This window comes from Lolium rigidum, chromosome 7 (genome assembly GCF_022539505.1).
Source record: "Lolium rigidum isolate FL_2022 chromosome 7, APGP_CSIRO_Lrig_0.1, whole genome shotgun sequence".
Taxonomy (NCBI): domain Eukaryota; kingdom Viridiplantae; phylum Streptophyta; class Magnoliopsida; order Poales; family Poaceae; genus Lolium; species Lolium rigidum.
This window is the reverse complement of record NC_061514.1, coordinates 87,245,364-87,317,452: the sequence shown is the minus strand read 5'-3', so window position 1 is coordinate 87,317,452 and position 72,089 is coordinate 87,245,364. Positions and strand designations below refer to the sequence as shown.

The following is a 72,089-nucleotide window of genomic DNA, read 5'->3' as shown; positions in this document are numbered from 1 at the left end:
CAACGCGCGGAGCCTCGCCGGGAGCCGCCGCCCGGGCAAACTTGATAGGGGCCCTAGCCGGATAAACAGAGAGATAGTAAGCACAAAAGTAAGGAAAGAAAAGGAATCAAACAAGAAAAAGAGAGAAAGAACTCACCCGGCCTTCTCCGGGACCATCTTCGGCTGCAGCCGGCGCTGCTTCTTCGCCTTCGCCTCCAAGGCGGCGGTGGAGCCGGCTCGCTTCGTGCCCTTGGGCGCCGAAGTCGCCGTGGTGCTTGGCGGCCTCGCACGCAGAGGCACGGCAGCTATGGGCCCCGTGCCAGACGTCGCCGGCTCCACCTCCTCCTCCTCGCCGCTCCGGTGAAGGGGGCGGATTGTGCTCCCTTGGCCGCCTAGATCGGCGCCTGCGGCAGGTCGTCGTCGCCGGCATGCTCGCCGGCTTGGTCAGCCGGATCGACGAGATCCGGCGTCCACCTCTTCGTCGCCAAGTCGCCGTCCTCGGCGTTCTGGCGCTCAAAAAGCTAGAAAGATGGAAAAAACATGAACATATGACAAGCCGGAAGTCGGCAGAAGAAAAGGAAGTCGGCCTCGCAGCCGCAAGCCGGAAAATGGCGGAGACATGAGACTTACCCGCGCCGGCGGATGCTCCCTGTCGCGAGGCGCCAGCCCGTAGCTCCAGCTCTCCGTCATGTTCGCCTTGGTGATGTGGTTCACCCGGCTGGCCACCTGGGCCTTGTTGAGCGGCGCTTTGGACGTCCGGTTCGGGTCGAACCGGCCGGACATGTGCCCGATCTTGTGGGAGCGCATCTGGAGCGGCAGCACGCGGCGCTCGGCGATGGTGCAGAGGAGATCCTCGGCAGTCAGCCCGCCTATCGTGGCTGTCGCCAGGAAGTCCCACAAAGAGGTTCACCTCGGCGTTCGGATCCGTCGAGCGAGCGTTGTGGCTCCAGCTTGATCCGGCCGACCGGAGGAGCCGGGTTGAACTCCGGCAAATTGATCCGGTCGACGAGCGCCCGTCGTTGCGCACGTAGAAGAATGACATCCGCCAATTCTTCACCGAGTCGACGGTGGGGATTTTGGGGAAAGGCGTACCGGGCCGGGTGTAGATCGAGGCGGCGCCACAGGCCCGCAGTGGCCGTCGCGTGGTTTGGGCCTTCAAGTAGAAGAGCCGGCTCCGTGAGTCGATGTCGGGCCACAGGCCGGCGTAAGCCTCCATGAACGCGACGTAGCAGCTCAGGAGGACGCACGCGTTGGCCGGCAGGTGGTGCGGCTGAAGGCCGAAATGGTCGAGGAACCGCCGGAAGAAGGTTGAAGCCGGCAGGCCCAGCCCGCGGGTCGAGATGCGCGCCGAAAACGACGCGCTCGCCGGGCTCCGGCTTGGGCTCCGTCTCCTTGCCGTGCTCCCGCGTGATCACCCCCGCGGGATCCGCCGGAGGCGCACCAGGCGCTCGATGTCGTCCTCCCGCATGTAGGAGCCCCTCCAAGATCCGCTGGGGGACGCCATTGACGAGGCCGAAGAAGAAGAAGACGACCACGAAAGGTGGAACGGCGAGGAGGAACCTTGCGACCGCGGCGGCGACAGCGGCGGCTGAGGACGCTCCGTCGAGACGCGCGGCCCCGTGACGCCGGATTGATGGAGCGGCGGCGGCGGAACGGTGGAGTTTCGGTCGCCGGAGTTCGCCAGCGGAAGACGTTCGCCGGAGCAGCGAAGAGCTTGGGCGCGCGGAGAGCGACGGAGGCAAGGGCGCGAGGAAGAAGAAGTGTGCAAGTGCCGCCTCGGTACCCTCCCCCCGCGGCATTTATAGCCGACCGCGGCGGGCAAGTTGGCCTCCACGTGGCGATCGTGGGCCACGTCTCCGGATTTCCTGCGCAGCAACTCCCCCACGATCGCTACGGTTATCAGAAACGGCCACACCACGTCGCCCACGACCGCACCGGATCCGGAGGGACATTGATGTGACCAGACGAACCGACGGCCAGGCCAGGCGTCGGACCGACCAAGTCCGGGCGTTGGACCCGAGGCGGCGGAGACTCCGGCGCGCAGCAAGCCGGAGCCGGACGAAAAGTTCCACTCGAACTAAAACTCTTCGAGCAAGGCGGAGGCGCCATCAAATCTTGCAAGAAAGCAAAAACTATACAAGTGTAAAAAGCGGCCGGCTAGAAGCAGCCGGCAAGAACGAGCCGGATGAGGGCGCAGCCGGCTAAAAGGAAGTCCTCAGTCGGCCCCTCCAAGTGCCGTCAAATATATTCATGAAGCCAGGAAAACCTGCCTAGGTCCTTCTAAACGCAGGACCTTGCCAGCTTCGGGGGCTAATGTCGGGGGAAGACCCCGGGTAGGGCAATGGACGCGGAGCAGCCGGCTGGCCACCGGCCGGCTCGCGGCAAAGGCCGGCTGAGGAGCAGCCGGCCGGCGCCGTGGCCGGCTGGTCCGAAGCCGGCCGGCTCTAGGTCCTAGTCGGCCTAGCTACGGCCGCCAATGCTGTAGTTGGGCCGGCTTCTACAAGCCATATCCGATCGGGGGTCCGTACCTCGGACCGACTCGAGGCCGGCGAGTCTTGCACGGGAAGGAACCGGGTTGGTGATCCGGGTTCCCAAAGTCCACGCTCGACTTCATCTTCCGTAAAGCGCGGGGCACTGTGGAGCAATAGTGCCACGCGCCGGACAGGCCATCATGGCTTACGACGCGCCGTACATGCTACAGTGGCTGACGGCGACAGAGACACTTCCTCTCCATACCGCTGACCTGAGCAGCCGGATGGGACAGGCCACGACGCCTCAACGGCTCCTGACGTCACCGCCTCGGGAAGGAGCGGAAGCCGAAGCCGGCCAAGCCGGCCAGTAGAATATAGGGTCTTATATGTAAAGTGCCGGTGCCTATATAAGCCGCACTACCCCTCTCGTGCAGGGGACGATCAAACACTTATTGCTTTCATCTACCTACAGCGCTGCCCTGTGAGAGAGACCATCGTCTCCTTTAGCCTCTCAGGGCCAGCCGGATACAGCTCTAGGAGCACCATTGTACTGTGTGATCACCTTATACACTCATAGCAGGAGTAGAGGTTTTACCTCCACGCGAGGGCCTCGAACCTGGGTACGTCGCCGTGTCGCTCGTGCCCAAACCCGCTTCCGGATACCGCCGTGAGATCTCTCAGGAGCCCCTTCGATTAGCCACCCTATGGCATATGCCGTGACGATACCACGACAACATATGTGCCGGCCCGCAAAATCCTAAAGCGCCTATTACGCCGGCATATAAACAACAACTAAACGGGCTGGCCCACTTACTTATTGGGCCAGCCCACTTGATTTACTGTGGACATTGGGCCGGCCCACTTGCTTTAAGGTGGACCCCACCCACTACTGGGCCGCCCCACTAACTAGTTGGGCCAGCCCAATTGCTTTTGTGGTGGACCCCACATACTAAATGGGCCGGCCCTTTAAGACGAAAGTGGGACCCACATGTGTTTTTGGCCCGGCCCACTACCGTGTTGGGCCGCCCACTTGCTATATGGTGGACCCCACATACAAAATGGCCGGCCCTTTAACAGGAAAGTGGGACCCACCTGTGTTTTGGCCCGGCCCACTAGCATGTTGGGCCGGCCCACTTGCTATATGGTGGACCCCACATACTAAATGGGCCGGCCCTTTAACAGGAAAGTGGGACCCACCGGTGTTTTGGCCCGGCCAACTATCTTGTTGGGCCGGCCCACTTGCTATATGGTGGACCCCACATACTAAATGGGCCAGCCCTTTAGCCGGAAAGTGGGACCCACTGTGTTTTTGGCCCGACCCACTATCTTGTTGGGCCGAGCCCACTTGCTATATGGTGGACCCCACATACTAAATGGGCCGGCCTTTTAACAGGAAAGTGGGACCCACCGGTGCTTTTGGCCCGGCCATCGGCTTGTTGGGCCGGCCCATTTGATCTAATGTGGACCCCACGTACTAAATGGGCCGGCCGATAGCGGAGAGTGGGACCCACATGCTAATTGGGCCGGCCCACTAACTTCTTGGGCCGGCCCGGTTGCTTTAATGTGGACCCCACTTTGTAAATGGGCCGGCCCGATAACGAGAAAGTGGGTCCCACATGTCTTGTGGGCCGGCCCTTTTGCTCATTGACCGGTCAAACGAGTGCATTCGGCCGGCCCACATGCTTAGTGGGCCGGCCCATTAAAGTTTTGACTAGTCAACCTTAGAGGTTAGGCCCGCCCACGTAACTAATGGACCGACCCAGCTATATAGTTGACCGGTCAAATTAAGTCAGCTGGCCCGGCCCGCAAACTTAATGGGCCGGCCGCTTAAGACGTGGCGAGCCTCGTGTGGGCCTACCATCTACCACGGGGTTTCAGCCGGTTAACGCCGTTAGCCGCCGGTTAACGGCGTCACCACGTGTCGGTTGCATGACGTCGGCAGATCAACGGGCTCCGGAAACACTTGCGCAACGGTCCGATTTTCCGTGGCGGAAGGGCGCCCAAGCGCGACGGACCGAAAAAACGTCGTTGGACTTTGCCTGACGCAGTTTCCACAACATAACCCATATCGTCGGGTTAGGCCCATAGGCGACGAAAAATACCCCTTAGCAGACGATTTTGAGACGTTGTCTATCAGAACTTTTCTTGTAGTGTGGGCAGCAGCATCATCAGAACTAACACCAGAAAATTGCTCTCGCATAACAAGATTCAGTAAAGCAGGTTTAATTTCAAAGAATTCTGCTGTAGTAGCAGGTGGAGCAATAGGTGTGCATAGGAAATCATTATTATTTGTGCTAGTGAAGTCACACAACTTAGTATTTTTAGGAGTACCCATTTTAGCAGTAGTAAATAAAGCAAACTAAATAAAGTAAATGCAAGTAACTAATTTTTTTGTGTTTTTGATATAGAGTGCAAGACAGTAAATAAAGTAAAGCTAGCAACTAATTGTTTTGTGTTTTGATATAATGCAGCAAACAAGAAAGTAAATAAAATAAAGCAAGACAAAAACAAAGTAAAGAGATTGGATTGTGGAGACTCCCCTTGCGGCGTGTCTTGATCTCCCCGGCAACGGCGCCGGAAAAAGAGCTTGATACGCGTACGGCACGCGTCCGTTGGGAACCCCAAGAGGCAGGTGTGATGCGTACGGCGGCAAGTTTTCCCTCGATAAGAAACCAAGGTTTATCGAACCAGTAGGAGCCAAGAAGCACGTTGAAGGTTGATGACGGCGGGATGTAGTGCGGCGCAACACCGGGGATTCAGCGCCAACGTGGAACTCGCACAACACAACCAAAGTACTTTGCCCCAACGAAACGGTGAGGTTGTCAATCTCACCGAAGCTTGCTGTAACAAAGGATTAGATGTATAGTGTGGATGATGATTGTTTGCAAAAAACGATAGAACAAGTATTGCGATAGATTGTATTCGATGTAAAAGAATGGACCGGGGTCCACAGTTCACTAGAGGTGTCTCTCCCATAAGATAAATAGCATGTTGGGTGAACAAATTACGGTTGGGCAATTGACAAATAGAGAGGACATGACCATGCACATACATGATATGATGAGTATAGTGAGATTTAATTGGGCATTACGACAAAGTACATAGACCGCTATCCGACATGCATCTATGCCTAAAAAGTCCACCTTCGGGTTATCATCCGAACCCCTTCCGGTATTAAGTTGCAAACAACGAGACAATTGCATTAAGTATGGTGCGTAATGTAATCAATAACTACATCCTCGGACATAGCATCAATGTTTTATCCCTAGTGGGAACAGACACATCCAAAACCTTAGAACTTTACATCACTTGTCCCGGATTTAATGGAGGCATGAACCCACTATCGAGCATAAATACTCCCTCTTGGAGTTAAGAGTAAAAACTTGGCCGAGCCTCTACTAATAACGGAGAGCATGCAAGATCATAAACAACACATAGGTAATAGATTGATAATCAACATAACATAGTATTCTCTATCCATCGGATCCCAACAAACACAATATATAGCATTACAGATAGATGATCTTGATCATGTTAGGCAGCTCACAAGATCCGACAATGAAGCACATAAGGAGAAGACGACCATCTAGCTACTGCTATGGACCCATAGTCCAGGGGAACTACTCACTCATCACTCCGGAGGCGACCATGGCGGTGAAGAGTCCTCCGGGAGATGATTCCCCTCTCCGGCAGGGGTGCGGAGGCGATCTCTCGAATCCCCGAGATGGGATTGGCGGCGGCGTCCCTGGAAGGTTTTCCGTATCGTGGCTCTCGGTACTGGGGGTTTCGCGACGAAGACTATATGTAGGCGGAAGGGCAGGTCAGGGGCCACACGAGGGCCCCACACAACAGGCCGGCGCGGCCAAGGCTTGGGCCGCGCCGCCCTAGTGTGGCGCCACCTCGTGGCCCCACTTCGTAAGTCCTCCGGTCTTCCGGAAGCTTCGTGGAAAAATAGGCCCCCAGGCGTTGATTTCGTCCAATTCCGAGAATATTTCCTTACTAGGATTTCTGAAACCAAAAACAGCGAGAAAACGACAAGCGGCTCTTCGGCATCTCGTTAATAGGTTAGTGCCGGAAAATGCATAAATATGACATAAAGTATGCATAAAACATGTAGATATCATCAATAATGTGGCATGGAACATAATAAATTATTGATACGTCGGAGACGTATCAGTAACATAAGTGATAACAAGATATAACACTACTAGGAAAATGCTTATTGTCGGCGCACCAAAAAAGGCTATTGCCGGCGCACTAGAGCCCACCAGTGGGAACAGGCCGGTGGTAATAGCTTATCGCCGGTGCACTAGTTGGTGCGTCTGTGGTAATAGCTTATCACTGGTGCACCTCGCGTTATCCCCGGCGCACATGTCTAGTGCGCCGGCGGTAAGTTATACAAGGAAACAAAAAAATCAAATCTAGATCTAGCTCGTCAACCATGGATGTCGTCTCTACGCCGGTGTAGAAGGTGCAGGAGGATGCCGGAAGATCCTGAGGTTGCCATGCCAGAGTAGGAGGACGAGGAGGAGTAGGCCGGAGGTGGAGGAGCCCGGAGGAGGTGGAGGAGGCCAGAGGACGTCGAGGAGGCCGGAGGTGGTGGAGGAGGCCAGAGGATGTCGTGGTTTTTGGTGCAGGAGGAGGCCACGCAGATGAGTAGGTCGCCGAAGTAGCTTGCTGCAGCAGCCGGAGAAGGCTGTCAGTGTAGAAGAGGAGGAGGAAAAGAGAAGGAAAGGGGCAAAGTGAGGACCGTGGGCTGGTTTGGAGTATATATAGCATAGGTTACCGCCGGAGAACCAAATATGATGGTGCGCTGAAAGTGCATGGAGCCCCCATGTGTGGTTTTGGTAATTAATGACAATCCCTAAGGACTAATGTTTGCATTGAGTTATATTTGTAGGAGTTGTCCATAGGAAATGCTTGAACCATATGTTGGCTTCAAGATTGCAATAAGAAGCAAATGAAGAAGATCAAGTGTTAAGTATGTCTTGAAGATGAAGATGAAGTGAGCTCTCAAGGTTAACTTCAAGACATCAACGAAATGAAGTGCAAGTTCAAGATGAGCCAACTCGAAGAGATCATAAGCTTGAAGCTTTCCATGAAAAATTGAAGTGCAAGTTCAAGATGAGCCAACTCGAAGAGATCATAAGCTTGAAGCTTGCCATGAAGAAATGAAGTGTAAGTTCAAGATGAGCCATCTCGAAGAGATCCTTTACTTGACTCTTGCCATCCATATGGTGATCATGGATATGTGAAGATGCGCCGAAGAAGAAGCTCTCCCATGGTGGATTATGGGGGAGCAATCCATATGGTGTTCATGGATATATAAAGATGCACCGAACAAGAAGCTCTCCCATGATGGATTATGGGGGAGCAATCCACAAGACTTCATCAAGCAAGCACAATCAAGAAAGGTGTTCCATCTTGTTGCGGTCAAGACCGTCATCATCAAGCTCAAGTGGAATGTGCAAGGTTAAGGTTTGCTCTTGATAGGTTTCTTTCTCACCGGTCTCATAGTGTAGTTGGAGACCGGTTTATATGTTTTAGAGCTTGTGCTTATTCTCATGACAAGCTCTAGTTCATCGAAAATGGATTTTGCATAGATCACTTGTTGCGTTTTCAAGTTTGGTGATTTTCTCGGTTTCTCATGTTGAGGTGTTGCACCTCTAAAAATAATAGAAAATCATCCCCCGCTAGTTTCCATATTTTGTTGGGTAGCTCTTGTCGTCCTCTTTCCAACAAAATTGGTTTCACTCAATTCAGAGCTACCAATCTTAAGTTTTGGAGTTTACAAGTTTGCCTAGGCCAGATAATCCGGGCCGGATATTTGCACAAATATCCGGCCCCCGAAAAACGGCTAAGGACTTTTCGGCCGTGCTCACTGGATATGGGGCCGGAATTTTTCTCGGAAATTCCCCAAGGTCGGATTTTCTGGGGGGGGGGGGGGGGCGGATTATCCGGCCTTCACTTGCACCGGATAATCCGCCCCTCGAAGACTTCCAAAGGCTCGATTTTCTTGGGCGTATAAATACCCCCCTTCTTCCTCCTTGGGTTGGTGCTTCTCCCACTCTCTCTCTCTCCTCCACTGTTGATCTTGAGAAGCTTGCCCTTTCTCTCTATCCCTCCATGATTCTTGCCCCCTTTTGAGGGAAAAGAGAGAGGAGATCTAGATCCACACTTTGACCAAACCATATCATCTCTTTGTGAGTAAATCTTTGGGATCTAGATCTTGGAGAATTTTGTGTTCTCCTCTTTCTTCTTCCTCTCTTATTCCCCCAATAGCTTTTGTAGCTTTGTTGGAATTTGAGAGAGAAGGACTTGAGCATCTTTGTGGTGTTCTTGCCATTGCATTTGGTGCATCGGTTTGAGTTCTTCACGGTGATTCGTGGTGGTGAAAGTACGAAGGTTGTTACTCTTGGGTTCTTGGAACCCTAGATGGATTCTAGGCCTTTGTGGCGGTTTGTTGGGAGCCTCCAATTAAGTTGTGGAAGTGTGCCCCAACCTTTGTGTAAGGCCCGGTTTCCGCCTCGAAGGAAATCCCTTAGTGGAACCGTGACCTAGGCCTTTGTGGCGAGGGTCACCGGAGAATAAGGTGAGGCGCCTTCCTGGCGTTCGGTGTGTGGTGTGAGTACCGCATCTTGAGGTGAGGCCTTTGTGGCGTTGGTGTGCATCGAGCAACCACACCTCAAGGTGAGCCTCTTGTGGCGTTCGGGAGCACTAAGCCACCGCACCTCTCCAACGGAGATTAGCACTCGCAAGAGTGTGAACTTCGGGATAAATCATCGTCTCCCGCGTGCCTCGGTTAAGCTCTTTACTTATGCACCTTTACCTTGTGATAGCCATCATGCTTAAAGTTATATATATCTTGCTATCACATAATTTGCTTGTATTGCTTAGCATAAGTTGTTGCATAGGTGAATCATTGCTTAGAATAAGTTGTTGGTGCACATAGGTGAACCATAGTATATAGGCTTTGGGTTTGACAAAGTAAACGCTAGTTTTATTCCGCATTTGTTAAGCCCATTGATACGTCTCAAACGTATCTATAATTTCTTATGTTCCATGCTACTTTTATGATGATACTCACATGTTTTATACACACTTTATGTCATTATTATGCATTTTCCGGCACTAACCTATTGACGAGATGCCGAAGATCCGATTGCTTGTTTTTCTGCTGTTTTTGGTTTCAGAAATCCTACAAAGGAAATATTCTCGGAATTGGACGAAATCAACGCCCAGGGTCTTATTTTTCCACGGAGCTTCCAGACGACCGAAGAGGATACGAAGTGGGGCCACGAGGTGGCCAGACCATAGGCCGGCGCGACCAGGGAGGGGCCCGCTCCGCCCTATGTTGTGGGCCCCTCGTCAGCCCTCCGACTCTGCCCTTCCGCCTACTTATAGCCTTCGTCGCGAAAACCCCAGTACCGAGAGCCACGATACGGAAAACCTTCCAGAGACGCCGCCGCCACCAATCCCATCTCGGGGGATTCACGAGATCGCCTCCGGCACCCTGCCGGAGGGGGAATCATCTCCCGGAGGACTCTTCATCGCCATGATCGCCTCCGGATTGATGTGTGAGTAGTTCACCCCTGGACTATGGGTCCATAGCAGTAGCTAGATGGTTGTCTTCTCCTCATTGCGCTATCATGTTAGATCTTGTGAGCTGTCTATCATGATCAAGATCGTCTATTTGTAATGCTACATGTTGTGTTTGTTGGGATCCGATGAATATGGAATACTATGTCAAGTTGATTATCAATCTATCATATATGTGTTGTTTATGTTCTTGCATGCTCTCCGTTGCTAGTAGAGGCTCTGGCCAAGTTGATACTTGTAACTCCAAGAGGGAGTATTTGTGCTCGATAGTGGGTTCATGCCTCCATTGAATGCAGGACGGTGACATAAAGTTCTAAGGTTGTGGATGTGTCTGTTGCCACTAGGGATAAAACATCAACGCTTTGTGTAAGGATATTTGTGTTGATTACATTACGCACCATACTTAATGCAATTGTACGTTGTTTGCAACTTAATATTGGAAGGGGTGCGGATGCTAACCTGAAGGTGGACTTTTTAGGCATAGATGCATGCTGGATAGCGGTCTATGTACTTTGTCGTAATGCCCTGATTAAATCTCATAGTAGTCATCGTAATACCACTAGTAAACTGTGGACCCGGTCCATTCTTTTACATCTGAAATACAATCTACTGCAAACATTGTTCTTTACTGTTCTTCGCAAACAAACATCATTTTCCACACTATACATTTAATCCTTTGTTTACAGCAAGCCGGTGAGATTGACAACCTCACTTTTACGTTGGGGCAAAGTACTTTGATTGTGTTGTGCAGGTTCCACGTTGGCGCAGGAATCCCTGGTGTTGCACCGCACTACACTCTGTCACCAACGACCTTCACGTGATCCTTGACTCCTACTGGTTCGATAAATCTTGGTTTCTTACTGAGGGAAACTTGCTGCTATACGCATCACACCTTCCACTTGGGGTTCCCAACGGACGTGTGCTTCACGCGTATCAAGCTAAATTTCTGGCGCCGTTGTCGGGGAGATCAAGACACGCTGCAAGGGGAGTCTCCCACATCCAATCTCTTTACTTTGTTTTTGTCTTGCTTTACTTTATTTTATTTACTGCTTTGTTTGCTTTCTATATCAAAAATACAAAAAAATTAGTTGCTAGATTTACTTTATTTACTGTCTTGTTTGCGTTCTCTATATTAAAAACACAAAAAAGTTAGTTACTTGCATTTACTTTATTTAGTTTGCTTTATTTACTACTGCTAAAATGGGTACTCCTGAGAATACTAAGTTGTGTGATTTCACTAGCACAAATAATAATGATTTCCTATGCACACCTATTGCTCCACCTGCTACTACAGCAGAATTTTTTGAAATTAAACCTGCTTTACTAAATCTTGTTATGAGAGAGCAATTTTCTGGTGTTAGTTCTGATGATGCTGCTGCCCATCTTAAAAATTTTGTTGAATTTTGTGAGATGCAAAAGTATAAGGATGTAGATGGAGACATTATAAACTGAAATTGTTTCCTTTCTCCTTAAGAGGAAGAGCTAAAGATTGGTTGCTATCTTTTCCTAAGAATAGTATTGATTCATGGACTAAATGTAAAGATGCTTTCATTGGTAGATATTATCCTCCTGCTAAAATTATATCTTTGAGAAGTAGTATTATGATTTTTAAGCAATTGGATAATGAACATGTTGCTCAAGCATGGGAAATAATGAGATCTTTGGTAAAGAATTGCCCTACCCATGGACTGACTACTTGGATGATCATCCAAACCTTCTATGCATGACTGAATTTTTCTTTGCAGAACCTATTGGATTTAGCTGCTGGAGGTACTTTTATGTCCATCACCTTAGGCGCGGCAACAAAGCTCCTTGACGATATGATGATCAATTACTCCGAATGGCACACGGAAAGAGCTCCACAAGGTAAGAAGGTAAATTCTGTTGAAGAAACCTCCTCCTTGAGTGATAAGATTGATGCTATTATGTCTATGCTTGTGAATGGTAGATCTAATGTTGATCCTAATAATGTTCCTTTAGCTTCATTGTTTGCTCAAGAAGAGCATGTTGATGTGAACTTCATTAAAAATAATAATTTCAACAATCACGCTTATAGGAATAATTCTAGTAACAACTATAGGCCATATCCTTCTAATAATGGTAATGGTTATGGTAATTCTTATGGAAATTCTTACAACAATAATAGGAGTCTACCCCCTGGTCTTGAAGCCATGCTTAAAGAATTTATTAGTACACAAACTGCTTTTAACAAATCTGTTGAAGAAAAGCTTGATAAAATTGATATTCTTGCTTCTAAGGTTGATAGTCTTGCCTCTGATGTTGATCTTTTATAATTGAAAGTTATGCATAAAGAAGATAAAGATATTAAGTCATTTGCTACAGCAAACGCCATCCAAGTTCGAATTAATGAGAATATTAGATTGATGGCTGAATTGCATGCTAGGTGGGAAAGAGAAGAAAAACTAGCTAAAGAGAATAATGTAGCTAGAGTTTGGACTATTACCACCACTAGTAATGATGATGTTTCACATGTTTCTAAACCTCCTACTATCAATGGTAAAAAAATTGGTGTTGGCAATGTTTCTACTCCTAGTGCAAAGCGTGCAAAATTGCACGAAGCTACGTTGAAATTGCTAAAGCTATCGAAAGCTGCTTGAAATTTTTCAAAATATTGGGGACAATGATCCCATTGCTGTAGATTATGATGGTTTAGATTTTGATGATTGTCACATCTCTGAAGTTATAAAGTTCTTACAAAACTTGCTAGAAGTCCCAATGCTAGTGCTATAAATTTGGCCTTTATAAAACATATTACAAATGCTCTCATAAAAGCAACAGAAGAGAAATTAAAACTTGAAACTTCTATTCCTAGGAAGTTAGAAGATGGTTGGGAGCCCATCATTAAGATGAGGGTCAATGATTTTGATTGTAATGCTTTATGTGATCTTGGTGCAAGTATTTCTGTTATGGCTAAGAAAATCTATGATATGCTTGACTTGCCACCATTGAAAAATTGTTATTTGGATGTTAATCTTGCTGATAATGCTATAAAGAAACCTTTGGGGAGGATTGATAATGTTCGCATTACGGTTAATAATAACCTTGTCCCCGTTGATTTTGTTATCTTGGATATTGAATGCAATGCATCTTGTCCCATTATTCTGGGAAGACCTTTTCTTCGAACTGTTGGTGCTATTATTGATATGAAGGAAGGTAATATTAAGTATCAATTTCCTCTCAAGAAAGGTATGGCACACTTCCCTAGAAAGAGAATGAAGTTACCTTATGATTCTATTATTAGAACAAATTATGATGTTGATGCTTCATCTCTTGATAATACTTGATTCACACTTTCTTCGCCTAGGCGAAGGCGTTAAAGAAAAGCGCTTATGGGAGACAACCCATTATTTTACTTCTGCACTTTTGTTTTATATTTGAGTCTTGGAAGTTGTTACTACTGTAGCAACCTCTCCTTATCTTTATTTTATTGCATTGTTGTGCCAAGTAAAGTCTTTGATAGTAGGGTTGATACTAGATTTGGATTACTGCGCAGAAACAGATTTCTTGCTGTCACGAAATTTAGCAGCCCCGTCTGTAGGTAACTCAGAATAATCTGCCAATTTACGTGCGTGATCCTCAGATATGTACGCAACTTTCATTCAATTTTAGAATTTTCATCTGAGCAAGTTAAGTGCCCCAGAAAAATTCGTTTTTACGGACTGTTCTGTTTTGACAGATTCTGCCTTTTATTTCGCATTGCCTGTTTTGCTATGTTTGATGGATTTCTTTGTTCCATTAACTTTCAGTAGCTTTGTGCAATGTACAGAAGTGTTAAGAATGATTATGTCACCTATGAATATGTGAATTTTCGATTATGCACTAACCCTTTAATGAGTTTATTTTGAGTTTGGTGTGGAGGAAGTGTTCAAGGGTCAAGAGAGGAGGATGATACAATATGATCAAGAAGAGTGAAAAGTCTAAGCTTGGGGATGCCCCCGTGGTTCATCCCTGCATATTTCAAGAAGACTCAAGCATCTAAGCTTGGGGATGCCCAAGGCATCCCTTCTTCATCGACAACTTATCAGGTCACCTCTAGTGAAACTATATTTTTATTCCGTCACATCTTATGTGCTTTACTTGGAGCGTCTTTATGTTTTTGTTTTTGTTTTTGTTTGAATAAAATCAGATCCTAGCATTCCTTGTTTGGGAGAGAGACACGCTCCGCTCGTTCATATGAACACTGGTGTTCTTAGCTTTACTTTTAATGTTCATGGCGAAGGTTGAAACTGCTTCCTTCATTATTATGGTTGGAAACAGAAAATGCTTCATGTGGTAATTGGTATAATGTCTTGAATAATTTGATACTTGGCAATTGTTGTGCTCATATAGATTATGTTTAAGCCCTTGCATCATGTACTTTGCACCTATTAATGAAGAACTACATAGAGCTTGTTAAAATTTGGTTTGCATGATTGGTCTCTCTAGAGTCTAGATATTTTCTGGTGAGGTGTTTGAACAACAAGGAAGACAGTGTAGAGTCTTATAATTCTTGCAATATGTTCTTATGTAAGTTTTGCTGTACCGGTTCATACTTGAGTTTGCTTCAAACAACCTTGCTAGCCTAAGCCTTGTATTGAGAGGGATTACTTCTCGTGCATCCAAATCCTTGAGCCAAAAACTACGCCATTTGTGTCCACCATACCTACCTACTACATTGTATTTCTCTGCCATTCCAAAGTAAATTACTTGAGTGCTACCTTTAAAATTCTATTCTTTGTCTTTGCAATATATAGCTCATGGGAAAATAGCCTTAAAAACTATTGTGGTAAAGAATATGTACCTTATGTGTCTTATTTCTTATAAGTTGCTTGTTGAGCGGTAACCATGTTTCTGGGGACGCCACCAACTATTACACCTTTGTTGAATATCATGTGAGTTGCTATGCATGTTCGTATTGTCTGAAGTAAGGGTGATTTATCATGATCAAACGGTTTGAGTATGCATATTGTTAGAGAAGAACATTGGGCCGCTAAATAAAGCCATGAATCATGGTGGAAGTTTCAGTTTGGACAATTAATTCTCAATCTCTTATGAGAATATTATCTGTTGTCGAATGCTTATGCATTAAAAGAGGAGTCCATTATCTGTTGTCTATGTTGTCCCGGTATGGATGTCTAAGTTGAGAATAATCAAAAATGAGAAATCAAATGCGATCTTTCTCCTTAGACCTTTGTACAGGCGGCATAGAGGTACCCCTTTGTGACACTTGGTTGAAACATATGTTATGCAATGATAATCCATGTAAATCCAAGCTAATTAGGACAAGGTGCGAGCACTATTGGTAATCTATGCATGAGACTTGCAACTTATAGGATATCTTATACATAACACATATGATTTATTACTACCGTTGACAAAATTGTTTCTATGTTTTCAAAATGAAAAGCTCTAGCACAAAAATAGTAGTCCATGCTTCCCTCTGCGAAGAGCCTTTCTTTTACTTTATGTTGAGTCAGTTTACCTACTTCTTTCTATCTTAGAAGCAAACACTTGTGTCAACTGTGTGCATTGATTCTTACATGTTTACCTATTGCACTTGTTATATTACTTTGTGTTGACAATTATCCATATACATGTTGAAGTTGAAAGCAACCGCTGAAACTTATATCTTCCTTTGTGTTGTTTCAAAGCTTTCTACTAAGAATCTATTGCTTTATGAGTTAACTCTTATGCAAGTCTTATTGATGCTTGTCTTGAAAGTACTATTCATGAAAAGTCTTTGCTATATGATTCGAGTTGTTTATTCATTGTCTTTACCATTGCTTCGAATCACTACATTCATCTCATATGCTTTACAATAGTATTGATCAAGGTTATGATAGCATGTCACTTCGAGAAATTATCCTTGTTATCGTTTACCTACTCGAGGGCGAGTAGGAACTAAGCTTGGGGATGCTTGATACGTCTCAAACGTATCTATAATTTCTTATGTTCCATGCTACTTTTATGATGATACTCACATGTTTTATACACACTTTATGTCATTATTATGCATTTTCCGGCACTAACCTATTGACGAGATGCCGAAGAGCCAGTTGTTGTTTTCTGCTGTTTTTGGTTTCCGAAATCCTACAAAGGAAATATTCTCGGAATTGGACGAAATCAACGCCCAGGGTCTTATTTTTCCACGGAGCTTCCAGAAGACCGAAGGGGACACGAAGTGGGGCCACGAGGTGGCCAGACCATAGGCCGGCGCGGCCAGGGAGGGGCCCGCGCCGCCCTATGGTGTGGGCCCGTCGTCAGCCCTCCGACTCTGCCCTTCCGCCTACTTATAGCCTTCGTCGCGAAAACCCCAGTACCGAGAGCCACGATACGGAAAACCTTCCAGAGACGCCGCCGCCGCCAATCCCATCTCGGGGGATTCACGAGATCGCCTCCGGCACCTCGTCGGAGAGGGGAATCATCTCCCGGAGGACTCTTCATCGCCATGATCGCCTCCGGATTGATGTGTGAGTAGTTCACCCCTGGACTATGGGTCCATAGAAGTAGCTAGATGGTTGTCTTCTCCTCATTGTGCTATCATGTTAGATCTTGTGAGCTGCCTATCATGATCAAGATCGTCTATTTGTAATGCTACATGTTGTGTTTGTTGGGATCCGATGAATATGGAATACTATGTCAAGTTGATTATCAATCTATCATATATGTGTTGTTTATGTTCTTGCATGCTCTCCGTTGCTAGTAGAGGCTCGGCCAAGTTGATACTTGTAACTCCAAGAGGGAGTATTTATGCTCGATAGTGGGTTCATGCCTCCATTGAATGCGGGACGAGTGATGAAAGTTCTAAGGTTGTGGATGTGCTTGTTGCCACTAGGGATAAAACATCAATGCTTTATCTAAGGATATTTGTGTTGATTACATTACGCACCATACTTAATGCAATTGTCCGTTGTTTGCAACTTAATGCTGGAAGGGGTGCGGATGCTAACTCGAAGGTGGACTTTTTAGGCATAGATGCATGTCTGGATAGCGGTCTATGTACTTTGTCGTAATGCCACTGATTAAATCTCATAGTAGTCATCGTGATATGTATGTGCATTGTTATGCTCTCTCTATTTGTCAATTGCCCAAGCGTAATTCGTTCACCCAACATGCTATTTCTTATCGGAGAGACACCAGTAGTGAGCTGTGGACCCCGGTCCATTCTTTTACATCCGAAATACAATCTATCGCAAACATTGTTCTTTACTGTTCTTCGCAAGCAAACATCATTTTCCACACTATACATTTAATCCTTTGTTTACAGCAAGCCGGTGAGATTAACAACCTCACTGTTACGTTGGGGCAAAGTACTTTGATTGTGTTGTGCAGGTTCCACGTTGGCGTCGGAATCCCTGGTGTTGCGCCGCACTACACTCTGTCACCAACGACCTTCACGTGATCCTTGACTCCTACTGGTTCGATAAACCTTGGTTTCTTACTGAGGGGAACTTGCTGCTATACGCATCACACCTTCCACTTGGGGTTCCCAACGGACGTGTGCTTCACGCGTATCACCCATCTCGTAAAAGTTTAAATCGCCTATTCACCCCCCCCCCTCTAGGCGACATCCGTGTCCTTTCATGCGCCGACAATATTTTTCCTATTTTTCAATATAAATCTAAATCCTGAAAAAAGTCCTGTTTCTGTTTTGAATTTGCCGAATCCAATTTTTTTCCAAACGACCTACGGTTGCTAAATTCGGATAGTAAATTTTGCGTAGATACATTTTGATATAAATATTTTTTTCATCAGAGGTCGTATGCAACCAGAAATCCCGTTTTACCGAAAGATAACGCCATTTTGCATAATATATCAAATTTTTTTTAAAAATTTTCAGTAAAACTAGATTACATAATAATGGGCAGTTCAAAGGATTTTTTTATTTTTTATTTTTTCTTTTATTTTTTTGAAAACTGAAAAGGCGATCCACGTGGGCGGGATGAGGAGGGAAAATTGCATCTCCCCATGTTGGTGCACCGATAGTAAGGTGGCTCCGATTTCAATTTGGCCTGGAACCTGGTTCACCCTTATCCCCGGCGCACTAAAATTTTTCTGTGCCGACAGTATTGGGTTTACTCGGTTAGCTAACTTTTAGATTCTCAAAATTCCAAATGAAAATATGAAAGCAGGAAGATTTTAGTTTTTGCTAGAAATTTATGATTTATATTTTTATTTTTTTAAATTAATAGTTGCATCTTGTATAAATATTAATATTACTTAACCATAAAGTTAGCCAATTTTTAGATTTTTCAAATTTTTGGGTTTAGGTTTGGCAAAAAAATATAAAAAAAAATATAAAAATAGAAAAAATAGAAAAAATAAAAATAAATACATATAAAAAAATTAATGTTTATTTATTTATTCAAGATTATTATTACATCATTGCTTTTCTTTATTAAAATAATTATTTGGAATTCTAACAATAAAATGTGAGATCGATCAGCATGTTGATAGGATTGATATGATACTAGTATCAATAACATGCGCGCGAAGCACTTGAAAACGGGACGGAAAGAAACATGAAAGTTAAGCGTGCTAGTGCTGGAGTAGTGGGAGAATGGGTGACCGAGCGGGAAGTTTGACCACGAGTAAATAATTTGACTAGAGATTAGGTGTAGTTAGAGACTAAACTTGTCAAATAACTGAAATACTAGATTTTTTAAAAAAAAGTAGAATAAAGGAGTGAAAATAATTAGAAAACCAAATGGATATAAAAAATTAATGAAATAGCATTTAGTCCCGGCCTTCACCCCGGCGCACGCCAGCCGTCCACGTGGCGGGGCCTTTAGTCCCGGTTTGTATTACAACAGGGACTAAAGGGGAGGGCCTTTAGTCCCGGATGACTGAAGGCCCTTTTTCTACTAGTGCTCACCTTCTTCTCCAACACAATACCACGAAGGAAAAAAGTTCCTTTCTTATTGCTAGCTTTTCCTCAACTCCGGAGATGGCAAGCTCGACAACCACTTCACAACCTTCACGAAGGAGAAGCTCAAGCCTCTTCACAATCTTCCACGAAGAGGTCACCGGAGCACCAACCACGAAGCCAGCTAGGAGGTCACCCTCCAAGAGTAACAAGCTCATGGTCTCTCACTCGAACTAATCGTAAAGGAAAACTCAACACTTATGCAAGAATGTGAAAGCAAGAACGCCAAGGGTGTTGAAATCCTTCACACTCAAATCCCACCAAACCAAACAAATACTATGGAGGAACTACAGATGAAGAATAATGGAGGAAACCAATAAATAACTCCAAGTTCTAGATCCCAAGAGTTTTCCTCACTTAGAAGAGGCATTGATTGGTGGAGATTGTATATCTATATCTCCTCTTCCAAATCCCTCAAGAAGATGCAAGAATCATAGGAGAGATGGGAGAGGAAGCAAGCTTTTGACGTTCAATAATGGAGTATGAGAGAGAGAGGAAATAGACTGGTTGACCTTACCTCCTCAAGGAGGAAGAAGGGATATTTATAGTTCAAGGGAAAAAATTTGCTGTCTGGGGAAAATTCTGCCACCCAATCCAGTGGTAAAATTGGCGGTGCCGGTTTACACGCCGGTTTGATCCGACGCACAAACCGGCAAACCGGAATGCCCGTCGGAATGGCCATCAGTTCAAGAGGCAGGGCCGGTTCAAAACCGGCACACTGGCTCCCACGGTGTATATTTATAGTTCCTTTGCTTAGTTAATCATGCAATGATCTATTATTTTTATGTTGATAATCATTTCTTGATATATGTATAATAACTAGACCATGCATGGTTATTTATGTATATTTCTTTTCATGCTAATTTAGTAAGTTATGACAATAGTTTCAGCTATATTTGAGAGTTAAATTTGGTTTAGTTCATTTATGCTTTACTATGGTGCGTAGTTGAATTGTTTCAGTATGTACATGCTTTAATTTTAATTATAGCATGCTCCATCAGGTCTATAATAAGTGTTGGGACTTTACTTCAATTTAGTCCAAATATAAACTAAAGCTTCAACACTTATTATAGGTCGCAGGGATTACATTTCTTTACTCTCCTCATATTATTCTTTATAATTGTTTAAAATAATTAATAAAAGAATCAAATCACTTGCCATGACACGCTTATCCCAGTCCGTTGTAGTTTACCTTAATTATTTGTAGCTGACACTGTCACACTGGAGTAAACAAAAAGACATGGTTTGTTTTTAACAAAAATAATATAGATAACATACAAAGATAACCAACAAATTCTACCACCAGGACTAACAAGAAGCATCATATGTGCAGCAAGCTTACGTAAAAATGAACTGTGCAAACTCATATACGTCGTTACAAAAGGTAAGAAAGAGAGATTGACTCACACTTGGTTTCCTCATGTGGCCTTGGCCTTCCACACAAATAATGTTTCTTGTACAGGGCGGGCTTGGCTTTGTAGGATGGTATATGTATGTACACACAACGACCTCGATGGAGATAGCAATTATGTTCCAACCTAGATGTGCAATGCTACAGATGGGAGGTGTGGCGAAACGGGCGACACTTCGGTTCTACCAATATATGTGATCTTGCAACAAGAAGGTCGTTGATCAATGTAGGCACGGTGTTGCGACTGGGAGTGGACATGACCGAAGGGAGGTAGACGATGGAATGAAAATAGAATGGAGGCACATGAGGTGGTGTGTTATGTGTGGGACAAAGGAATGGGGTCTATCCAGTAGTGCGCGCAACTGCGAAAAGTCCTAGTTGAACCGCGCGGCACGTGAACCGCCCGCATCGACGACTGCCAGCACAAGGAGATTCGGGCATAGAGTAGCAGGAGGCAGCGTCTGTATGCAGAGAGTCAGGCAGGAAACCGTATAAGAGCAGATGAACAGCAGCGCGCGGGTGTACTTGTCAGAAATACCCTGCCTCCAGGGCTGCAGATGCCAGGAAGAGACGACCATTGATGAATCCTCCAGCAAGTGATGCACTGTATAACGTTCGGATTCTGAAGTTTTTACCAGCGGCTCCTTTTTAAGCTGTGGCCAAGAGCAGAACGAGCAGTCTTCTCCGCGATCCACAACACATACACTCGGAGTATCTTATTGTTGGCAGGAAAACCTAGAGCACCAAATCACGGTAGCCGTTCGGCGACGAGCCAAACCTTCAGGCGCAACCGTGTCCAGCCCTGCTACAGACAAATAAATTTCTGCCGACCTTCTACAGACATGTCCACTTTCCTTTCTCTTGTAGATACGCAGAACGAAGTAAATCGTAGCTTGTTAAAAAAATAAGTAAATCGTAGCCACGGGCCGCACATGGGGCCGGACTAGTCAATAAACATGCGTGCACTGTTCGAGTCAAGAACAACCTAGGCCGGCGGCGTACGACGGTGGCCGGCTGGTGGACAAGAGCGATTTGAGAATTGAGGGGGGAAGGATAAGGGGCGATGCGAACGTGGCCAGAGTAATTAAAGCAACCCTGAAGCAGTAAAACCTTATTTTTACCACCCGACACGCACGACCGTCCCGGGTGCCACAGGCCCGTCCGACCCAGCTTTTTCTGACTGTCCGGCCGGGGACCACACATTCTACGATCGTATTCTACCTGCGCGCTGAGTACAACAACTGTTTTTCCATGTGTTCCGTGCACGTCGCGATGAAGAGCCTCCGGTCAGATATCCAAGCTCACATGCCTGGCGGTTCTATCTATTCACTCTCGCGCAACTGGCAATAGTCCTTTTATAAAAAAAAATTATCATAAGTGAGCGGGATGTAGAAGTATTGGGAAGGACCGAGCAGCTTCCAAATATACGCACGGGAGATAGCAGAGAGGGATGAAGTAGTGGCGGACCCAAAAGATTGTTACCCTCTGATCTGACACAACACGCGGATGATGTAGGGTAGATAGCTTACACTAGATTTAGATGTGCGCCTTGGCGCACGACCCCGTAGAATTCGTATTGATCTACATTTTATATAACGGTGATAAAAAATTAAGTGAGCAAATGGTAATATGTTTTTTAATTTTTCTTTCAAGGAAACGCAAGAGATTTTACGTTCGATTTCATTGAATAGGAAGAAGACATCAGGGGAACACACACGACACACACATACACGGCCGTCCTCACCAAGCGAGTACAACTTGGTAAGGAGGTGCCATGGACTATAAACCATAACAACAATAGGCTCCTGCTCGCATGCACGGCGTCCTCTACCAGCGGAGGATGGGTGTAAGGATACTGGATCGGGGGGGGGGGGGGGTGCACGGTCGTGGCCCGTCCAGCCCAGGTCGGGCCAGAGCGTTGCCGCCAACCTCTCGCGCAGCTGGCACCGCGCCACAACGCCTTCCAACGCTCTGAATCACTGGTACCACTCCGCCTCGCTGAGGTCGCGCGACCCAGAAGGCGATGCTTCTTCGCACGAAGGAGCTCTGCCAGGGTGCGCGCACGCCCTCACCGCCTTCGACGGTCGGGCGACACCGGTACCGGCGGCCAGGGATGCAAGTTGAGCAGTGGCTTTTCTTCAAAAACGAAATTAAACACTAAGAATGGATAGTAGGATGGCTCAAATCCAATTCGTTTGTTAGTGAGATTGTCTATGGAGTAATAATGCACATGAGGAACGGAAATCCTAATCCTTGCAGAAAAAACAGAGCAGAGATATTATTTTGATTCATTCGGCTGCTGTATATAAACTCCAATTTCTACAAAAGGAAAAAAATAATAATGGAATTGAATCAACAAATAATAGCAGCTTGTGTGCCTATAATATATCAGATAGCCAGCAACTTTGGCCTCATACAATTTAAATATTTTTTCTCTACACCAAAACAACAGTCTCCCAAGATCTCCGGCTGCTGATGTTTAACCAGAGTTATCAATAATTGTGGAAAGTGTTTTAAGTGCAGGATAGGAACAGAAAATGATCACATATGTAAAGTACTGTTTGGCTTTTGTTATGTACAATCTTACAGTGGTAATTGATAGCATGATCATGCACATCATCCGTAATCACTACCTCAACAATTACTGTACTTGTAAAAATATGTTTACTAATCGAATACATTGATGAGGCATATGCATCCAATTGATCTTCCAAAATCTGGAACTATCAAGTGTGATATTAAATATCATTGGATAGATACTTATCTGGACCTGCAAAATATAACCATAGTAAACAAAAGGATATCAGATTCATTCAAGGACACAATTATTCAACATTACAGAAAAAATACTAATTATATGGAATCTATGAATTTGTCAATCAGAGTAACAAAGATAGAAGTACTGGTGAAGGAGGAATCGAGAACGATGAATATGAAACAGCAAATTTGTCTATAGTAAAGTTACCTGAAGAAACACAATTTAACTGACTACCAGCTTCTGGTAACCTAGGGTAATGGGGCACCGACTACAAAGAAACCTTTTGGGTTGGCAGACCATATGTATATGTGGTGTAAAGGTAGAATTTTTTTTGGTGCACTCCAGTTATCACATCAATGTTCTGTACGAAGTGCAAGCAAGTTCATCTTTTACATATGTATGTGGTGCTACGGCCCAGATCGGGCTCCAGCAAGCCCCGTCGCTAGGCAAACCACAGTTGTCGGCTCGTACCACGCGGCGAACAGAGTGCCGCCCTCCAAGGTTGCACAACGCCACAGCGCCGCCCGCCAAGCCATCGCTGAAGAGGCCATGCCATGGCGCCTGGTAACCACGTCATGCCAGACCCGAGGTCGTCGTCCCACGCCGACGACCTGCGCGGCTGGATCATCATAATGATGGATCTCAGTTCAGCTCATTTTTGAGGAACTCATGGGATGATCATAACAAGTACTTGCACTATTATATTAGTTAAACTTAAGTACAAAACACAGAATATATCTCAACAATGACTTGTACTTTCGTAAGGATAGCGGTAGCACGAGCAACCCATGCTTAGCAGCTATTTAGTGGTACATAACAACATAGGAGTATTGTATTTTGTTACTAAACCTTCCACAAACTGGTGTCATCTGTTGAATCTTCAGACAGAAAATCCAATAAAGAAACATTATAGTCAGGGCTGTAGCTTATAGATTGGGACAGTGAAGAAGTAATCTACATCAGACGGCAAAACACCCAGAAGAAATAATGTCCAGCAAGCGTGCATCTGTGCTCACTATCAATTTACAAAAATTGAACGATTAGGTCGAGTGGAAACCTGAACATTACACGCTATCTATTGACAGTGGACTATGAGCATGTTTTGTTAACATAGAAATGGAACTTGTGCATAAAGCCTCTTGAGTAATAACACACAAAGTTATCCCTGCAATTTTAACAACATAGAACTGCTGGAAACCAGCATGTAAGGCTGACAAAGGGAGCAAGTAAAACCCAGTCAAGAAAGAGAACTAAAAATGCCAAAAAATTATAAGAGCACTCACCTGGACCCTTGGTTGTAGAGTTCGAGGGAAACAGCGAGCGTGCCTAGAGTGGTGAGTGCAACCTTGCTGTGTGCGATGGACCCTGCCGCTCACTGCACTCGTCGCTGCAGAACACCACCTCGCCCGTGCACCACACGGATAGATAGACATGGGAAGAATTCAGGCACCATGTCACACCTCAACAACATCTCTAATTCTCAATTCAAGCATCGTGTCACGTCACAAACGTCTGATTTTCCAGCCGAAGATTTTCAATCTTGTCTTAATATACTCAGGAAACCATCTATAACTCCGGTTGATGGCAAATTGTGACAATTAAAGAAACGCCAGAGCTAATCAGATGGTACTGCCACCAAGTGATCAGATTTGTATGAATAATCAAGCAACAACTCATATGATTGGCGGGTTAATTTTGCTTACTGTGCGTAATCTAGGAAAAAATGTTTAATGCGTGTTTAGGGGAGTACAGTATGCTAGCCTTGACTCGAAATCTAAAATACCTCCCAATAGTTTTATATTTTGGGACAACACATATAACAGATCTTGTCAAAGAAATGGCGCACATGTTTAATTGAGATGCATTCATACAAAATAGATTTCTGAAGACGACTAAAAGAACAATACGGCAGACACACAACGGAGAATGGTATGATCCAGCTAAATACAGTTGACACTATCAAATGAGATTTTCTTTTCTCCAGCTGTAAATAAGGGATTCTACCAAAGGAAGAACAAGTGCTACCACAACTCCATGAGTGTTACCGCCTGAAGAAGAAGCTCGCTCCTCTATCGATGTCGTCGCTGACACACCACCTGAAAAATGGTTGTTCCTGATATTACCTTCATCCCACCTACTGAACAAGGTCAGAATTTAGAGGGGGAGGAAGCAAAGAATGCAGAACAACCAACTATACAGTGCAGATATTAATTTCCACTTCACTTCATCTACTCCTAGAAATCAAGAATAATTCAGTGTACTGGCATGCTTGGATGACATATAGGTATGTTGACTGTTGGCGTAAATGACAATATAACTGAATACTACAACACTACTCCAACAACTACAATGATGAATTATAAATTTATAATACTCATACATCAAGTACTCCTACAGCAAGAATTTTTGCTTGTTTACTAAACAATTACCTCACTTTTAATCTACTCAATCATGAATCATCACAGCTAAGAGGAGAGCAGCACAACATGCATGAAACATGGTACTACACGACCAATAGAAAACATGCAATTTACAGCTGCATTACATTACACTTCTGCACAAAAATGCCCCTAAAAATAAGGAGTATATAAGAAGTACAAGACACTTTCAGATATTCAGGCGAAGATAAAAATGCCCCTAGATAATAAGGAATATGCAAGGAGTATATAAGAACTACTGTATGATCTAACCTCTTCTTATAAAGCTTGAAGGACTAATGTAGTGAAGCTCTGAAATCAACAGTTATCTCCAGCAGTATAGAATCACTGAAAAAAGCCCCATAGGAAGCTGAACGAAGAGAACTTGTACAATGCATTTACTTGCTTCCTGAAATATCATACTTAAATCTTGTTAGTAGGAAAAAACACTAATGGGTGTTCAATTCGAACATAGATGCAGACAGACAGTAAAATGCAGAAAAAAGGTATGTCCCAATGTGTTGACGTGCACCACGATAAATATGCAATTTTCCGTACTCTGTCAAAGTACTCATAACAAGCAACATGAGCAATTTGGGAGTAGGTCACAGTAGATTAATGCAGTTGAATCATGCAGTGACGGTATATCTACCGGTGTACTAAGCATGCCCCAAGAAAGAACCAACAATATAAATTACTCCAGAGGATATACTACTGTATTCCATACAGACAAACAAAAAATGTTATAGACAGGATGCATGCAATAGGAGCTGAAACTCATGTATCGATTCAGACAACGTGTACCACTCCTAACATGGGCATGTGTGAGCAGTGCATATAGTAGATAATCTTGCAAGTTAATAGCTGGTATATGGATAAGCACTTACGATGGTTAAGACTGCCTTGCATATAGAGATGTGCTGGATATACCCTAAATAAAGAAGATGAGAAACATCAAACGTTGGTAAAAAAGAAGCAATAATCCTAGGGAAATAACATGAAGAGCATAGAAACTTGGATTGTAGGTAACTCCATGTGAAAATAGATTATTAGCTGGATACATACAACTCTATAAAGTCCAGGTTAGGGATCTGAATTATTTATGAGCTATCTGAACTTTGGCTAAAAGGAAAACCCAGCAGACAGTTATTCCGATCTAATGTCTATAATTATAGCTGACATGTAGGAAATAACAGACACAACATGTGTCCAGCCTTTTGTGTAGGCATATGAGTAGCACAAGAGACAAGAATTTAATACAATAAATTTCAGCTGAATATGTTATCACCAATAGCAAGGGACCAAGCAAGGCTAAGCACGTAAAGAAAGCCAGTAGAGAATTTTTATTTTTTACAATAAATTTCAGCTGAATACGTTGTCAGCTTCTTGGAATTCAGATACGTAGCAGAGTATGCTTCGAGAGACTATAAATCTGCTCTTAGATATCTCACCGTGGTTCAGGTCTGATACATTTGCTCTCTTTTAGAACATAGGATTTACAGCAACCAGAGCTACAACTCAAAACAAAACAATAGTTCTACATTTTATTTGCTAGCGAATGCAAGCACCGTGAGGAACCTGTGAAGTTCTCGGCCTGAACCGGAACGCTGACTCAACAACACTGGCGAGACCCGAAGAACTATTTGGTAAAAGTAAATCTGTAGCGAGAGGCTGCTAAAATAAAGAAGAAAAGGAGTAGGCTGGCCTCGATTTCTTGGCTGGCTAGGCAGCTCGATCTTAATCTACGAAAGATGAATTAGTACGGTGCAACATCTTTGCACAGACAGACAGAGGGGGCGAGCTGTGGTGGCCTTTGGTTTGGCTCATGTATTTGATCCTACAAAATTCAGAAATACGTAGGTGAAACAGGTAGAATCATGCCAAAGCACTAAAATGAATATATTAGCACCTAGAGCTCATATTCAAGTGGAAGTTGTGTTGGCCTTTCCTATCAGAACAACCATAAGTTCCCATCCTTAAACATTCATCAAGATTTAACTATTATTTAAAATTGAGAAATAAATTCCGGTTTTGGCTGCCCACCACATTATCATCTGAAAGGTCTAAAAAATTGCACAAATGTAGAGAATATAAAAAGAGGATGAATACCATAATTGAACATATCTTCATTATATTCCCTTGGCCAAAAAAGGTTTACATAGCAGCTTAATTGGCGAAGTGTCTAGCAAACAAAAGCTGCAGATCACAGAAACATATTGGAATTAAAGAAAGATGATAATTACTTCAATAGGCCAGTACACAAAAACTTCGGATCTTATCACCACCCTCGTTGTCGAAAACCTTTGTAAGTCACAGGAACACGTACCTTTTTTCTCAAACTTTCTTGTTCTTGATGCCTAGATGAGTCAAACCAAAAGAAGAACACGATCATTTTTATTGAACAGAGATGTGAGTACAGAGCGACAACTCATATGAAATGTCTCTCCTTAACATTCTGGTACCTTGATTGCAAGAATGCAAAGAGCAAGATGGAGCATAAATTATACATACACTAATCTTAGCTAGGATTTACATCAAACACCTTCTAAACATAGAGAAGATGGATCTGCACAATAAAATATGAGATGTTCCAGGGGAGGAGTTTGGTTGCACTTTCAGCCTGAAGGAGGGAGAGGAGCAGCAGCGGCAACCAACTCACCTATCGGAGATGCCACGCTCCTCATGCTAATGGAGGCAGTGCTCCTCCCTGCAGATAATGGTTTCTGAGAGAGAAAAACTACTCAATACTGACAATTAAATAAAGATAAAAGGGAAATACATGAAATCCTAACCAGCACAAGGATCTGAAGCGGCTCACCTGCTGATGGCATCAACATGGTCTTCCCGGCGAGCAGCACGGACGGTGGCAGCCTGAAATCGTCCCGTTCACCTCCAGAATAGGCGGAGCTCCAGGAGCCCCTCGTGCTTGGGCCGGCGGTGCGTTGCTCCTGCTGGAGGGAGGTCGCCTGGTGAGGCGGAGCGGCAGGGAGGTGAGGCGTGGGAGAAGGGCGGCCGGCCAGGGAGGCGGAGCGGTGCCGCCAAACGGAGCAAAACAAGAACGCGAGGGGATTGGGTCCGACGGTGCGTCGCTCCTGCTAGATGGAGGTCGCTTGGGGAGGCGGAGCGGCCAGGCGTGGGAGAAGGGAGGCCGGCCACGGAGGCGGAGCGGCGCCGCCAAAAGCCTCCACCGCTGCATCCAGCCGTCGACGCGGCCGCGTCCGGGCGTCCCAACCGCACGCGGGCAGCCACCGCTGGACGAAATCGAGGTCGGGCTGCTCGGCTCGCTCGAAGTCGTCGCCTTCTTGTCCTCCTACCGCGCGGAGAGGGAGAGGAGATGAGACGGGGGAGGGAGGCAGTAAAGACGGGGGAGGGAGAGGGAGGCGTACCCGCGAGCGACCCCTCCAAGACGCGGACGACGACGGCTCGCCGGAGAGGACGCCGACGACGGCGTTGAGCGGGAGATGGGGAGGCGGCGGCTGGTAGCGGAGGCGGCGGCTGGGAGCGGAGGAGGCCGCCAAACGAGAGGGGATTGGGGAGAGGAGGAGGCGTGCGAGGGATTGGTGGAGCGCTAGCGCTGTCGGGCCGAGCGGGCTTTCACACGACCCATGGATAAAACGCGGGTTCGTGGGAGGGCCTCGCGCCCTGGACGAAATCGACGGCGGAGATCGCGCCACATCAGCTCGATCTGACGGCCGAAAATCCAAAGCGCTGTGAGACCACCTATAGGGAGCATCATATACACCTTTAGATGCCTTAAAATCAATGGCCGAAAGTGGTTTTTTTTCTTGCCTGGTGGGAATTGAGAGTGGATTGAAAATTTGAATTCGAAACTGGTGCGTTTTGTACTTTATAGTAGTGGAGATGTGCTGCGTTGCCTGCCTGTGTAGGGCACAAAAACTAAAGAGTCTTATTTTGCTCGGAAGAGCTATACAAGCTGGGCTGGGTGACTGGGTCAGCACTCGGCGGTGACACATAAAAATGAAACTTACTTCTAGTAGGCCGAAGCGAAGCTTGGTTTTTGTAGAGGAGAAATGAAACTTGTTGAGCCGTGCAGGTGATGCTTCTACATAACTGGCGGCCCGGCCTGGTATCCTGTGTTACTTGTTCATTTTGCTTGTTAAATCTGGCACCACCGCCCAACTACACCAATCCTGAAGCCCAACAATCTTCCGATGCCTCTTTTCGGTTAAACATGAGGATGTAACCAAGCATTTTCCCAACTTGTTCAAAAAAAGCATTTTCCCAACTACATGGAGCCACATTTTTCTGTATTATCTCCGTCTTTTCCACCAGAGAAGATGGCATTGTATGTTCATGGCAAGGCACCATGCTGCATCCCATCGTTTGAGTTTATCTTCTTTTGAAATAAAACCACATTGATGCTAGTATATTTGTCCACGATTATTTTCCAAGTACTTTCTGGAAAGAGCAAACTGACATTCGCAAAACAAAAAAAAAGGAAAGGGCAAACTGATACTGCCTTTAAATAAGCTGGTGCTGACACAAAGATGTCGCAGTCGCAGGGCATGCTTATACAATCCCGCAGCAACCAGGGCAATCTAGTAGTATTCCATAGTCCACGCGCCGCTGAATTAGCCTGAAGAATTAGCTAAAACCAGGGCAATCTAGGAGGAGCAAGGGCTGCCATGTCGCCGGACCAGGAGATTAAGCAGAAAAAACCATTGCGGCCACTTGGACAATACACAGGTAGACCCAGACCCACCAAAGCGGAGCCGGCTCCTCTAACTTAGCTCTTACAAAGTTAGGACCCTAACGTAGCCTATATCTACCACACAATGCCCATCCAACGTTTCTCATCTGCCCAATATTAGTTGTTGTTGCTCAAGTGTGAAATATAGACAAGTGTTGCCGCACTCTGAATGTTTGTCTGAACTCGTCTCATAGACAGCCTCCCGTCGCCGGTGGCGATCACAGCCTCCCGTCGCCGGCGGGCCGTTGTGACGCCGCTCTTTACGGAGGATCTGGTAGGGCGTGCCGGGGAGGACCCTAGTTGCCGTCCTCGACCACATCTAGGCGGGTAACCAACATGCGACTATGTTACCCGCCGCCTCCGGACCGCTGTTGGGCGCCGCTAGGAAAATTCATGAGGACATCCCTACCACACTACCTCCGTCATTGCAAGATGAAGACGTTCCTGCTGTGAAGCTCAAGTCCAATGAAGTTAGGATTGGACCAATGACACGAGCTCGTGCGAAGCTACTTAAACAACAAGTGAATTTGTTCCTATGTGATACTTTGATCGATGAGAACTTTATACTGCCTAAGTCCTACTACTTATGTATGATCAGGTATGAAGAAGGAGCAAGCATCGCACGAGGAGGAGAGGAGCAGCTGGACAAGAAGCTGGACGTGAAACTGGACATGGAGCTGGACATGAAGACATCCCATGGACGCGTGAGGGAGGAGCGGGAGGCATGCGCGAGAGGATATGATGTTCATGCCGGCGCCCAGCTTAGTCAACCGGCCGTGCCGCCGGACCACCCGGTCCCAGGCCCGGTCCGACCGTCCTCCACGCCGGATCCGTCCGGTTCAAACCGATTTTCCGCCTGTGCCAACCGGGCACTATCCAGTAAGCCTGGACGCCCCGCCCGGTTGCCATCCGGTCCCTGGCCCGGTCCAAACCGGACCGGCCAGTCCCAGGCCCGGTTGACCGGCCCCCCAGGTCGGCCGAGTCCGAGGCTGTCTCGACCAGATCTATTCTGGGTCGGTTATTTTTGTACTTTTTCGACCTGAGGTCTGAGGTCGTCCTGAACCCCTATATAAGTGCCCAGGACGCCCCTATAGCAGCTTTAGACCACGTTTAAGATAAACTCTAGTTCATAGTTGATTGCTTTGCAACTCTATTGAATCCCTACACCATATTGCATTGATTTGGTGTAAATCTGAAAGTCTTGTGTGATCTGCTGTTCCATTGGAAATTAGAAGGTTGCAACCTATCGCTTCGTGATCAGCGGCTACGTGCGCAAGTGTGTGGAGTTGTGAATATCTTGCAGGGTTGAGAGCTGTTGCATTGGCGATAGGGACCAATCGAGAGATCTCGTTGCGTCATACAAGTTACCATCCACTCTTCATCAAGTTATCTCCGCTGTGTTCGCCCCGTGATTATCATCACCACCGTTGCTTACTGAGAAGATCGGGCCACCCCTTATCAAAAATCTACAACAAGTATACAAAAAAGCTCAATAAAATAGCTTCATGGTTTACCAGATTAGATTATATCTACTCCAATGAAGGGTTCAGCAGTGAAGTTTGTGAAGTGCTCATACCCACAAGTCTTCTTTCTCCAAAATTTCATGTGCATTGTTTTTTATGTCTTTTTCCATTTAGATATTAATGTTGAATAAATCATTTAACTTTAATGGTTTTTTCTACCTTTTTCACTGATTTTTCTTGATGAACAGAACATCTGACTGTGGCAGATTTTCCAAGCAGCGATGCAGCAATTTTAATTTATTTATTTTGGAACGAATTATTTTAATTTCTGAAGGTGTCAGTTTGTTTAAGTATTTTGGTTCACTGGATTGGTAAGTTCTATCAGACTTTGAAAATGCATTTAGACTTGTTTTTGTGAAATAGAGGTAGTACTTAATAGATAAGACTCGTTAGAAGTAGTACTTAATAGAAGTAGTACTATCCAAGTGCTACAACGTACTAGTAATAAGTTTGCAAAATTAAAATAGCTTTTGCAAAATCTACAACGAGTCTACAAAAGTGGCCATGGCGGCTGCGTGTCCATTGCGGTGAGTCGGGAGGCTGTTTGTCGAATGAGTTCAGATAAAACACTCACAATGCAGGCACAGAAGTTCAGGCAACAGAAACTAGTACTGAGCGCAGATGGGAGATGTTGGATTAGCATTGTGTGGTGGATATGGGCTATGTAAGGGTCCTGATTTTGTAAGAGCAAAGTTAGAGGAGCCGGCTCCCACCAAAGCACAAAGCAACATTCGAATCCCTCCCCTCGACGTGGCTGTCGACCTGTCGTTGGAGCACTGCTCGGTGGTTCATGGCATCTAGACGAGCTGATACTCTGAATGCCCAATTTGCTCTGTGAAAGGTACATTCATTTTCCATTTGTGTGCGTGTTCATGCAGAAGCACTGCCAAGATCTAGCCTGTAGGTGTGTGTGTTCATTTGCCAAGTGGCTACACAGTACGATTCAAACGCAAGTTGCCCGTCATACTGCTGCCCTGTCCGTAGAGGCTCAAGCTTATCTCGAACAACAACGGTTTGTGCAAGTTACTGGTAGAAATTCTTGTACAGACAAAAGTAATTTATCGACCAAAAAGGGCAGAATACTCCGTATCACAATAGCAGGGAACATTAAAGCACAAACAAAATGATGTATTACTTGCATGCTTATCTCCCACATAAAACATGTGTTATCTGAACGTCTATTCAGATATGTTTTGCAGCTCTGTGAGTGAGAGCTGAAGTGACACAATTAGTACTACGAATAGACGCCTGTTGTGTCTTGTCTTGGTATTTAAGGTTCACTCATGCCTCCATCTTTTACATGCGATAGGATAGTGACATGGGAACTGGGATCAGAGGATCCCATTCTGCTCAGGTACGATCCTGGTTCTCTAGCCTGAATGCAATGCACCAAGGACAGCCGACTTGATGCCACGTCCACGTCAGGGACACATTATCAGACGACAATTCGGGGACAATCTTATCCGGACAGGCCTCTGTCTGTCATGTTGCAAATACGTAAACAGTAATACGTATATATCTCTACAGAGGAATGCCACAAGCGCCTCTAGAAAACACAGTCACCACATTATTACGCACGTTATATATCCCTCTAGTGGAGCGCGTGATGATTTTGCGCGCGGTGCAGAATGACATATATATTTCCCCTTTCCCATTTCAAACCCTGCTGGTCATGCTGGGGTAGGGATCATAGGAGGAGTAATCTTTTGCGATCTCGCGTGCTTAATTAGGTCGCGTTCAACGTTTTATAAGTTCAGCGCACCGGTCGGCATCAAGTTGCACACTTGTCTGACCTACTCACTAGGATTGCAACTACTAAAATGGTTGGTCGATGTCGTGCGGAGTATAAACGGTAGATGGAGTGTGAAATATATGGTGGGCATGGTTCTGGATTTTTGCAAGTGCTCCGAGCTCTGTCCTGTTCTATCTCTGAATTTGATGTTTTGGTACTCCGGAGACCTGAGTACTGTAGTTAGAGACTGGGAGAAGACCAATCAACAATCATTGGCATGGTAAAAGGAATGTCGACGAACCGAAGTGTTTAGGATCTACTCCCCCGTCTCACCAAAAATGTTTCAATTTTTTTAAATTTTAAATGTATCTCCCTACTAAGTAGTGTCTAGATACCTCTAAATTTGTATAAAATTGAGACGTTTTTGGTGGGATAGGGTGAGTAAAAGAAATCTCTAAAAAATGTTGTTACTGTCGCGGCCAAAAGTTCAGCAACATGTCAACCAAGAGTCAAGAGTGAAGACCTGGCTTCTAATTCTTAATCATCATGCCTTTAGGGCCAAACCGAATCAGCACTGGAAGTGTTTTGGAATCAGGCTTCACTTCAACTTTAGAAGGCATTTCAACGCAGCAAAGTTCAAACTTTGGAACAAAATAAAGGTGGTGAAGTAGCTAGGGCAATAGATACGCTTCCCTCGTCATAATTTTCACCTTCCTGGGTCTTTGCCATTAAGTACATTCTTATAGGCAACTATTGTATTTGTTGGTACCTCAAAAAAACTATTGTGCTTGTTGGCTATAAATTAGCTATAGATGACATGACATCTTTCTTACAGCCAACAACTGGCTATACTATTGGAGTTGCTCTAATACGATCTTGTCAACGTGGCATGGTTGCTTTACCGGCTGAGGACGACGGGTCCACCCTCCCCTCTGGCGGGCACCTTAACGCGCGGAGAGGTTGCTTGTACTTCTCGGTGCCACTAGAAGGGTTGGCGCGGTGTGACGAGATCAGTGCACCACCGGGAGCAACTGTCACGTGATATGCGAGAAGGCCCAACCTACCCTTTCAACTGGCCATCGCCAAGCCTGAGAGCTCGAGGACCAGGCCAACTCGCAGGGCCTCGCCGTGCAGATGCGGGAGTCCGCGCTCGTGCAGGGGCACCCTACCACACGCCGGGGACCCCACAACACGGGCATCCCAACTGAACCAAAAATGCATCGCTCGTTAGGGCATCTCCAACGCTGCGACCCAAACGGACGCGCTGGGCCGTCCGTTTTGGGCCGTGTGGGTGGCCGCGTGGACACCCGAACAACGGCCTGCGTCCGCGTGTCCGTTTGGGTCGCACACTGCACCCAACGCGCGGACGCAGCCAAATGTGAAGGAAAAAAAATTAAACAAAATTTCATTAAGCATATGCCCTATTTGGGAAAATTTGTACATGGCCCTATTTTGGGAAAATAAACTAACAAAAGATGTCCTCTATATGGGCTTTAAAATTTAAAACAAATCTAAAAACCCTCTACTAGGGTTTGGTTGAGGACGCGGTGGCCGCCGGTGCGCCGCCTAGTCCCTGTGGGCGTCGTCGGCGTTGGCGTCGACCCGGGCGGCGAGGCACTGTTGTGGCTCGACCGCGCCGGGGACTCCGGCCACGGAGACCAGAGGGCCTCCTCCCAGGCGGAGTGTGTGTCCGGAGCCGTCTGCCTCTGCTCCGCCGCTGCAGCCCGGAGCTGCGCCTCCTCCCTGAGGCGCAGCTCTCTGTCCTGCAGGTGAGGCGCTTGGCCTGCTGCCGCCTGGCCTCCTCCGCGCGGCGCCTGGCCTCCTAGCGCTGCTGCTCCTTACGGCGGAGCCTGGCCTCCTCCTGCCGCTGCGCCGCGCGGCCTGGTCGTACAAGACCCAGGCCTCGGCGTTCTCGATCGCCTGCCGAGCCTCCTGCTCCATTGCGGAGGTGCGAATGACCGCTTGGAGTTGCGGCCACTTCGCTGCCTCCTCCGCCGTCGATATTATTAGCGCGGCACGGAGGTCGGGGTCCTCTTCCGAGGACTCCGGCTTGGGCAGCAGCAGCGGTTGCGCCGGTTGCGGCAATGCCGTGCCGCCGCGGGCGGCCTCTCCGATGTGGAGACCGCCGCGGTTTCCTCCGGCCCGCAGCGCCGGCGGAGGGCGGCGGCTGCTGCTGACCTCCGCGTCGTTGGCTCCGGGAGCGAACCGTCGCTTGGGGGCCATGGTGGCGGTTCGCGTCTCGGAGAGTGGACAGTGGAGGGGGGAGTGGACTGGAGGGCCAGATCCCTCCAGTCCACATTTAATAAGCCGTCGTGTCACCGACTGGTGGCCCAAGGGAGACGAGTAGGCGAGCATCCGGATGCGGTCGGACGCCGCGTGCCATTCGTGGCCACGCAAACCTGGCCCGAGTTTGGGTTTGCGTTGTTCCGGACGCAGCGTCCGCATTTGCGGTGCATGGCCGCGTTAGACCGCGTTTATATTCGATTAAACTTATCCGGACGCGCGGGTGCGGGATGGATCACCGCGTTGAAGATGCCCTTATAGATCGGACAGCAGGGAGTAACTAGTCAAGTGATACAGCAGAAACCATAGTGTACACTGGTCGTGGTAGCGACGTGCCATATCCTGTAGGCTACATCTGCGCATGTCGCCGAGACTCGGAGCTTGGAAGAACTTCTAGAAGGGTGGAAGGAAGGACCCAGGAAGGTGAGCTGGGCTGGAAGACGTGGATTTTGAAAGTGTCTAGCTTGCACGCAACACAAGGCACAGACTTTTCTCCCGGCGCTCCGTTGCGTCCGTGCGAGGCGAGACCGTGACCCGTCTGATTGATAGTGTCGTTGTGGCCGATCGAGCCACCATGTGGGACCTGTGATCTCATCTTCTCCCTAGACAGTCCACGGTCAATGTCCGGCTTGACCGCTGACTGGTCCAACTCCCGTTATTGTAAACGCTGAGTCTGTGGCTTGTGGAGGCTGTGTTGGGAACAGATAGGCCTACATTTTGCGTATAGTTGACGTAGGAGAGTTGGACTAGTCATGGCGAGAAAACAAACTCAATACTAAGAGCAAACTTAGCATATTTCATAAACACGTCAGAACTGTAAAATAACGGCTCATTTTAAATTTTCATAGGAAAATCAGCATCCATCAGATCTCGTAAACGCATGCAATTCGTAAAATATTTTAGGGTGCTCGTAAAAATCTCCCCTCCCCCGACCTCTACATTCGAGGTCTAGGCGGCCAAACCAAGTCTGGCATGTACTTCTCGTCGAGTTTTGGCTGGACGGAAGTTTTAACTCGCGACAACACCTTCCGCGCGTAGAATCTAGTCGTACACACCACTGCGGCCTAGCCCAACCACAGACGCCGCTGCCATGGAGCCCCACTCTGCCGTGGACCTTCCCGATTCTGGCCGTAGACACCACCATTGCGGACCTCCCAAATTACGACTATAGAGACCACAACGGCCCGACCACGCATGAGCATTCATGGGCGCGTGGCCCGGACACACTCGAGCACGGGGGAGAGCGCCATAGAGGGAGCGCGATGCTAGTGTCGGACGGCTAGCGAGGGCGCGGGTCGGGCGGCAGGGCGGGGGAGGGCTCGTGACAGTGGCGAGGCGTGTTATCTCTGGGAACAAGGTGGGGAAAAAGGAAAAATAGGAAAACAAGCTGGTATATATGTGGGTCTATTCGTGGAATATTCCAAAATGTATTGCTTTACGGATCTCTTTTAGAGATCTGTTATGCGCAACAATATATTTTAAGTCCTTAAATCACGGCTACCGTATTTTTCATTTGCGTTATATGTGTTATAAAATCCGCCATTTGTTATATCTTTTAGAGATACTTTAAGCTGCGTAGATATAAGATGCACGATCAGTTAAGCCTTTCATAATGGGAGGTTCTTAGCACGGTATCATAGGCAAAATATTTATGTGGTATCTAGTTAATGAGCAGAGATAGTGATGTTGTATCTTAGGCTGCTCATAGTGGGGAGTAACATAAGGTGGTGTCATACGTAAGTTACTAGTTCATGTTACTACCTTCATAGTGGAAAGTAACTTAGAGATGGTATCATGCAAAGTCTCATTTATTAGTTTGTACACTCATTTTATCTTGGGGTGTGTGATGTTATGGTAACATAGCTAGTTACCACCTCCCTCTCTTTCTTCATTTATTGTTATGCCATGTCACCAAAATACATTGAAATGTGTGATGTTACTACCTAAGTTACTCCCACTATGAGCAGTCTTAAACAAAAAAAAGTCATAGTCAAAGAGTGAATAATCCAATCACATATGTACACATCACCAAAGTTATTAAATATAGAGACAATACTTAACAATCCATTGTTAGTAGAGTTTATTTCTTAAGCATTTATTTTACTTATGATAATATCTTAAGACACATTTCATTGTGAAAGGCCTTAGCTGCACAGTTGACCTCTCGTCATGGCATCATCCTGTTCATATCCTGCTAAGTGAAAACACGCTAGCGGCTAGCTGGTCTGAATACTCCATTTCTGATCTTATCTGGATGGAAACGACAAAGACATGCGTGTCGCCGTCGATGCCACCAAACCGTTTCTCCATTTCACTTTGATGACTTCCATGCGCGCCAAATCAGGGTCATTCATCCTCCGTAGTCCAGATCCGAAGAAACTCACGTGCTCTGCCAAGGGTTTATTTATCCCGTGACATGCCCGTCGTAAGCAAGAATTTTCTCTCTTTAACGCCAGGGTAAAAGTTAACAGATTTTCTTTTATCCTGTCAGCTTTATTTTACGCGAAATTAAGACTGAACCTAAAGGCGATGATGAGTTCTCGGTTGTGGTGGCAAATCCTACTCTTTGCACTAGCGTATGTAGATTTTAACAATGGTTTCTCGCGGGTTCGGGCCCTACGTAGAAAATAAACCGTCTCTATCGCCATGTGCGCGAAAGCGCACGCAGCGCGCGGACGGTCCAGAAGCAATGCACCGCATGACTTGTACGCTATTTCTTCCTCTGATGGCAGACCGCAGGGCCACTTGCATTCATTACCGACCCATTGTTTTTGTCACGGCTCGTCGTTGCTCATTCGTTTTTTCCATGTTTCTTCTTCGCTGCAGGACGACATTTTTCTCAGCCTTATCAAGTCGTGATAGTAATTTCAAATATCTTTGGTTTTGTCAGAGTAGCGTTTTGACACCCACGAGCGCAAGTAAGGACGAAGATTTCGTGTACATGAGCACCTGTGCTTTCGGTTTTTAAAATATTTGAAAATTATATTTTTATGTTTTTAAAATTATAAAATTATTTCTTCAATAAATACATATGTCATGAATACTTGTGTGAAATTTCGGTAAAAATTATATTGTATTTTCAGCTAAAAAAACAAATTTATGTCTGTGCATAGGGACAAATATTTTGTTAGAAATTTGTCTTTTTGTATAGTTCTAATACAACATATTTTCTTTCGAAATTTTTACAGCACATTCAGAAGATTTCTATGTATGTGTAAATTTAAGCTCAAACTTTTTGGAATCTCAGAAATATGTTTTTTAAAAAAACCTGGAGCACTGGTGCTTATGTGCCAAAGTCACTTTTTCGCGTAAGTTCTCTTTATTTTAAATGAATTCAAAATGTTACGGAGTACATAATTCTGAGAATATATTACACGCGTCCGTCTCCGCGTATAAAGTTGTTTCACGGAAAATTGACTTTGTTCTTTGGCCCATGTAAAAAAGATAATATTATACCCTAAGAAAATCTTTTCGCTGAACTTTGCATGCACAGGTAGAATGTTGACTTGTACTTACAGAAATTTGTAGATATTCTAAAATGCATTTTCTAGGTAAAGGGAGCAGATGCTCCTGGAAGCATAAAAATGAATTTCATTTTGTATGAAGCATTTGGGATAGAGATTTCGTGCACATAGGCAACAGTGATCTCTATATTAAAAAATGAAAATAATATTTCTAAGTTTCAAAAAAATCTGAAAAAAATCGTGATGTAGCCAATAATGTATCTCAAAAATGGCAATTTTAAATTGGAAACAATGTGTAGTTTTGGGCTACACAAAAATAACAAAAGTGTAGACCCGAGCATAGTGATTTCAAATCTCTATAAAAAAGATAGACTTTGTCATTTTTATATAGGTCAGAATGCAAAAAAATTGAACTTGAGATTTTACACTTTAATGTGATATATCAAGAGATACTCTTAGAATTTTGTTTCATATTTTTCTAGAACTTGCAAATATAAATTTTAAATTTTCTAATATGATGAGAGAACCGGTGATCGGGAGCCAAAATGACTTTCCGAAACATTCGTCCCTAATTAGCAAAACTCAGTAAAAAATAAATCCGAAACTAGCCAAATCGTTTCTATGCTATAACATGGCGTTATGGGGAGCGGTGTTTAGGAACATGGGAGCATATGCTCCCTCTATTTTGAAATGCATCTTACACATATTTTGAATTTCAAAAAAATTGAAACCAAAAATTCGCATGTAAATCTTCTCCGTGCTACACGCTTACAAAGTTGTTTCATAAAAAATCGACTTATCATGTGACGTGTGTAAAAAGACAAAACTCGGTGCTAAAAATAATGCTTTTCACAAGATAAGTTTTCTCTTTTTTATATAGACCACAAAAAATATTGATTTTTCGTGAAACTTGACGAACGAACATATATTATGAAGATGTACATGTAAAATTTTTTGTTAAAATTTTTCGACATTTCGAAATATGATTTTTTAGTAGAGGGTGCATACGCACCCGGGAGCCGAATTGAATTTCCGGGCGTTATGTTCCCTTCGTTTTCAATAGCGAATTGGTCCCACCGAGAGCTTTCATCCATTTCAACGGTGGCCTTACAATTTAAATATAGGGCCTTGTAGGGATAGAGATTTGGTGCACAATGGCACCCGTGATCTCGTTTTTAAAAGAAAAATCTAAAATCATATTTTAAATTTTTAAAAATTATGAAAAAATATGCACATAGTTAATGATGCATCCCACAAAGTTGTGAAAACCCAATTTCAAATACTTATATTCTGAGCTACACAAAAATGACAAAAGTGTAGATCTCAGTAGTCATTTTTAAATCTCCAAAACAAATTAGATTTTTTATTTTTTTCTAACACAAAAGAAAAAAAATTCCGGGTTAAGATTTTGCATGATTGTGAGATGTATCACTCACAGTCTCCAGAATTATTTTTCATATTTTTTGATTACTTGTGAATTTTTTTTTGAGACGGTGAGAGCACCGGAGCTCGAGAGGCAAAAGCACTTTTCGACCTCATAATTACTAAAAACAGAGTCAAGACAATTTTCACAAAGGACATTGAAAAGAAAATTGAAAAAGAAATAAGGTCGAGCTCCTTGTCCATGTCGTCGGGGACGAAACCACTTGGTGCGGAGAGGTGGGAGGCAACCGTGTCGTAGCTAGAGGGCCTCAAGAGCAGCATAAAATCCCGGACGTTAAAATCCACAAGACGTTGCCCGAAAAACACTGTCACCAACGTGCGAGGTGAGAGAGGTCGCCTTTTGACTCTGCGAACGATTGCAAGCATGTCGACGTGATGATTCTGGCAAAGAGAAGAACAACTTTTCTGTATTCTGCAGATCATGCCGTCAACAACCACAGCCGCGGTCTCCCGACTCATCCTCGACCAGCAAGAAGAAGGGAATCGACGCCTTGGTTGCCAACAATATTTCTACACTGAATCCTAACCAGCTTATTTGAGTTGATGTCGGCTCCGCTTCTGTTAGGTGCACGTGACTCCACGCCTCCATTACCAGCAAGAGTATCACCGAGTGTCACCGCGCGCCGCTCGAAGGCGGCACACCTTGCTACCTAGATTGATACGGACCAATCCCCCACACTCTCCGGTCGACGAAACCACCGAAGAAGAGAGGGGGGGGGCTGAGTCAGAAGAGAGACTCTCAAAAGAGGTGTTGAACGAGAGGAGAGAGGGGAGAAAGCGAGACATCCATGTTTCCTTGTAAGAAAGGGCAAAGTGATCCAGAACAAAGTGCACGCCCAACGTAAACAAAGTTCACATCACACCGAGAGTCAGGGCGATTCTCCTTGGACATAAATATCATCACAGCTCATCCGAATAGTAATCCGAGAATATGCCGAAAGCAGGCCGAGGTTTGGATGGGACGATCATCTAGAAGGCGGGCATCGTCAAATATAGATCGATACAAGCTTCCCGCGAAAATAAAACATGTCCCAGCCAGGCTGCCACACACGATCGCCCCACAGGCCACAGCGGCGGGAGTAGACGGGCGGGCCACGCAAGCTCGGAGCTGACGACCTCATCGCTGATGTCACCCCCACAAGCCAACAAAAAAATCGGGTAGCGCAAAAGGCAAGAGAGAGCCTCTCCGTAAAATACTCCTCCCACTTAGCGCTGCTTGCATAGAAATACATTTTTTTAAGGAAACTGCTGGGCGTCCCCCGGGGGATCTGATTTCCCAGCCCCCGGGTCGCCAGCCGTCGGATCAGCCATCTTGGACGGCCAGATCTGCTTTTACCTAATGTAGCAAGAAAACACCTCCCGGCAGCAAAAAAATAACCCGCTTTTGCTACGTTGTAGCAAAAAACGGTTCACTCATGAAATCAAATAAAAAGGCTGAGCTCGCCGGAGACCTCGCCGGAGACATCGCCGGAGAGCTCGTAGCAAAAAATATGCTATTGTAGCAGAAAAATGCTAATGTAGCAAAACCAAATATCATCGAAAAAATTGATGAATGCCCTCGCCGGAGACCTCGTAGCAAAATTTCTATACTAAAGTAGCAAAACAACAAAACAATTATAGCAAAAAAAATAGCATCACATCATTTTTTACAAGTCAACCAGGTGACCTCACCGGAGACATCGCCGGAGATAACATAGCAAAAATAATTCACTATTGAAGCAAAATCACACAATGTTTGTAGCACAAATTATATGGTATTATAGCAAAAAATAATCTCATCAGAGACATCGCCGAGAACTCGCTGGAGACATCGTAGCAAATTTTCAGTACCAAATTAGCAAAACAGCAGAACAATTGTAGCCGAAAAATTGTATAATCTTAGCATCGGTGTTTTTTTTTATACAACAACCTCCTAACAGAGACGGTAACGCCATCACCGTAGCACCTCGCCCCCACCGCTGGTAGTACCTCGCCCATCGACGGGATCTCCTCTAAGCTCCGCTCCCTTGCGGTTTGCACCTCCCCCGCCTCCCGTGCTGCTCCACCGCCGGCGGGACGTAGCAAAGGCGCCCGCCACATCTCCGCCCACCGCAAGCAGCAGTGGCGCCCGCCGGTAGTAGCACCTCCGCTCACCGTAAAAAAAGCAGCTTCTGGAGGCTCCTCCTGGACGAGCGCGGAGCCGAACCGCACCGTCTAGGGGCGTTCCAGCCGTACTGGTGTAGCAGGGAGACCTGGGAGAGGGAGAGGCGCTCGAGGCCACGCTGGTTCGTCGTCGACAGCGGCCGGCAAGCAGGTGGGGTTTCCGCACGCGGTGGCTCGATTGGAGGCGCTTGACGGCGAGATCGGCGAGGGAGAAGGCCCGGATGGGGGTAGGCGGCGCGGATGCTGTTTGACGGGGCGGGCTGCGGGGTTGGATGGCCGGAGTCGCTGATCGCTGCGCGCTGCGGGGATGGAAAGCCGTATTCACGGGATGGGGAGAAGAAAGGAAAACGATGGAAGGGAGAGGAGATAAGGTGGGCCCTCAAGGCCGCGGCGCACGATGGAGCCGGGGGACGCGAGCGTGCGATCCCCCGAGGGAATAGGATCATTTTCCTTTTTTTAAGGGCAAGGATAAAAATACATGTCCACTAAACGAAATCGGCCTCACCTCACATTCACCTGGGCCTCTGCCTTTTCCCGATTATTTTACCCATGGGAACCCATTCCCTCACGTGGATCCATCCGACGCAAGGAAAGTTCAACGAACCACGACCCCCCGCTCCGACTATATAATCCGCTACCCCGACCCGAATCGGACCATTCGCCACGCCACCTTCACTTCGTTCACACACAGTGATCCTACGAGACAGACAGAGCGAGCAAGCAGAGGAACACCACCATGCTGCTCAACCCGGCGACGACGGTGCTGGACACCATCAGGCAGCACCTCATGGACGACACGGCGGCCGCATCCGCGCCGGAGGCGGGGAGGCCGAGGCCGGCGTACTGCCGCAGCGCCAGCTTCGGGAGCCTGGTGGCGGACCAGTGGAGCGAGTCGCTCCCGTTCCGCGCCGACGACGCCGACGACATGGTCGTCTACGGCGCGCTCCGCGACGCCTTCTCCTGCGGCTGGCTGCCCGACGGCTCCTTCGCCGCCGTCAAGCCCGAGCCGCTGCCGTCCTCCCCGGACTCCTCCTCCTGCTCCTACGTCGACGACGCCGGCGCCTCCTCCCTCGAGCCGGACCTGCTCGACTGCTACCCCACCGAGGAGGACACGCCCAGGCGCGAGGAGGAGGCCGCCGCGGTGGCCCGGGGCAAGCACTACCGCGGGGTGCGCCAGCGCCCGTGGGGCAAGTTCGCGGCGGAGATCCGGGACCCGGCCAGGAACGGCGCGCGCGTCTGGCTCGGCACCTACGACACCGCCGAGGACGCCGCCGTCGCCTACGACCGCGCCGCCTACCGCATGCGCGGCTCCCGCGCCCTCCTCAACTTCCCGCTCCGCATCGGCTCCGAGATCGCCGCCGCCCACGCCGCCGCCGCAGCAGCCGCCGGCGACAAGCGCCCGTCGCCCGAGCCGGCCACCTCCGACTCGTCCTCCTCACACTCTACCTCCTCCACCTCGTCCGGCCCGTCCCCGAAGAGGAGAAAACGAGGCGAGGCGGCGGCCGCGTCCATGGCCATGGCCCTGGTCCCGCCGCCCTCCCAGCTCACCCGCCCGGCGCAGGCCTGGTTCCCCGCCGCGCCCGTCGAGCAGGTGCGCGTGCAGCAGCTCGTCAGCTAGGCCCCGCTTGCAGTGACAATGTGGAACGGATTTTAGCAACTAGTGCTGGTTCGTGACAGCGGCCTGCCTTGCACAGTTGCGCAAGTGCGAGGTCGACGGCGACCCAATGTGCAAAGCCAAAGCAACACAGCGACGGCTCCATTGGATATCCCGGCCGGTGGATCGATAAGATCGGAGCAATTGGGCGTGCCGGAGCCGAGATAGTTCCTCCGCTCGGTGCAACTCGCCCAAGTGGGTCGAGGCGACACTGTAGACCTGTCGTGGTTCGTCTTGAGTCCTATAGTTACTTGCGTCACTGTCGTCAGAGTGTGGTGTCGTGAGATTGTTACACCCTTGTGATCCAGCGAAATGGAAGGGGAGATGGAGAAGAATCGCCTTTGTTATGCACTGTATCAACCCAAGAGTTTGAATCCAGCTCAAGCAACCAGCAAATTCATGAATGAATCACTGCATTTCCCCCCTTCGTTATGTAGTGTATCGACCAAGAGTTCGAATTCAGTGAATGAATCACTGCATTTGCCCCTTCGTTATGTCATGGACCCTGGAGTTCCAATTCAGCTAAAGCAACCAACAAATGCATCAGTGAACCATCGCATTTGCCCCGTTGTTGTGTCATCGACCCAAGGGTTTGGATTCAGTTCAAGCAAACCAACAAATGAACTACTAACATTTCTAGGGACAGGGTTGGAGGAGACATGGAGAAGAAACCCCTCTGTTATGCAGTCTATCGACCAAGAGTTTGGATTCAGTTCAAGCGGCCATCAAATGAATGGAACACTGCATTTTCCCCTTCGCTATGTCATCGACCCAAGGGTTCGAATTCAGTTCAAACAACCAACAAATTCATGAATGAATCACTGCATTTCCCCCTTTGTTATGTCATGGACCCTAGAGTACGAATTCAGTTCAAGCAACCAACAAATTCATGAATCTCTCGCTGGATTTTGTTCTTTTTATCAGCTACTGTACATTCGTTGTTGTTAACAGTTGAAAAATGAGACACTCTTGTTGAGCACTTCTGCTCCGGTGCTCCTCCCCTGGAAATTTTTTAGGCCCATCAAACACAATAACGATGAAGATTTTGTCATACTTGTTCGTAAGCGAGGGCAAAGCGAGGGCACGATTGTAATTTTAGTGTAGATGCACCGTCCGTACAACCCTGTACAGGCCCGTATGGTCCGTGTTGTGGTGTACCTTGTTTTTGTACGTATCTACAGTCACGTGCGTGTGCAAAAATAGAAAGATCCTATAAAGATCTTGTTCACGTGACCTCTTTTTTTTTTCTTACGCGACGTATACATACCGTATCAACATAGACGGGTATACATTAGCTGGATATGGGTTTCGGCGGACCCAACATAGGAAAAAAAAATCCAACTATAACTCTTCAACTTTATTTAGGGGGAGCACCGGAGCAACCCTCCTTGTTGAGGCTCAAATAGTGTTATGATTTGGTTTGCAAAGAAAGAACTTCTTCCGTCTTTTTAATGACAGGAGCACCACCTCACAAGTTTTATTTCTGCTACAGTATCTTAAACATGAATCGATAAAACAATGCCGAATGAAATGATCCTCCAAACCGCCAAAAACCCTAGCATTAAACAAACACGAGGCTTCCCAGGTGCAAGATCAACCAATCAATCTCCCATAATTCGAGGGGAAAAGTCGTGATGGGGTTCCAGGATTAGAGCAAGTGGGCAGGGCGAGGCCGAGGTGGTCGCCGTCTGCTTTTGCAAATTGCAACCATCAAGCAAAGAGGTGCAGAGCACGAAGCAATCCTCGGCGATCTTTAACTAACCACGACACTAAAAAAAATCTCTCAAGCTCGTGCTTATCCGAGACGTAATTAAAGAGGTTATTGCACCACAAGTACAAGAACTTGCACTCTATGTGCAATTTCATACAAAATCTTGTAAAGTGTGTTCCACTCATACAAAAACTTGTCCTGGACGTGCATAACTCATACAATTCAATGTGGTGGCGACACGTGGCGTTTCGAGGCTGGAGAGGAGGGTTTTCATTGCAGCGTCGAAGAAATAGAATAATTGCGAACAGGTCCTCACCCCAACTAACGCCTTGACCCTCCAGACCCACCGCACAGAATCACACGAAAAGGCACAGCAAAAAAAATAGATTACGACAGAAAAAGAAAAATAGCAGAGCAAGGGCACGCAGGCATTACAACGAACACCTCGCCGCCGGCGGCCCGGCTCAGCGGAGCCAACGGTGGACGTCGGTGGTGGACGACTGGGAGATCGGCTCCCCGCCTACGCTCTCCGCGCACAACAAGGACGACACGGTGGAGCGCTGCTCGGAGGTGAACCGCCCCGTCGCGCTCTTGAAGCTCGGGCTCCGCAGGCTCTGCGCGTACCCGCCGCTGCCGCCGTACGTGTCCAGCGGGACGGGGAACGACAACCACTTCTTGGCGATCCCGGTCGCGAGGTTGTACGCGGTCTGCGGCCGGTCCCGCTCCGGGGTCGCGGGGCGCTGCAGCGGCGCGCTCTGGGAGCGGATGCGCGCCTTGGCCGACTCCGTGGCCGCCATGTAGTTCGGCACTGCCGAGCCGGAGGACGCGTGGCGCTGGGAGTGGAGGCTCGGCGTGTAGCTGCCCCGGCCGGCGTCGGCGCCGCCGCGCTCCACGCGCGGACTCGCAGAGCGCACCTGGATCGGCGGGCGCGCCTTCCCGGCGACTGCGTCCCCGTGGAGTGGTGGTGGTGCTGCGCCCGGTGCATCGGCGAGCCGCTCCCGTGCTGCGACGGTGGCGCCTGACGCCGAGGCGTGGAGTAGGAGAAGGGGCGGCCGGTGTCGATCTCCAGCGTCTTGACCTGGTCGCGGTGGTCCGTGGACGCGCGTCCTGGCGCGGCGGCGGCGGCGGTTCGGGAGCTGCTCTTGTTGGTGTCGAAGGATGCTCGTGACGCCATCCACCTCTCCGCCCAGCGCGGCAGCCCGTCGACGTCCATCTCTTCCTCCGCGGACGGGGCACGGTTCCTCCAAATCTTGTGAATGAAAACACGGCAGCAACCAATCAGTAAGATCGAACATACTGTAATCTCAGCAAATGCAATCACCAAACGCATTATTACTTGATGGGAGAAGGCGTAGGAGAGCGCTCTCTCACGCTTGAGAGCGGCGTCTTTCCTTGTCTGCAGCATGGCCTGGATCTCCTCAATCGTCCGCGGCCGATCATCCCAGTCGTCGGTGGCGAAGCTGCTGCCGTCCCTCGACCGCTCCTGCAAACCAACCCAATCCATCACCATCAATCAAACATTTACGGAAATACTATAGATTGGTAGTACTTGAGATGCGATGTTGGTTGGTTGAGTTGCAGACGGTGATGGACCACGGAGCGTCGCTCGGCGTATTCGTGGGTGTACTTGGAGTCCCAGAAGGTGAATGTGTAGACGCTGTATGAGGACTTGCTGCTGCCGCAGGCGGCGGCGCCGGCGGCGGAGAGGGAGTCCTGCGAGAGGCGCATCCGTTGGTCGCGCACCCGCGCCTGGACGCGCAGCGCAGTGTCATGTTGGCCTGCTTCCGCACGTTATGGCCGCGAACCAGCGCCTGCAGCTTCACCAGCCCCTTGAGAGCGCGCAGCGCGCGCCTCGCCTGCGGTCGAAAGAAAACACACAACCACCCATTAGCGTCAAACCTACTGTGGCAAGTGCGGCGCGGCAATTGCTGGTGTCCTACGTACCAGTTAGCCTCGGAAGGCGGTCTGCACGATGACGGCGGCGTAGTGCTCACGCACGAAGCTGGATGAAGGGCGGGTGAGGCGGACCACGGCCGCCTGCGCCGTGGCCACGGTCGCCACGGCGAGCGCGATGGCGTGGCCGCGGTCGCCACGGCGAGCGCGATGGCGTGGCGCTGCTCATCCGTCACCGAAGGGCCCGACGCAGACCTCGCCGGCGCAGATTGCTGCTGCTGCTGCTGCTCCGGCGCCGGAGGAGCCGCCGGCGAAGGGGACGGGGACGAGGACCTCCTGAACAGCCATCTCCTCCGCTCCCTCTTGTTCTGCGCAGCGCAAATGAAGAAAACGTCATCAATGTCCCCTCAAATATCGAATTCAATAAGGACTCCTCCAAAAACACTTTGACAGTGGACCAGGGATGCGTGGCAGCTCCAGACACCACGTGTACCAACGGTGCACATCCAGGACAAGTTCTTGTACCACCTGAACACGTTTTGCAAGATTTTGTATGAAAATGCACATAGAGTGCAAGTTCTTGTACTTGTGGTGCAATTACCTCGTAATTAAACAGCGATGATAACGGGCACACCGCAGAACCGCCCTGCTTCCAGGAAAATATCGAAGAGCAGTGTCAAGTGTGTGCTGATGACAGACGCTAAAGATGGCTCTGCTGTGATCATGCTGCGACGCCGGCGTCAGCACGAGATATCTGGAGAGTCCGGTTGCTCCCTGTGCTGATTGAACCACTAATTAGCATAAGATCAAGTTGAGGAATTGGTTAACAGCTGGATTTGTGGAAGGGACTACACACTGGACAGTTCGGTATGGTCGATGACTGATGAATGTTTGGGTGGAAAGGGCAAAAGGGACTAGTGTACATATACTTTCCTGCTTGTAACCAATCTGCGTAGCGCCTGATTTTTTTTTGCGTAGCGCCTGATTGATGTATCCAGCTCAGGCAGGAAAAGTACGCACCATTATCGTGCACTTATGAGTATCTCGTCACTAGATAAGGGATGATGTGCTGTTCAGCCAGTTCAAAAGAAGAAAACACGACAAACGCTTCCATGAATATTTCATCACAAGTTGGTACTATTACAGTACTTGGCTAAAATTCCTCTCGCAACGTGAGCTCCAGCCTCCAGTGATCTCTCTATATCAAAAAAAAAAAAAATACAAGTTTCAGAAAATTTGAAAACAATTATGAAGTTTGTCAGTATTCTACAAGCTTGCAAAATTGCAATGCGATATTCTTTTTATTACTGTCGACACAAAAATGTGTGGAATGCCCCCATCAATCATGTGGGGCCTTGCCACATTCTTTTGCACAAGTTGCAACGGACCGGCAAGCAGTCTTCCACGTGGAGCCGCGAGTCTTGTCCAAATCCAAAGTCATCTTACCTGCCACCGTTCTTGTCATCTTACAACTTGATGACTCCTTTAATTTATAGAATTTGTATAGAAATTATGTAGAATTTGAATCCTACGTTTTTTTAACATAAGTTGTTTGATTCATACGAACATATAATCAATAGGAACTAATTCTATAAGAATTTTGTAGCATAAATCCTATAGAAAAAATATTAGGTCATATACCTCGTGAACAATTTCTTTGCTACAATCATACACGTACACTTTTTCCTCGGATCCAAGCATTCTATGGTTTCACATTCTTATGTTTTTTCAATCCTATGAATCAAAGGAGCCACAAACATTGCTCAAGAAAATAGGATGCTCTCTCTCGAGGAGCATGATCTTCGAGCTAGGCTCAAAAGGAAGGTGGTTAATTTGGCCATTCCGGAAAGGTCCTGGAAAAATGCGATGTGCCTGAATTGCTAATTTAAAGGAAGGTGACGCCAATACAAAATTCTTCCACCTTAGAGTAACCAGAGCATGATTGAGGCGTTTGCGAATTCCCCCTCGATGCTAGGTGAATTTGTTACCCAAATATCTAAGATACGAAAGTCCACAGTCCGTTAACACATCTCTGAAATCCCGCATCAAAGCAACTGTATAAGGGCTAGCAACCTCTTTTTCAAAAGTTTACACGATCTCATTCATATCACTCATGATTAAGAAGGGTGTTCCCAAAAGATGTATTTATCAGCCCATTTAGGTTCACCATAAACCAGTGAATCGGGAAACATTCTCCACACCACAACATCTATATAATTTTCCCTTTTATGTTTAAGTGACAAGGCCAACTATTTTTTCCACAAGAAAAGCAGGCCACCCTTGTGGCCATCAGCGTAAATATATTTTATGGTCCATCGTCACTCTCCTATGAAGACATTCAGTTGGACAGTCGTCTAAGTGTATCTCCATCAGAAATAGAACACTGGGATCATAGCGGTTGTGAACTTCCGAAAGCACTGTTGTAGCAGTGGCCTTCTAGAGGCCTCGACTAAACTTAAGATTTTCATTCCATCTGGTCAACATCTGTACCAGAGGTTGCCGATATCAAAGGTTTTTTTTGTCTCGCCTTTCTTCCTTGAATGCATCAAGGGCATGCGTCTGCCCCGACGTTCCTTCATTATGTTCAAGGTTCATATCACTTTTCCTAGGATCAAACAAGTTGACCGTCCAAGCCACAATAGATGGAGGATTCAGTACTTCTACCGCATTTGAAGTAATAATATGTTCAAACATCAACTGCTTTCTATTCAAATTTCTATGATGAGTTGTATCTTCATCAAACTCCTCATCTCTTTGTTATCAGTCAAACAAGAAGCCACTAGAAAACCATGGCATCCACATCTTCCCATTGAAGGATTTCTTCCAGCAGCACCTGGCCCATGACCCATACCATGCCCTCTTCCTCGTCCATGACCAGCACGAGCCAAGATAAAGTCACCCCACTGGAGTTTTTCCTCATCATGTTCTCTAGCACCATTCCCGATGCCAATGACCTAGCAAACCACAAACACCGCAAAAGACCGAGAATTTTTCATAATTTACTTGATACAACTCTTTCTTTCTATCTTTGTGATGGAAAATAAAGTAGTTGATACCCACAAGTGTAGGTGATCCCTGAAATCTTCATTGAGAAGTATTAACCAAAAAATTAGTTCGACACAATGGGAGCATAAAATTACCAATAAGGCTTTCAGAATCAAGACGACACTATCGACCGCACACGTGTATCATATTCTGAAGAAAAAAATTGTGAAATGTAGCAGTTGTAACAAAAAAATAAAGAAAGTAAAAGAGAGCATCAACATATTTCTAGTTTTCACCGACAGTTTACAAGTAAAACTTCCAATGATTAAAAGTGTAAGCATAAGATGATATAGGGATGCACATGGATGGGATCATGCACATAACAATGACATAATGACAACAATACTTTAGTCTAACTCAGGTGCATGTAGGTGTGTTTTCCTATTATAGTTGTGTATGCTAACAAGATAATTTGCACAACATGTTTTGTCCTACCCTCCCATTTTAGCGGGGCCACTGGAGAAACTTAGGTAATTAAGGATAGCCTTTTCAAAACATCCGGATCAAAGCATTAGCACTTTTATGAACAAACTTGATCCACAAATTAAAATATGATTCCCTTGTTGTCCCCATCATATTCATGGTTTGGGGTTCGCAAGTTTCACATAACAATAGGTTTCTCATAGTGCAAACCGATACTAGAGAGTTATGCTAGGGACGACCTATCGTTCAAAGAAATAGATGAGGGATCGAGTTGTTGTTTACATTTGGTTCTCCAACATCATCCACAAGGGCCAATATAGAACCGGGACCTCGTAGACCTTAATTCCGCATGCGCCTCAACTATCGCAATGATGTAGCCAGATACACATAAATCTAATATGGAAGATGCCTAGTTTACACATCGATTTGAGGTTTCTGTAACCTAAGGAACATAATGGTGTTAGTGACTAAGTTTTTCGATTGACGAACTTGCTCCCTATCCAAAGAAGGGGGAATAAGATTGTTTTCGGTTTCTACAATTTTGATTTATTCGATTGAATCCTACTTTCTCTGTTCTAATATAAGCGTCACATGATTCATATATATCTACACAGTAGAACGCCTCTAGATACATACACATCTAGACAAATATCTGACACTTCTTTGAAAGGGATGAAGTACTTTTTAGGAGACCTTTTCAATTTGTTTTTTCAGAATACCTTTTCAATTTGCTTGTTACCTGTTCGATCACAATTTTTTTGGGAGCGCCTACTCTCCGCTTTAAGCGGGAGGCAGCGTTGGCTCCGCCTGAAGAGGTTCCCCGTGGGCCGCTCCAAACCTGGGCCCAACAAAAGGTATTGCTTCTCCCTTTTCTTTCCTTTCAGTTTATAAAAAATGTTCAAATCTGAAAAAGTTTAAAAATAAAAAAGTTCGAACTAAAAAATGTTTGAATCTAAAAAAGTTCGAATCTCAAAAATTTCAAAATTTAAGAATGTTCAAATTTGAAAATTGTTCAAACATAAAAAGTGTTCAAACATAAAAAATTGTTTAAAATTGAAAAATGTTCAAATTTGACAATTGTTTAGTTAAAAAAAACAAAGAATTTTAAATCGAACAAAATTCATATTTGAACAAATTTCATATTCAAACAAAATTTATATTTGAACAAATTTCATGTCTGAACAAATTTCAAATTTGAACAAATTTCAAATTTAAACAAATTTTGAATCTGAACAAATTTATAATATAAACATTTTTAAATCACAGAAAAAACAAATCTGAACAAATTTCGAAATCAGCAAACCAATGCAGCAAAAATAAAAAAAAACCAGAAAAAACCGAAAAGACCTGAGAAAAACCGAAAAAACAGAAAACAAAGGGAACAATCCATACCTGCTAGACACTAATGGGCCGGCCCACACCGTCCGTCGCCTAAGCGGGAGCGAATTGCTCCCGCATTGAGCGGGGAATACGGATTGCGAATTTTTTTTGCTTGTTACCTTGTATCCCTGGACGAGGGCCCCGGCCCATTAAGCTGAGCTGACGATGGACTTTGGGCACATTTCAATCAACCGACGCTTGCATCATGGCTGGCGATCAAACTACGTCCCGATGTACCACGACAGTGTAGAGAATGCAGATCCAGCCCTGGAACCGCCTAACCAGCGGCGGATCGAACGGCCACAACCTCGTACGTATCGCCGAGGAGGGCAGGTGTCGCCGCGCACCCGACACGGGTGCCCGCATGCGTCCCACGCGGCTCCAGGCCTCCACGTAACCCCATGCACCGCTATCTCTACTCTATAACCCCACTCCCCTCCCCGCGCTCTCTTCACTCGCAGCTAGCGTTCTCCAGTACTATCTCCTCACACGTAGTAAGCACACATGGCAGACCACCACAGAGACAACAGGGGCGTCCTCGGTGGCAGCGGCTTCGGCGACCGCGGCTACGGCTACGGCGGCGACCATGGCCAACAGCAGCAGCACTACCAGCAGAAGCAGCCGGCCATGATGTGCGCCCTCAAGGCCGCGACGGCGGCCACGGCCGGCGGGTCCATGCTGGTGCTGTCCGCGCTGATCATGGCCGGCACCATCATCGCCCTCACGGTGGCCACGCCCGTGCTGGTCATCTTCAGCCCGGTGATCGTGCCGGCGATCATCGCGCTGGCGCTGATGGCGGCTGGGTTCGTGACCTCCGGCGGGCTGGGCATCGCGGCGCTGTCCGTGTTCTCGTGGATGTACAAGTACCTCACCGGCAAGCACCCGCCCGGCGCCGACCAGCTGGACCACGCCAAGGCGAGGCTCGCCTCCAAGGCCCGCGACATCAAGGAAGCCGCCCAACACCGCGTCGAGCAGGTGCAGCAGGGTTAAGAGGTCGAGGATGTGGCGCGAGCTTGGCTCGTGTGCAGCGTGCGGTTGCTCCTCCATAAGCACGTTTAATCGCCGTGGCCGCGGTAGCGCTAGCTATTCGGCGGCGTTCGTTACCACCCTGTCGTTGTGCTTTCCGATCCAGTGTGTGTTTAGTTTTCTAGCTAGAGTGAGGTACTAGTACTATGTTTCTTGGTCGAGGTTGTGAGAGGATCTGCATGTTGGATGGTGTGTGTTGTGTGGCTGTGTCTTATGATGAGGATGAATAAATTGCAGAGTTCGGCGAAAATCCTGGTACTCCACTAGATGTCTTTGCAGCAGTACCTATGTTCTACCCGTAGCGGTATCTACGGTTGCAATCGATGGTTGAATGTTTGGCGAATGCATATGTAGTTGCATGCTTGTGTTCTACTATGCTCGTGGCAATTTTCATTCACGCCCACAGGTGAAAGTGAAACAGGATAACACATTAGAGCATCTCTAACCGATGCCAAAAAAAAACTTAGGAGCAAATGGCAGATAAAATAAAGGAGAATAATTTTTCTCCCGGTGGTCGCCACATTGAAACCCCTAAATCTAGCACAGCATTTGGACAAATTTCATAGGATTTTAAACGATTTTGAACGCATTTCATACAATTTACACATAGTTCATAGGATTTAACTAAAGCATGAACAAAATTTAACCTGAACATACTACAAACTTAAACTAAAGCTTAAACTTGAACGAAAAGTAAACTAAAACCGAGGTTGCCGCTGGCCATCTGGTTGTCGAAGGCGGAGAAGTCGTCGTCGTCGCCGCCTTGTGCCTCTCGCGTCCGTCTAGTTGTCGAAGGCAGAGAAGGTCGGCGGGGGCGCTAGATCGACGATGCGGCGCGCCCCGGTTGCGGCTGGCGTTGCGGTGGGCGGAGGGGAGCAGCAAGGGGGAAGATACAAGACGAGTGATTTGGCAGCAATCGAAGGTGGTGCAGCGGGCGATGGGGATTGGTTTTCTCCTCGGTCGGCCACTGCCCAAATATAGGAGGGGTGGGGGGATATTTTTTTCTCCTTGGTGGCGCATACGTAGGCCGTCAATCGGTTTAGGGATTTGGCCAGAGTGAGTTCCGACCGTTAGCTGCTAGTTATGCATATTTTCTCCTCGGGTATGTTTGGTTTAGAGCCAATGCCTACCATACCAAAAAATTGGTGAGCCCACAAAATTTGGCTGTAGTTTGGATGGGCATCAAATATTTGGCTCGCCCAGCCCGCCATGCCCGCGCCCATGCTATTCTCGCCAAATCGCTGCTGACTTTTTTTTTTTTGAGAAACACAGTACAAACACAGGCGCTCACATACACGCGCATACACTCACCCCTATGAACGCACACACGCACACCCTACCCCTATGAGCACCTCCGGAAGACCGAGCCGGCGGATTGGATCTTGAAATTGACGAAGTCACCACAGGTGCCTCGTTGTCGACGGGAACGTCGCCTCCCACTGAAAGAATATTCCGCCTTTATGAGACACACAGATGTCAAACCTGGGGTTTGAACTCTGGTGGGCTGGGGGTACAACCATCCTCCTAACCACCCAACCTCAGGTTGGTTCTCATCGCTGGCAACTTGAGGGCGCGGAAAACCTTCGCCAATATATTGGCAACCAACGTGATTCCTTCAACCTCGTGGGTCCCAGTCCGATGCTCCACTTTTTCTATTGCAAATAAAACCAGTCCGTTGCTTTGATGCATTAGGGCATCTCCAGCGGCGCGACTCGTCCGCTGTGATCGGAAGTGCGTTTGGCACCACCTCCAGCGGAGCGACGCAAAGTGACCGGGCCGTCCGCGGAGACGTAAATCTGGCCCAAATATGCGCCAGGTTTGCGTCTCGGCGGACGCTCGGCGGACGCGGAAACTGTCCGCGCTAGGTGCATCCGGGCCCAGTCGGTAGTGAGTAGGTAAGCAAAAGATTTTTCATTATTATTGATTGGCCAAAAGGACCATCTTTACAGAGATGGTTAGTCGAGTTAACCTAAAACTACAACGGCCGTACCAACTCACCGTCGAGCGGCCTACACCGGCCTCGGTTACTCGCAGTCGCGTGGCCTACTACTGGCCACCGGAAGGGCTGGCGCCGTCGTCGAAGCGGGAGCGCTTGGCGCGCGCGCGCTGCGCACGCCGGCGAACGGACATCTCGTCCTGCCGCCTGCGCCGTTCGAGGGCCTCGGCCAGGGAGCTATCCACAGGGCCTCCGCCTGGGCCAACGCCACCTGGGTAGCCGCCGCCTCCGCCGCCGCCTGGGCCTCCTCCTCCTCCGCCGCCGCCTGGACCGCGACCGCCGCGTCCTCGTTCGCCTGCGCCGCCGCCTGGATCGCCGCCACATCGGCGATGAAGCGGGCCCTACCCCTAGCCGCCTCCGCCACCGCTTCGTCCCTGGCGGCGATGGCGGCCTCCGGCTCCCGGTTCTCCTGCTCGACCCGCGCGGGAGAAGGGCCCCTACGCTGGAGCGAGTCCATGTCAGAGCACATTAACCCTCGAGCCATGGCCATCGCATAGCTGTGGGCTTCCTCCTCCGCCACCCAAGCCTGATGGCGCTGGGCGTCCCCAGCCAGGGACTTGAAGGACGCGAGCAGAACCCGCTGGTCGCCAGCGCACTCGGCGTAGCTGGGCACGGTGGGGGGGGTCCTCGTCCGCGATGTCGTGGATGACGGCGTCCGCCGGAGGGGCCGCGATGGCCGCCCGCGCCTCCACGAGCTCGCCTTAGCGCCGGCGAGCTCGGCCATGGCGTTGGCGATCTCCGCCCTGGTCGCCGCGAGGCGCCCTTCCGCGCGCTCTGCCGCCTCCGCCACCGCCTCCGTAACCTCCGCCTCCACGGCCGCCGCCTCCAGGTCGAGCTGCTGGGCCTCAACGCCGGCGGCGGCTACCTCCTCCTCCTCCTCCTCCGGGTGGAGTTGGCGGCACATGTGAACAACATGCTCCCAACTAATGTGGTCGGCCATGGATGGATGGTAGGGTGAGGTGTGCCCGTCGCCCCCGCCGGTGTCCACCATATATAGCCACGGCGGGACGAGAAACGGCGTTGGCGCGCTGGGCGTTTTCCCCGCGCGCGAAACGCCCATGAAACTTGCCTATGTATTGGGCACGCGCGGGAACAGTTAATCGCCGGCGGCAGTCCTCGACGGGACGTAAAACGCCATTAGCGAGCTTGACGCTGTCCCCGGTTAAAAAATGCGTCCGCACCGCTGGAGGTACCCAGACGCAAACGGTCGCCCTGGGCCACATCGCGTCCGCGGGCCGACGCAAACGGACATTTCGGACGTCCGAAATAGGAGAGATGCCCTTAGTAGAGAAGTCTGCATCTCTATTCTTACCCCTTTTTTTTTTTTGCAAAAGCGCACGCTGCCCATTAGGCCTCTTGCAGCTTATTCTCTAACATACAATTTACCACCAGATCTTGCCTGCTATCTATGGTTTTCAGTTTGCTAGAAATCCAATTCATGTCCAATGAAAAAGCCGATCCAAGTTGGTAAAATCAGTTCGGCTGCAAACCAAATGAAGGACACATGATTTTGCCAAAATATTGGCAATCTTCAATGGTTGTAATCCAAACAACAAGAGCGTGCCAATTTTTTGGTCATGCCCTTGCTTTGGTCATGCCGAAATTTTGGTAAGGCTCGTTGGGGCTTAAACCAAACACACCCTAAGACCGTTTTAGGCATCGGTTAAAGACGCTCTTATGCTTTGTAGAAGTTACACACTGTAAGAAAAAGCATTTTTGAAAGTAAAGCTACATTTTGCAACATGTTTTAGCTTATAGATCTATATACACTTGTTGAATGATATTTTATATTAATTTCAAAATATCCAAAAATGAGGGAAAATAGTGTTCAGTTCTCCCACATGAAGCCTTGCGAAAATTTTCACAAAATAGAGTTTCGAAAAAAAGACTCCATAAAAGGCTATTTTGCAACCGCAAAATTTATCTTTTTCCCGAGGAATATCATTACTTCTCCAAACTTTACGCAGATCTACATCAAAATATTTTTTATAATTTTTTTAAATATTTTTAAATATATTTTTACATAATGGGTGCATCAACACCTATAAACTGCCAAATTAAATTTCCATACTATTTGTAGCAACTTGTACGCATTTTCTTCGGTCGAAAGACCAATGCTAGGAAGTCTTCAAGGGGTACGTTGGGTAACATCTAGTTTAGGTAATCTATTATATATTTAAAATACAAGACATATGTTCAAATATTATCAGAAAAAAGTTGAAAAGTGCCTTTGGCACATGAGTTTAAAAAAATATTTTTAAGATTCTAAAAATCTGAGCTTAAATATGCGCATCCATAGAAATCTTCTGAATTTATGGCAGAAACTTCAGAGAAAATGTGTTGTATCCCCGAAAATAGCGAACGGAACCCGGGTACGGGCGAGGATGAAAATGGGCCAATCAGAGAGCACCACGTTTTTCACAATATACGTATTTTGGGCAGGTATATGATGTGTATTGCTCTGTAGCCCCCACCCACGCGTCATATTAATTGGCAGTTAATCCTCTGCCATGTCCTCCACCATCACCGCATCTCTTCTTCCCCACCTCCTCCTCCTCGCTGATTTTGATTCCGGCGCCATGCCGCCCCGTGCCGCTCGAGCCCGCACTTCGCCGTTCGAGCTCGATTTCGGCCGCGCCCGTGCTGTGCCGCACTGCCCGCATCGAAGCTCCAGCGTCCCCGCTGCTCCCGCGCCGCCCAAGCCCGGGTTGACCGACGCAGGCCCCAGAATCTATCTATTCTGGCCGATTCCGGGCGGATTGACCATCGACGGCCCCCGACTGGGTCGATTCTGGCCGATTCTGGACGGATTGATCTCTGCCTCCAACTCCCGCGCGGGGAGCTCCTGAAGGCCGTTGTGGATGCGGCAGGCCGGCGAGCGCAGTGCTCCTGCCAGCACGGCATCGTCGACGCGTACAACGCGGCGCCGATGGCTACGACGGCAGCACGCCATGCGGCGTTGTTCTTCAGGGGCAAGCTCGTGGGCAGGCTCAACCGGCTCATGGCGATGCACATCGCGGCTAGCTCGTGCCGGTCCTGAAGCAGGTGTTCATCCGTCCTCATGATCTGCTCTTAATCAGCTAATTCGGTCCTTGTTATAGTAAGTTTCGAATATGCGTGCAGCACTTGGCAGCTCTAGCATTTGTTTTTCTGTTTATTCTCGATGTTTCGGCATGCCATTTGAAAGTATAGTAGGCAGACAAATCCAGCTCCTTCCCCTCCACTCCCTTTTCTTTCTCATGATGTTTTTCCGTGTAATGTTCTTATAATCTGGAAAGTTAATGGATTCCATTGTGAGGAAACAACACATATTCATTAATCTGTAGATTAGCAACAGTCAAATCTACTGCATCCAATTCCCTACTATCCGAATCCGAGCGAAAAATTATGTAGTCATCATCTTCATCATCACTCCTAGAAGAAAATAAATATTCAATTAGTTACATGAATGCTCCTAGGAATTTTGCATACAGTTCTACCGTTTATTTGTTCAGTTTGATATTTCCTCTGCGCATTACTTTCCAGAAAATATAACTTGAACATTAAGTTAACTAATCCAAAATCAGTAGTTTCCATCTTTCTGATACTTTTTTTTGCAATGCCTCAAATTGTTCTTGTCAAAATCCAACGAAACTTTCTTAGATTGAGAAAAATTATTGGTTGCAGTAAATCCATCCGAAATGCATTCTTTTTTTCATTTGCTCAAAGATTTTGAATTTTCCTTGGGAGGAACTCCAAATCAAATTCTTGGCATGCTAATTGTTATGCAGTCAAAGCTTAATCCCCTGGTGCTACATTTGATAGCACTAATTGGTCTCAATTTTGACTATTCAAAGTTATAATTAGTCTGGTAGGCATCTTTTAACATTGTACTACTCTGACAATTTTTGTTTGCTAGTATTAACTACTCTGACATTTGTCTTAACTCTTGTCGTATTTCCTCTGGTATTCAACTGGTATAGAAAAGTTAAACCACATGTATTAACTAGCTGCTATATTAAGTGCTAATCACATAGCACAGTTCAATGCATATGATTTCATCCTCACGCGTTGCCAGGTTCCAAACGTCCGGGTCGGTTGTATCATGAACTATATAAAACAAATCTGACAAAATTTATCCCTTTACACAGTTATAAATTTGTTCTTTCCTTCGTAGCTCAAAGTGCAGCACAATTTCCACCCAAATTTCGCACGAGTATTTAGGACATGTGCACGTATCTATAGAATAAATTTTGTGATTTTTTGAAACATGGAAGTACAGTTTTTAAATAGCAGAAGCACTGGTGCTCGTGTGCACCAAATCCGCACAAAAAAAAAAGGTTTAGAATACAATTTGTATGTAACATCAAAAATTTGATTCCTCAAATTCGACCTAAACTTTGTAGCCAAAAATTGACACTATTTATAATAGAATTTATTCATTTTTTACTGTAAATGCTAATCGAACTTTGAGCTGAAATTTCTTGGAATAAAACTCATATCTAGGTTGTATCAAAATTTCAGTTTTTTTTTCTATTTTATAAATAAGATAATTATGAGTTGATCTTAGCATCTAACCTAATGGACAGTCCCAATACAAGTGTTCCACATGAAAATCTCAGAGTGAATATGGCATTCAGAAAATTGACACGGACGACAAATGGTACCGGGTACTTTTCACAGTCCACAACTAGAATGGCCTTAATATTTTCGGTAAAAATCTATGAAGAAATTCAAGTCCTTAAAAAGTAAACAATTCATAAAAAGACTTATGGGCTAGCTAGCACAATGTGTAGGATAACGTTGCATAGAAAACAAAAATTTTCCTACCGCGAACACGCAATCCAAGCCAAGATGCAATCTAGAAGACGGTAGCAACGAGGGGGTATCGAGTCTCACCCTTGAAGAGATTCCAAAGCCTACAAGATGAGGCTCTTGTTGCTGCGGTAGACGTTCACTTGCCGCTTGCAAAAGCGCGTAGAAGATCTTGATCACGATCGGTTCCGGCGCCACGAACGGGCAGCACCTCCGTACTCGGTCACACGTTCGGTTGTTGATGAAGACGACGTCCACCTCCCGTTCCAGCGGGCAGCGGAAGTAGTAGCTCCTCTTGAATCCGACAGCACGACGGCGTGGTGTCGGTGGCGGTGTAGAAGTCCGGCGGAGCTTCGCTAAGCAAACCGGGCAATATGAAGTGGAGGAGCAAAGCTAGGGTTTGGGAGGGGGTGGCCGGCCACTCTATGGGGGCGGCCAGCTTGTGGTCTTGGGGTGGCCGGCCCCCTCCCTTGGCCCCTCATTATATAGGTGGATCCCAAGTGTTGGTGTCCAAGTCTTCGAATAAGACCCGAAACCAAAACCTTCCATAGGAGGGGGCAAACCTAGCCCAACTAGGACTCCCACCCAAAGGTGGGATTCCCACCTCCCATGTGGGGGTGGCCGGCCCCTATGGTGGAGTCCACTTGGGACTCCACCCCCACTAGGGCTGGCCGGCCATGGAGGTGGAGTCCCTTGTGGACTCCACCTTCCTTGGTGGTTTCTTCCGGACTTTTCTAGAACCTTCTAGAACCTTCCATAGAACCTTCCGCGACATTTTATTCACATAAAATGACATCCTATATATGAATCTTATTCTCCGGACCATTCCGGAACTCCTCGTGATGTCCGGGATCACATCCGGGACTCCGAACAAATATTCCAACTTCATTCCATATTCAAGAACTACCATTTCAACATCCAACTTTAAGTGTGTCACCCTACGGTTCGAGAACTATGCGGACATGGTTGAGTACTCACTCGACCAATAACCAATAGCGGGATCCGGAGATCCATAATGGCTCCCACATATTCAACGATGACTTTAGTGATCGAATGAACCATTCACATACATTACCAATTCCCTTTGTCTCGCGATATTTTACTTGTCCGAGGTTTGATCTTCGGTATCACTCTATACCTTGTTCAACCTCGTCTCCCGACAAGTACTCTTTACTCGTACCGTGGTATGTGGTCTCTTATGAACTCATTCATATGCTTGCAAGACATTAGACGACATTCCACCGAGAGGGCCCAGAGTATATCTATCCGTCATCGGGATGGACAAATCCCACTATTGATCCATATGCCTCAACTCATACTTTCCGGATACTTAATCCCACCTTTATAGCCACCCATTTACGCAGTGGTGTTTGATGTAATCAAAGTACCTTTCCGGTATAAGTGATTTACATGATCTCATGGTCATAAGGACTAGGTAACTATGAATCGAAAGCTTATAGCAAATAACTTAATGACGAGATCTTATGCTACGCTTAATTGGGTGTGTCCATTACATCATTCATATAATGATATAACCTTGTTATTAATAACATCCAATGTTCATGATTATGAAACTAATCATCCATTAATCAACAAGCTAGTTTAAGAGGCATACTAGGGACTTCTTGTTGTCTACATATCACACATGTACTAATGTTTCGGTTAATACAATTCTAGCATGATATATAAACATTTATCATAAACATAAAGATATAAATAATAACCACTTTATTATTGCCTCTAGGGCATATCTCCTTCAGTCTCCCACTTGCACTAGAGTCAATAATCTAGATTACATAGTAATATACCTAACACCCATGGCATTCCGGTGTTGGTCATGCTTCGCCCTAGGGAGAGCTTTAGTCAACGGATCTGCTACATTCGGATCGGTGTGTACTTTGCAAATCTTTACTTCTCCATCTTCGATGTACTCGCGAATCGAGTGGTAACGCAGCTTGATATGCTTCAGCCTCTTGTGTGACCTTGGTTCTTGTGCATTGGCGATGGCACCCATGTTATCACGAGAAATGATTAATGGGTCCAATGCACTAGGAACCACACCGAGCTCTACAATGAACCTCTTCATCCATACCGCTTCGATGAAGCCTCCGAAGCCGCTATGTACTCGATTCCGTTGAAGACTTCGCCACCGTGCACCGCTTCGAGCTTGCCCAGCTTCATCGCAGCACCATTCAATATAAACACGTACCCGCATTGTGACTTAGAGTCATCGGGATCGGTGTTCCAACTTGCATCGGTGTAACCGTTTACAACGAGCTCTTGGTCACCTCCATAACAAAGAAACATATCCTTAGTTCTTTTCAAGTACTTCGAGATATTCTTGACCGCTGTCCGAGTGTTCCATTCCTGGATCACTTTGATATCTCGCTAGTCAAACTAACAAGCATGTGCTATATCCGGTCTAGTACATAGCATGGCATACATGATAGATCCTATCGCCGAGGCATAGGGGATATTATTCATCCTTTCTCTTTCTTCCGCCGTAGCCGGTCCTTGAGTCTTACTCAATACCTTGCCCGGTAACATAGGTAAGAACCCTTTCTTACTTTCGTCCATTCTAAATTTCTTTAGAATCTTGTCCAGATATGTACTCTGTGATAGCCCTATTAGGCGTCTTGATCTATCTCTATAAATCTTGATGCCTAATATATATGATGCTTCACCAAGGTCTTTCATTGAAAAACTATTATTCAAATAACCCTTAACACGGCTTAATAGTTCTATATCATTCCCGATCAATAATATGTCATCTACATATAATATCGGGAATGCTACAGAGCTCCCACTCACTTTCTTGTAAATACAGAGCCTCTCCATGACACTCGTATAAACCCGAAGTCTTTGATCACCTTATCAAAGCGTCGGTTCCAACTTCTTGATGCTTGCTTCGGTCCATAGATTGAACGCTGAAGTTTGCATACTTTGTCGGCATTTTTAGGATCGACAAAACCTTTGGGTTGTACCATATACAACTCTTCCTCAATGTCTCCATTAAGGAATGCCGTTTTGACATCCATCCGCCAAATCTCATAATCGAAAAATGCAGCTATTGCTAACAAAATCCTCACAGATTTTAGCTTCGCTACCGGTGAGAAAGTCTCATCGTAGTCAACTCCTTGAATTTGTCGGAAACCCTTTGCGACAAGTCGAGCTTTATAGACAGTAATATTACCATCAGCATCTGTTTTTCTCTTGAAGATCCATTTATTCTCGACAGCCTTTCGGCTCTCTGGTAAGTCTACCAAAGTCCATACTTTGTTATCATACATGGATCCCATTTCGGATTTCATGGCTTCTTGCCATTTGTTGGAATCTGGGCTCATCATCGCTTCTTCATACGTCGCGGGGTCCTCATCATTGTTATCTACAATCATGACATTTAGACAAGGATCAAACCAATCGGGAGTGGTACGTTCCCTTGTCGATCCGCGAGGTTCGATAGTTTCCTCGTTCGAAGTTTCATGATCATTATCATTTGCTTCCTCTCGTTGCCGGTGTAGGCGGTACAGTACAACTTCCGGTATCTGCGCTACTCCGATCAACGAGTATAGATTCATCAATCTCATCGAGTTCTACTTTTCTTCCAAGTCACTTCTTTAGTGAGAAATTCTTTCTCAAGAAAGGTTCCGTTCTTAGCAACAAAGATTTTGCCTTCGGATTCGTGATAGAAAGTGTACCCTATAGTTTCCTTAGGGTATCCTATGAAGACGCATTTCTCCGCTTTGGGTTCTAGCTTGTCCGGTTGTAACTTTTTACATAGGCTTCGCAACCCCAAACTTTCGAGAACGACGGCTTAGGTTTCTTATTAAACCATAATTCATACGGTGTCGTTTCTACGGATTTTGATGGTGCTCTATTTAAAGTGAATGCGGCTGTCTCTAATGCATAACTCCAAAAAGATAACGGCAAATCGGTAAGAGACATCATAGAACGAACCATATCTAAGAGAGTTCGATTACGACGTTCGGACACACCGTTTCGTTGTGGTGTTCCCGGTGGTGTCAATTGTGAAAGTATTCCGCATTTCTTTAAATACATGCCAAACTCATAACTCAGATATTCACCTCCACGATCAGATCGTAGAAATTTAATCTTCTTGTTACGTTGATTTTCTACTTCACTTTGGAATTCCTTAAACTTCTCGAAAGTTTCGGATTTATGTTTCATGAAATAGATATACCCATATCTACTCAGATCATCCTGTGAAGGTTAGAACATAACGATAACCACCGCGCGATGCTACGCTCATTGGTCCGCACACATCGGTATGTATGATTTCCAATAAGTCGGTAGCTCGCTCCATCATACCGAGAAAATGGAGTCTTAGTCATTTTTCCCATCGGACATGCTTCGCATCTATCAAGTGACTCAAAGTCAAGTGATTCTAGTAATCCATCGGTATGGAGTTTCTTCATGCGTTTCACTCCAATATGACCAAGACGACGAGTGCCACATATAAGTAGAATTATCATTCAATTTAATTCGCTTAGCATCAATGTTATGTATATGCGTATCACTACTATCGAGATCTAACGAAATAAGCCATTCTTTTGTGGTGCTCGACCATAAAAGATATTATTCATAAAAATAGAACAACCATTATTCTCGGACTTGAATGAATAACCGTCTTGCATTAAACAAGATCCGGATATAATGTTCATGCTCAACGCAGTACATAATAACAATTATTTAGGCTTAAAACTAATCCCGAAGGTAGATGTAGAGGAAGTGTGCCGACTGCGATCACATTGACCTTGGATCCGTTTCCAACGCGCATCGTCACTTCATCCTTCGGCAGGTTGTCGTTTATTCTTTAGTTCCTGTTTCGAGTTACAAATATGAGCAACCGAACCGAGTATCAAATACCCGGGTACTAGAACGAGAACCGGTGAAATGAACATCTATAACATGTATATCATATATACCTTCTTTCTTCTTCTTGACAAGGCCGCTCTTCGGATCAGCCGGATACTTGGAGCAATTACGCTTCCGGTGTCCCTTCTCCTTGCGATAATAGCACTCAGAGCATCGGGCTTAGGGCCGTTTCTTAGGTTTCACAGAGGCGTGGCAGCTTTCTTGCCACCCTTCTTGAATTTTCCCTTAGACTTGCCCTGTTTCTTGAAACTCGGTGGTCTTGTTGACCATCAACACTTGGTGCTCTTTCTTGATCTCAATCTCGGCAGCTTTTAGCATGCCAAAGAGTTCGAGTAACTCCTTGTTCATGTTCCGCATATTGTAGTTCATCACAAAGTTCTTGTAACTTGGTGGCGGTGATTGAAGGACACGATTAATCCCTAGTCTATTAGGAATCACTATTCCCAAGTCACTGAGTTTCTTCGCATGCCCGGTCATGGCGAGCATGTGCTCACTAACGGAGCTGCCTTCTTCCATCATACAGCTGAAAAATTGTTTCGATGCTTCATAGCATTCCACGGCCGCATGAGTCTCAAAAATAGTCTTCAATTCTTTCATCAACTCATGAGGATCGTGGTGCTCAAAACGTTTTTGAAGATCGGATTCCGGATCGCATAAGATGGCACACTCGAACTTGAGAGTACCGAGTTTTCCGAGTCGCGTAAACAGCTTTTACTTCATCGGTTTCGGTTTCGCAGGAGGGTCACCTAGCGGTGCATCAAGCACATATTGCAGATTTCCGCCGGAGAGGAAGATCCTCACATGACGGAACCGATCCGGTGAAGTTGCTACCGTTGCTCTTAAGCTTTTCTTTCTCTAGGAACTGGTTAAAATTGATTGGGAACGCCATCTCTACAACATATATTTGCAATAGTTTAGACTAAGTTTATGACAAATTGAGTTCAAATTTTAATTCTACATAATTAAAAATCTAGATGAACTCCCACTCAAAACAATATCCCTCGCATTGTCTTAGTGATCACACGAACCAAATCCACCGCACCTAAACCCGATCATCACGAGAAAAGGTGTGATTTCATTGGCGAACACTCAAAGTGTTCATCATATCAACCATATGATTCATGCTCTACCTTTCGGTATCATGTGTTCCGAGACCATGTCCGTACATGCTAGGCTCGTCAAGGCCACCTTAGTATCTCGCATGTGCAAAACTGTCTTGCACCCGTTGTATGTACTTATTGAATCTATCACACCCGATCATCACGAGATGCTTCGAAACGACAAGACTTGATAACGGTGCTACTAAGGATGAACACTTTATTATCTTGAGATTTTAGTGAGGGATCATCTTATAATGCTACCGTCGCGATCTAAGCAAAATAAGATGCATAAAAGGATTAACATCACATGCAGTTCATATGTGATATGATATGGCCCTTTTGTCTTTGCGCCTTTGATCTTCATCTCCAAAGCACGGACATGATCTCCATCATCTTCGGGCATGAACTCTATCATCGTCGGCGAAGCACCAAGGTCAATGGCGCCGTCTTCATGATTGTCCTCCATGTAGCAACTATTACAACTACTTTGAAATACTACTCAACATGAAATTTAAAGACAACCATAAGGCTCTCCGCCGGTTGCCACAATACAATAATGATCATCTCATACATATTCATCATCACATTATGGCCATATCACATCACCAAACCCTGCAAAAACAAGTTAGACGCTCTCTAATTTGGTTTGCATATTTTACGTGGTTTAGGGTTTTTCGATATAGATCTAATCTACCTACGAACATGAACCACAACGTTGATACTAATGTTGTCAATAGAAGAGTAAATTGAATCTTTACTATAGTAGGAGAGACGAGACACCCGCAAAGCCTCTTATGCAATACAAGTTGCATGTCGAACGAGGAACAAGTCTCATGAACGCGGTCATGTAAAGTTAGTCCGAGCCGCTTCATCCCACTATGCCATAAAGATGCAAAGTACTCAACTAAAGATAACAAGAGCATCAACGCCCACAAACCATTGTGTTCTACTCGTGCAACCATCTATGCATAGACACGGCTCGATACCACTCGTAGGATAACGTTGCATAGAAAACAAAAATTTTCCTACCGCGAACACGCAATCCAAGCCAAGATGCAATCTAGAAGACGGTAGCAACGAGGGGGTATCGAGTCTCACCCTTGAAGAGATTCCAAAGCCTACAAGATGAGGCTCTTGTTGCTGCGGTAGACGTTCACTTGCCGCTTGCAAAAGCGCGTAGAAGATCTTGATCACGATCGGTTCCGGCGCCACGAACGGGCAGCACCTCCGTACTCGGTCACACGTTCGGTTGTTGATGAAGACGACGTCCACCTCCCGTTCCGGCGGGCAGCGGAAGTAGTAGCTCCTCTTGAATCCGACGAGCACGACGGCGTGGTGTCGGTGGCGGTGTAGAAGTCCGGCGGAGCTTCGCTAAGCAAACCGGGCAATATGAAGTGGAGGAGCAAAGCTAGGGTTTGGGAGGGGTGGCCGGCCACTCTATGGGGGCGGCCAGCTTGTGGTCTTGGGGTGGCCGGCCCCTCCCTTGGCCCCTCATTATATAGGTGGATCCCAAGTGTTGGTGTCCAAGTCTTCGAATAAGACCCGAAACCAAAACCTTCCATAGGAGGGGGCAAACCTAGCCCAACTAGGACTCCCACCCAAAGGTGGGATTCCCACCTCCCATGTGGGGGTGGCCGGCCCCCTATGGTGGAGTCCACTTGGGACTCCACCCCCACTAGGGCTGGCCGGCCATGGAGGTGGAGTCCCTTGTGGACTCCACCTTCCTTGGTGGTTTCTTCCGGACTTTTCTAGAACCTTCTAGAACCTTCCATAGAACCTTCCGCGACATTTTATTCACATAAAATGACATCCTATATATGAATCTTATTCTCCGGACCATTCGGAACTCCTCGTGATGTCCGGGATCACATCCGGGACTCCGAACAAATATTCCAACTTCATTCCATATTCAAGAACTACCATTTCAACATCCAACTTTAAGTGTGTCACCCTACGGTTCGAGAACTATGCGGACATGGTTGAGTACTCACTCCGACCAATAACCAATAGCGGGATCCGGAGATCCATAATGGCTCCCACATATTCAACGATGACTTTAGTGATCGAATGAACCATTCACATACATTACCAATTCCCTTTGTCTCGCGATATTTTACTTGTCCGAGGTTTGATCTTCGGTATCACTCTATACCTTGTTCAACCTCGTCTCTCGACAAGTACTCTTTACTCGTACCGTGGTATGTGGTCTCTTATGAACTCATTCATATGCTTGCAAGACATTAGACGACATTCCACCGAGAGGGCCCAGAGTATATCTATCCGTCATCGGGATGGACAAATCCCACTATTGATCCATATGCCTCAACTCATACTTTCCGGATACTTAATCCCACCTTTATAGCCACCCATTTACGCGAGTGGTGTTTGATGTAATCAAAGTACCTTTCCGGTATAAGTGATTTACATGATCTCATGGTCATAAGGACTAGGTAACTATGAATCGAAAGCTTATAGCAAATAACTTAATGACGAGATCTTATGCTACGCTTAATTGGGTGTGTCCATTACATCATTCATATAATGATATAACCTTGTTATTAATAACATCCAATGTTCATGATTATGAAACTAATCATCCATTAATCAACAAGCTAGTTTAAGAGGCATACTAGGGACTTCTTGTTGTCTACATATCACACATGTACTAATGTTTCGGTTAATACAATTCTAGCATGATATATAAACATTTATCATAAACATAAAGATATAAATAATAACCACTTTATTATTGCCTCTAGGGCATATCTCCTTCACAATGGCACTCACAAATACTTTTTAAAAAAACTGGGAACAACCCCGAAGGGCCTAGGTGCTTCTCATTGATAACAGCGGTGCAGTAAAAATTACAAAAAGGTCCACAACAGCTAAGGCTATTACAAACTGGACCTCAACATAAGCATTATGGACCTTGAATAAAAAAGAACAAACACAATCAGGTTCTCCACAACTGCCGACGAACTGAGGACTAGCACAGTGGCCTTCCAAACTAGGACCGGGGACGAAACCACTTGGTCTCAGCTGGAAGAAAAGCGCCGCCGTGAATCCAAGAAGGGGCCTCCAAAGGAGATTGAAAGCTTGACGCCATCGCACCAGCATCTCGAGTGGCCGCCCTACGGCATCTTCAGTCGGCAACCAAACCAGGGCCACCGAGAATGATCTCTTGGAAGAAATAGCACCACATATTCCCTGTAGTTCCTCTGCCTGACCACAAGCAATGGCCGGCCGCCCCCTCACTCCACCACCATGGTAGCCTAGAGGAAGAGGATGAACCCTGCTTGTAGAGAGAGCTGAGACACCGACCGGGCGAACCTGGACCTTATTGAAGGAGTTGCACAGAGCCTTCACCATCGCCGCCTTCGGCTCCCTCCATGGTAGCGCCGCTACTAAGCCAAGAAACACCGAACATAGCAGGGTATGGCCCAACAAATCCGGCTCCAAGCTCCACCTGCAGACCTTATTTCAAGGGATGCATGATGTCCTCATCCCCACTTGCGCCTCAACCTGTCACCGGCGAGAGGCGGCGAAGCCTTGGAGTTCCATGGTGTGGCAGATCTAGCCGCCTGGATCCACCAACCTACCCTCATACTCCATATAGGTAGACTCTAGACAGAAACTAGATCTAAGACTAGGACCGGCACCATCCCTTCGCTCTCTCCACATGCCAGCGCCGGCAAGAGGAGCTCCGGTCAGGCCCGGAGACCACACAGAGAGGACCGAAGACGAGGCTTCGAGAGGAGAAAGAAAATGCACTCGCAAATACGAGAGCACCAACTTTATGTGTTTGAGAAATACCTTCATATCTTCAAAAAAAATTATGGTATGGTTATATAGTCATAGCTAACGACTGAAAGTCCTTGATATTCCCTTCAATGGTTGGATGAAACAACAATGGGGGTGTGTGTGCGTGTCGTGTCAGGAAATGTTCCTATTTACTATTTTCAGTAGAAAATGCACAATATTTTAGTCCTCGATGCTATAAAGGTGTCACTTTAACCTTGTTTCATATGATTATATTGCTGATAATTAATAAAAGTGGATTATGATTTTTTTTAAAAAAAACTAAAGAGGTTGATATTTTCTCATTGAGAGTCACACACAGTAGAAGATAGGGAAATTTTGCTACATGACATTGTTATTTTCTGTCATTTGCTCAAACACATTGTCCAATTATGTTTTTGCCCGGTACCATTACAATTTTTTAGCAAATTTACCAGAACACGTACACCACCTGTCCAAAAAGGAAAAAATGCACTTCCGTTTAGGATGATCATGCTATGACTGGTTTGAAAGAAAAAATGCAAACCTTTTCGTTTTTTTGGATAGGTGATGTGTTTTGGCAAATGTGCCATAAAATTGTAATGGTACCTAACAAAGACACAAATAAAGGGTGTGTTTTAGCAAACAACGTAAAATAATGGTGTCCTGTAGTAAATTTTCCAGAGAAACTTAAACTCCCGGTTTGCAAACCTCTAAACTTTTTTTTGAGCAGTATAGAATGATCGCATAAAATTGAATCGTCTTTGTTTGTGTAATGCCTTGTTTTGTTTGGAAATAAATGAGACCACCATGATAGATATTCTTTCATGCTTAGGAAAGAGCTACTGAAACAAACTATCCCATGAATGAGAGCTTTCATTAAAATAAGTTGTATGTCATAAAGAGAAAAGGGAATGAAAGCAAAGAAGCTTAAATTCAAAGTTATGCTTAGTGTTGCTAGTTTTAAATACTTTGATGAATAATATTTTGCTAGTGCCTTATATAATGCTACCTTTTGCTTATATACATGAATGTTTAATACTAAGGAGCCTTGTTGACGATAAATGATTGACACTATGGACACTATGGCATTCTTCTAGATCTATTTGCTAGCCCAAAAATTCTCAAAACAAGATAAGACTTGTTTCCAAATACCTCAAACCAAACACCCACCATACCGATTTATGTGGCACTTGCTACTCCAAGTATAATATGTGTGCCATGCCTCCAAATACTTCAAAATGTTTCTTTTGTGTAGTTTAAAGCTCATGAGAAAGTAAGGTGTGGAGTGATACCACTATGGAGATTTATGTGGTTAACATTTTATAAGTTGTTTCTTAGCTCAACCATGTTAATCTGGAGAAAGCTTCCATTTGATATCATGTTATTTTTGCTATGGATGCCCATCCATGTGAAATGAAATGGAACACTATGGAGTTCTCATGAGATAGACTTTCTTTTTTTGGAACACTATGCAAAACTTTCCGATTTTGGATAGGTGGTGTGTTTTGACAAATGTGCTGTAAAATTATAAT

At 46.4% G+C, this 72,089-nt stretch overlaps 2 protein-coding genes and 1 pseudogene across 2 annotated transcripts; 2 read left to right on the top strand and 1 right to left on the bottom strand.

The window, feature by feature from the left end:
• Positions 1-43,595: 43,595 nt before the first annotated feature.
• Positions 43,596-44,724, top strand: LOC124677975 (ethylene-responsive transcription factor 2-like). Its single transcript, XM_047213907.1, has one exon. It carries the CDS (start codon positions 43,596-43,598, stop codon positions 44,475-44,477), a length of 882 nt encoding a protein of 293 aa, XP_047069863.1. The 3' UTR covers positions 44,478-44,724.
• A 1,744-nt stretch (positions 44,725-46,468) lies between these two features.
• On the bottom strand, positions 46,469-51,055 carry LOC124671628 (annotated as a pseudogene).
• A 2,414-nt stretch (positions 51,056-53,469) lies between these two features.
• On the top strand, positions 53,470-53,955 carry LOC124671627 (oleosin 16 kDa-like). Its single transcript, XM_047207978.1, has one exon. It carries the CDS (start codon positions 53,470-53,472, stop codon positions 53,953-53,955), a length of 486 nt encoding a protein of 161 aa, XP_047063934.1.
• The last annotated feature ends 18,134 nt before the right edge of the window (positions 53,956-72,089 follow it).

Excerpts from the sequence above, each read along its gene's own strand:
- LOC124677975 (XM_047213907.1), top strand. The coding sequence starts at position 43,596 with ATGCTGCTCAACCCGGCGACGACGGTGCTGGACACCATCAGGCAGCAC.
- LOC124671627 (XM_047207978.1), top strand. The coding sequence starts at position 53,470 with ATGGCAGACCACCACAGAGACAACAGGGGCGTCCTCGGTGGCAGCGGC.